The sequence below is a fragment of the Terrapene carolina genome, unplaced genomic scaffold (assembly GCF_002925995.2).
Source record: "Terrapene carolina triunguis isolate 2854851 unplaced genomic scaffold, T_m_triunguis-2.0 Scaffold42, whole genome shotgun sequence".
NCBI classification, from domain to species: Eukaryota; Metazoa; Chordata; order Testudines; family Emydidae; genus Terrapene; species Terrapene triunguis.
The window spans coordinates 48,333,556-48,405,644 of NW_020664393.1; the positions used below are offsets into that span (position 1 = coordinate 48,333,556).

Sequence of the window (72,089 nt, forward strand, 5' to 3'; positions counted from 1 at the left end):
ACAAACTACACCTTCTCCCCCAGCACCACTCCTACCCCATGCCCTCTACGAACTCCAGCAGGAGAAAATGACAGTCATTCTCATTCTGGTTCTCCCAAATTTGGTTCCCTCTTCTTCTTCACATGTTGAAACAACCTCCGCTCCTGCTGTAGCTATTTCCAGAGTTGCTGACACAACACAACGGCAGACTGTCATCCAGATCCATGGATGCTACACCGGACAGCATGGTTTTTGAATGGACACGAGAATGCTCATTGGTGGTGCAAGACATCCTCTCCAGTAGCTGAAAGGACTCCACGAGGTGATCGTATCAGGCCAAATGAACATGGTTCACCTCCTGGGCATCCCCATGCTCTTAGCCTATTTCCTCCATCTGAAAACTCTGGGACTTGTTCTCAGCTCTATCAGCACTTTCCATCCGCCAGTGGAAGGGCATTCAATTTTTACCCACCCCTTGACCACTTGGTTCTGGAAGGGCCTTTTACATAAATATCCACCCATTCAGCCAAATGGGATCTCAACCTAGTCCTTACCTGTTTAATGAACTCTCCCTTTGAACCCTGGCCTCCTGCCCTCTCTCTCATCTCCATGAAGGTCCCTTTCTTATTGCCATTACCTCAGTGAGGAAGATTGGTGAGCTGGGAGCCATGGTGACAACCCTCCCCCCCCCATCCTTTCACCGTGTTCCATATGGACAAGGTCTTTATGACTGAATCCCAAGTTTCTGGTAAAGATGGTTTCCCAATTCCATCTGAACCAACCCATACATCTGCCAACCTTCTTTCCAAAACCACATGTCTTGAATGAGGAATGGTGGCTTCATTCCCTCGATGTGCGTAGGGCCCTGGCCTTTTACCTACAAAGTACAAAGCCATTCTAGAAGTTTCCCAGGCTATTTATCACCATAGCGGAGAGAATTAAAGGACACGCCCTTTGCACCCAGAGAATCTCTAAGTGGGTCTTAGGGTGCATTACACGCTGCTATCAATTGTCAGGGCATTCCCCACCAGATGGGATATGAGCCCATTCCACAAGAGCACAAGCATCAACCATAGCCGTGCTCCACAACATGTCAGTTGCGGACATACGCAAGGTGGCCACATGGAGTTTGGCAAAGACCTTTCCCTCTCACTATGCTCTAGTATGTGATTCCCCGACAGATGCCTCGTTCAGCATAATGGTCCTCTGTTCTAAGGTTCCATCATTTTCCTCGCATCCTTCTTGTATCTAGGTACTGCTTGTCAATCACCCTGAGTGGAATTGCAATAAGGACCATCACTTGAAGAAGAAGAAGAAGAAGAAGGAGAAGTTACTTACCTGTAACTGAAGATTCTTCGAGATGTGTGGTCCCTATGTGTATTCTGATCCCATTTTCCTTCCCCTCTGCTGCGGATCTGATAGGTCTGTGATGGAGAAGGAACTGGAGATGCTGGTGGTTTGCCCTACCCTTTATCGCCTCGAGAAACCATGAAGAAATATAAAAGGCGCATGCATGGACCACCGAATGATACTACTTTCAAAAGCTCTGGCTCTGGGCGCATGGCACATGCGCATAACTCTCAGTGGAATACAGAGAAAGATCACACATCTAGAAGAACCTTTAGTTACAGATAAGTAACCTCCCCTTTCTGCAGATGGGCTTACATTCGGGTTGACTCCTGTAAACTGTTTACCTTTTAAACATTCAGACAATAACTTGCATTCCAGCATATGAGAGAGGCAAACAAAGGGAAACAAATCAAGTATCACTTCCCATTAGGAAGTAAACTGTTGTTTCATAGGATGAGGACCTTCATTTCCCTAAATTCTTAAAAGGATTATAAAATTCATACTACAGATCTAGTAAAACTTTACTGCAAAATAAATAGGATTTTTATATAAAACTGCAACATGTATCAAAATAGATGTAATTTGCTTGAAATTTAAGTATAAATTCCTGACTGAGGAGATATGAGCCATTAGCAATTATCTTTGAAATGTCATAGAAGACAGGAGAGGTTATAGAGGACTGGAAAAGGGCAAATATAGTGCTAATCTATAAAAAGGGAAATAAGACAATCTTGAGAATTACAGACCAGTCAGTTTCAATTCAGTACCTGGAAAGATAATGGAGCAAATAATTAAGCAATCAGTTTGCAAACACCTAAATATAATAAGGTGATAAGTAACAGTAAACATGGATTTGTCAAGAACAAATCCAAAAAATTGGATTTGTCAAGAACAAATCATGTCAAATCAGCCTAATAGGTTTGTTTGACAGAGTAACAAACCTTGTGGATACAGGGGCAGTGATAGATGTGGTATATCTTTTGACTTTTGATACTGTCTCGCATGACTTTCTCATACACAAACTAGGGAAATACAGTCTGGATTGAGCTACTCTAAGGTGGGTGCATAACTGGTTAGAAAACCATTTCCAGAGAGTAGTTATTAGTGATTCACAGTCAAGCTGGAAGGGCATATCTAGTGGGTTCCTACAGGGATCAGTTCTGGTTCTGGTTCTGTTCAATATCTTCATTAGTGATTTAGATAGTGGCATAAAGAGTACACTTATAAAGTTTGTGGACAATACCAAGAGAGAGGGGTTGCAAGTGCTTTGGAAGATGGGATTAAAATTCAAAATGATCTGGACAAACTGGAGAAATGATATGAAGAAAATAGGATGAAATTCAATAAGGAAAAATGCAAAGTTCTCCACTTAGGAAGAAACAATCAGTTGCACACATACAAAATGAGAAATAACTGCCTAGGATGGAGTACTGTGGAAAGGGATCTGGGAATCACAGTGGATCACAAGCTAAATATGAGTCAACAGTGTAACACTGTTACAAAAAAAGCAAACATAATTCTGGGATGTATTAGCAGGAGTGTTGTAAGCAATACACGAGAAGTAATTCTTCCACTCTACTCTGTGCTGATTAGGCCTCAGCTGGAGTAGCATGTACAGTTCTGGGCGCCACATTTCAGGAAAGATGTGGACAAATTGGAGGGAGTCCAGAGCAGAGCAACAAAAATGATTAAAGGTCTAGAAAACATGACCTATGAAGGAAGATTTAGAAAGTTGGATTTGTTTAGTCTGGAGAAGAGAAGATTGAGGGGGGACATAACAGTTTTGAATATGTAAAAGGTTGTTACAGGGAGGAGAGAGGTAAATTGTTCTTGTTCATCTCTGAGGATAGGACAAGAAGCAATGGGTTTAAATTGAAAAGGGCAGTTTAGGTGGGATATTAGGAAAAGCTTCCAATCTGTCAAGGTAATCAAGCACTGGAATAAATTGCCCAGGGAGGTTGTGGAATCTCTGTCATTGGAGATTGTTAAGAACATGTTAGACAAATACCTGTCATGCACAGGCACTGGCTTCTAATTTTCCCTGGGGTGCTCAACCCCTGCTCAGCCCCAGGCTCCACCGCCACCCCTTCCCCCAAGGCCCCGCCCCACCCCCACCCGCCTCTTCCCTGCCTCTTTTCCCCCCCACCCCCAAGCGTGCCTCATCCCTGCTCCTCCCCTTCCCCCCAAGCGCCTCCTGCATTCTGTGGAACAGCTGTTCCATGGCGTGCAGGAGGCACTGGGAGGGAGGGGGAGGAGTTGATCGGCAGGGGCCACGGGTGGGAGTGGGGGGAGAAAGGGGAGTGCTTGGCTGCTGGTGGGCACCTGTGATGTCAGGGATGGTCTAGATTAGGGGTTCTTAAACTGGGGGGTCGCAACCCCTCAGGGGGTCATGAGATTATTGCATGGGGGTTGCGAGTACATGCACGAAACAGAGCAACTGCTAGCAAGTCTGCTGCGAAGTCTGCACTAGTAAATCTGTTGTGAAAAGTGATATTGACAACGTGTTTGTGGCCCTTGTAGTATTAAACACTAAGTAGTTAAAACTTTTCTGCTTATAACAATAATTGGATAGCAGTGTGTTTTAGTCTTAATTTAATAGCGGTGAGAGAAGGTAAACTCATTTTAAACTATAGGGTTATAAATTTAGCATTTATAATAGCAATAAAAATGTTTTTAATTTATAAGGGGGGTTGCACTCTGCGGCTTGCCATGTGAAAGGAGTCACCAATACAAAAAGTTTGAGAACCACTGGTCTAGATAATACGTAGTCCTGCCTTGAGTGCAGGGGACTGGACTAGAAGACCTTTCAAGGTCCCTTCCAGTCCTACGATTCTATGAAATTGTTAAATCTAACTTACTAGAAGTGCTAACTGAAATGTGCATCTGCAGGATGTAAAAATATTGTTGCTATAACCTGAGAATCTTCCCTCCAATGTTGCACTGTGGGGATGGAGAAGGGAAGAGAGGGGAATGTTGGCGGAGGGAGAGGGATCAGTTCTTTGCTTTAAAACAAACTAAAAACAAAAAAGCAAACCCCACCATTCCTACTGAGCCATCGTTCTTTGCTCGTCTCCTCAGCTCTGATAGTGTTCTCATGTAGGATGTGTTGCCATACTGCACCCAGCACGAATGGAACATTACATAGATTGTGGTGAATAAGGCCCATAGAAAGTGGGTGGCCTGATTTGACAGCTGATTTCAAATATTTGAGACTGAGGTGGAGGCCCTGAACTCATCACCCGTGTAGTACTGTGGGAGCTAGGTGTGGAGGAAAAAAGGAATGTTAAGGACAAGTGATGGAGCAGATGTGCTGGCATAAGGAACGAATGAAGATATGGTGAGGAGTAAGGAAATGGGAGCAAGAGAGAATGTAAAATTGGAGATTGCTCTTTTTATGTTCTATTGATACAATGTCATCTTATATTAAGTGTACTCCATTTCTCCATATTTCAGAAAGAGCTGTAATACAGGCTGAAACGCATATCCAAACAGGCTCTCTTACATGTCAAGTGAAATCATTTAACAGGGTAGTTTACCACCTTCTTCGAGTGTTTGCATGTCCATTCCACTGCAGGTGTGTGTGCACCTCATGCACAGTTGTAAGAGATTTTTCCTTCAGCAGTGTGAGTGCCTTCTGATTTCCTCACCCCACTGCACACAGGTATAAAGGGCCATGCTTCCCATGCCTCCCTCAGTTCTTTCCTACCACCAGTGATGTTTGTTGGACCCATGGTCTTTGCATTTGCAAGTTTTCCCTCCCTTCTTGTGTCTATATAGTACCTGTCATGTTAGTTTAGCCTAGAGTAGTGTTTTTTGTACATGTTTAGTGACTAGAGTAAGTTTAGTTCATTTCTTAACTAAGCTCGGTCTCCAGTGCCTGTTTGGGTACTGGGTCTGGTTCCAGACTAATGCTGCTTTCTCCTGGCTTCCAGGCCTGTCACTCCTGTGGCAAACCTATGCCAGTGAGTGACCCTTACCCCAGCTGCCTTTAATGTCTGGGGGAGGCACATATAGGTGACAAATGTCACAGTGGTAGAGGGTTGAAACCTTGTTCCAAAAAGGCTAAGGCTGCTAGGCTCAACTACTTCCTGCTGGAGCCTGTGCTCTGCCCTCCATCAGAACATTCCTGCTCAGAACATCCGACTCTGTCAGGCTAGTCTAGCTGAGTCTATAAGCAGGTCACCTGTACTGGTACTGAAGAAAATATTTGGTAAGTCTTTGAAGGACTCCAGGCTGGGGCCTTTGAAATCTTCAGGCAAGGCACCGAGTTGCGGCAAGGATGCTGAAGGGCACTCGAAGAAGAGGCACCCCTAGGTACAGCCTGTTGACTCTGGAGCCCAGGAAGGGTCTGTTGAGTCTGATCCCAGGACTGGCACAGCCCTGGTTACACCAGTCAGTATTGGTAGCTGCTACTGTTAGTGTCTCGGTGGCTTCCATCAAGGCGATGGTCTCCCTGGCAGGGAGAGAAGATCAGTCCTAATACCATACATTTAATATAAGAAAAACAGCCAAGGTACAAAATGAGAGATATACCTAAACAGCAGCAAGCATCGTATTAAAACAAATTTGTTTTTCTTCTCTTTCCATGCTACGGCCACGATATTACTTTTTCATCTAGCCCACAACGTATTATATTGTTGCAGGGCAGATGTGTAATCCACTTTAGGAAGGGGAGTGTATACAAAAGAGTCTGTGGTGTTAGTGGATCCCAGGAGGAAAAAGTCTGAGAATCACAGCCACTGCCCCATGCTTGTCAGGATAAAGGGTATTAAAGCAAAGTAGAAAAAATGCTTTGTGAATGAGGAATTTTGATCCACAATCTGATCACTGTATGGGAACAGAGAAGTATGACTTTGGCAAATTAATTACATTTCCTCCATTATTACTTAGTTTTAAATAATATAGAAAAAGTGACCATTCAAGTGGAAAGAGACTATATAAAGATTAAATACGTCCAACTTTAAGTAAGCTCAGAATTAAGCAGTAACAGTTTGTGCATGCCTCAGGGATTTTTACACAGCTTTAGAGCTGAAAGTTAAAATTACCAATAAAGTGCAATAATCCCTTAGAAATGGATGCCTGAGCAAGTTTTAATCATATTTTAAACAGAACTTATACAGAAACAAAATTGGGGAAAACATTCAAAGCCATTTGTTAGCCAAGTGTTATTAGCAGAATGACTGAAAGACAATTAGACAAGTATATGTGCTTCACAAGAGAAAGGACATGTATAGCCTGTGTAGGAGATACAGCATGGCCCAAGAGTTGGACTGCGAGCTGGGAGTTCTAGTTTACTGCCCCACCTCAACTACTAACTGGCTCAGTTTACCCATCTTTAAAATAGGTATCATACCTCACCCTATGGCTACGCCTACACTGGCACGCATGCTTGGATACTTGATCGTATGCATGCTCACACATGTTCCCTTCCTCCTGCAGTTTGTCCACATACGTTGTGCTAGAAATGGGTATAACACTACATATATATGTATACCTGCGTCCACACTGTCACTATTATTATGTGACATCAGCACTATCATTTCAGGGATGGTATCCCAGGGTTTAGTGCATCACAGGGAGACACTCTAGGAACTTCTTTGCTTTGTGGTGTTGATACTGTCTCCCCCTTCCTTCCTCGACCTTCGCACACTTGCTTATGAGAGTTCCTGCTCATATGTCCCTCCTGCCAAACTGGGTGGAAGACATAGCAATTGGATAATGATCTGGTTTTGCTCCTGCTTCCTGTTGCGAGACAAATGTTTATGCAGCGGAGTAGGTGATCGGCAACATGCTGGCTGGAATTTCTGACACATCCAAGGAGGCTGACTTTGAGGGTGAATGACAATTCATCTGGTTCCCAAGGTAGATATGGTGAATGCTGGTATTGCCCAGGGTGGACCGTTGCTTCTGGTGCAGGAGAACCAGCACGGTGTAGTGGGATCACATCATTTTGGAACCCTGCTGTTACAGAGTGGGAATTTTTTTGTAAATATTTTGTATGAATATTGTGTACCTCAGTTTCCCCTATAATCCTACATTTTCCACCTGAAGGGGTGGGAAAAGGCTGTTTACTCTCAGGCAGGCATAACTGATATCTGGCTGTCTTGAGTTTGAGGCCCATGTCATTGGAGAGTCCATGACGACAGTGGCAAAGCCAACCTCCAGGACATTTGCTACCTAGCAACTAAAGACCATGGATGGTCCACCCCTCTGCAGGAAGCCTGCTGTGTTTGACCAGCTGGGAACAAAGGACTGAGGCGGGGACTGGCCTGGGAATTTGAATAAAGAGGACAGAGGGGGAGCCAAGGATGGACACCGCTTGGCTGAGACCCTCGGTAACCAGAATGGACCATGCTGTAACTTTTTTCTCTATGCTAACCGAGGACTTTCTAGGCTGTGTTCCAGACATCTAATAAACCCTACTGCTTTTACAACACTGGCTGAGAGTCACTGCAGATGCTGAAGGCGTGGGGCATTGCTGCCTTTGAGTGTAGAAGTATGTCTCAGGTGCCCATCTGAGGTGGACTCACTGACAGGAGCTCACTGTGTGAAGCAGGGGTGATGAAGGTGTGGAGGTTCAGTCCAAGGAGGCGATGAAGCCAAGTGGCTTACCCTAGTGAAAGAGTGAGATCCTAAGAGGGTCTGTCACACTGAAGGAATCCTCCCAGGTACTGTTCCAGAGCTGTTCCAGAGCACCGTCCCTGACCCCTGGAATGACCAGCAGTGGCATCAGAACTTCTGAATGAGGAACCAGACCTTCATGGAGCTGTGTGAAGGGCTTGCACCACGACTCTAGTGCAAGCCACTTCAGGGTTGGAAATTTTGTTATCAGGGTCAGGATTGTGCAGGTTTGCAAGACAATTAACACTGATCTACCCATGGGTGGTTGCCATAAGCAGAGTTCCAGAACTAATAGCTCAATTACAGAGGATCAGGTTTCCAAACTCTGCCATCGATAGTGCCCACATCCCAATACTGTGCCCGCCAAAAGGGGCGAGTATGTGAACCTAAATGGTTACCATTCACTCGCTCTGCAAGGGTTAGTGGACCACAGAGGCAGATTCATCAGTTCCATCGTGGGAAACACTGGAAAGTTTCATGATGCCAGGGTGCTGAGGAGATCGGGATTGTACTTGAAGAAGGAACTTAACGTCTCACAAATGATATTGTTCTCTACGGCATGTCTGTGCCAACTGTTATTTTGGGGGAATCCTGCATACCTGCTCCTAACTTGGCTTGTGAAACCCCAACGTAACTGAATCTGGAAAAAGGGAATGTAGTTACAAACTCAATAGCTGCAGAATGATTGTGGAATATGAGTTTTGTAGGCTGAAATCTCAGTAGTGCTGTCCACACACGTCTGGATGCCAGCGTGGCCAATGACATTCATATAACTGTTGCCCCCTGCACTCTCCATAATGGTTGCTCAGGGGTGGACTGGGAGGAGGTGGTGGTGGTGATTCATGGAGAGACGCAGTGGCCGTGGCAGCAAGTGGACCTCAAACACATTAGGTCCCCAGGTCTATCAGTCTCTCCATTATGGCATGCTCCTGTTTCCTATGGTGTGCAACCTGATCTACGAACTGATGCATCAGTATGTCTTCCTGCTGAAAAGCCTGAGCCTGGTTTCTCCTGTCCATGCCAATGAACAGGTCCTCCAAGCTTCTCCTCCCTCTGCGGTGCTGCTCCTGCCCACCTGGTGGAATGGTTTCCCTCTTGGGAGCCAGACATCCTGCCAGTCCAAAGACAAGGGTAGTATTATTTTTTGTCCTTTGGTAGAAGCCAAGAAATTCCCCCACGTAAGTTTGCTGTGGAAGGCCACAATCTTGATACTTTTCAGCATTCCAGAGCTGCGGATTTTCAGACTTTTGCAGTCCATGAGGAAGGAGCAGTGGCTATGAAGGATAAGATACATGTACTAATGTTTTATGAAATTTCCATAGTGTCTCAAGGGGTGGGGTGGGGGTGACAGTTCCCTCCAAGTTACCAGTTTGCGATTTCTTTTTTTAAAGACTGGGCAACCTTTGGAGAACGTAGCATGTTTTCAAGGTACCCAGGCTGAAAAGAGATGTGGCTTTTCACTTCTGTGGAGGAAACCTATGCCAGAGAGATGTTTCTGCTAAGGGGCAATGTTAGAGGGCTTTCCCTTCACACTCTCCCCTGGTTCTTGTCACGCGGACAGAAAGCAGAAGGCCGAAGTGTAGACAATGCAGTGTTTATTGGGGTTAGTTTCCAGCAAACGTGTTCCATAACTCTGACACTGCAGAGACTTGTTTCCCAGTGACTCATCCCCCCTCCTCAGGAGGCATAATTATACCGGAAATGCACGCCTACAGTCCCAGCCCTTACAACTTAGGGTCATGTTCCATTTTGGGTCTGGGGTCTTCATCCCACCTCTTTTGTACCCCATGGCAGGGGTAAGGAGTGAGGTTGTGCTCAGGGACAGGCATTTCTTTGGTCTTTTAGTGTTTTATACCTCCCCCCCCAAGTCCTTTTGCCCCTCCCGCCTGGTTTCTTGATTTTGCTTTGAGATAGGGGTTGAGGCAATCTTAAAGCGTGCTCTGAGTAACACTTTAACTGCTCTTATCTATTCCCATTGTACTAACAAATCCATCTAACTAGGCATAAGCAACATTGCTGTGTCTTTGTCCTTTGTTTACACATATTAGTATCGGAGTATCAAAATTCTATTCCAGGCTATATACTAACAGGCAACCCTCTACATATTGCTGAATGGAGGGGTTTGGTCACCTACAACAATGGACCAAAACGATTTGCACTTCCATTGAAGCTCAAGATGCAGCTGGAGTTTCTGCTACACCAAAAGTTTGCTGGAATATGCTTCTAGAACTTGGAGGCAAGTCAATTGGAAATAGACTATATTCTCAGCTAGCATACGGAGCTTTGATGGAAAGGGTAATATGAACCATGAACAATGCCCACCCCCTCTCATCCACCCTGGCATCACCACAAAATCTTGCCCCTGTGCCTGCCTACCAACGCTGAATTAAACAGAAAAAGAAAAAGACACAGTACAACTTTATTTTTGTTCCCTGACCTTTCAGGTCAGCACAAGGTCACTCTTGCCTCTCCACTGCAAAGGGACACCCTCTTGTGTTTATGCAACTGCCAGTTAGGATCCTGCTCTCAGCCCCATTTCGTGCAGCATGTCTCAGTGTGGGGTAATGACAGAAGACAACAGAATTTTTACCATTCCTGACTCTAAGTGAGAAAGGACTGTTATGACTAACTTTTCCTCAGACAACCGAAAAGTGTTCCCTTCTCCTTCCTGGGCCTACCCACCATCCATCACCTCAACCCCTGCCTCCATTCTTGTGTGGTTTCTGTTTGTAAGGGGACAGCATGATCGGGCGTGGTTGGGAGAAGAAATGAAACTGTATAATCTTCCAAGGGAAAAAAGACAGCTGTTGCTAACTTTAGACAAACCACTATAAGTTTTCTATAATGACCCATCCCCAACTGGGATTCTTCTAAACCCACTCCCTCTTCCTCTGAATCACACAGAACCAGGACCATCACTGCCTGCATGTTGGCTGAAAAATGAACAGAGATTGTTTGTTGATCTGCTTTATTGCTTTTGCAAAATGCATAATAAGGGCTAACTGGGAATCAGTAAAATCATTAATTTATTGCTGGGTTTTGCTCAGGGACCCTGTAAAGATGGAAGTGGAGTGGGGAGTTGGACTGAAAATCAGGACTATAGCACCAGAGCAAGAGGGGATATTGGCAGGGAGGGTGAGGGAATCTATTCTAACTCACCAGCCTTAGCTGTGGTTCAGGTTTGTCGGGGGCGGGATGTGTGTGGATTTCGTCAACCAGCTTCTCTGGGTAGAGGGGGCAGAATCACATGCTCAATGTCCTGCAAGTCTTCAAGGACATCCTCCACGGTCCCTGTTGCCACCTCATCCTGGTCTCCATTGGCATCCCAGCAATGAGGCTGGCAGGGTTAGGCAGCGGCGGGGGTGGAGGGTTGTGAGCAAGTTCAGGCTCTGCACTGGCAGCCCTGGACGGCACCTGGTCCAGCTCATCATAGAAGAGGTATGAACGAGGAGCCTTCCCAGCGTGACTGTTGGAGTCTTTACTCTCCTGTACAAGAGCCTCACATGCTTGATGTGTTCCCAGCACTGGGCCAGAGTCCGCTGTTTGCCCACATCCACCAGCCTTGCTCCGGGAGAAGTTGTGGAGGATGCTGTACCCCAACCACACTGATTGGGGGCCAGCTGGCTGCTCTCAGAACAGGCTCCATGTTCATGTGTACTGGTAAAAAGAGTGCAGTGGAGAACTGTTCTAGTGGGGTCAGCACAGCTTGCTCCTACTGGTGAAAATGGGGCAAGAGGGATCTTTATGGATGGGGTAAGGGACAGACAGAAAAGAGTTCAGTGCATTGTGGGTATTGGAGGACTACTGAAATGCAGAACCAGGTCCATGCCCATTGCCTCTATCCACCCAGCCCACCGGCAGATGTACAGGGCCATGCCACAGCCCACGATGGGTCCTTACATACACCCCTCAGGCATGGTAACTTACTCATGCGTACTTACGTTCAGCTATGTGTTTCCAGGATTTAGCGGTGGAAAGTAGTGGGCTTCTGGCACAACCACATGCATGAACATGTGTACAGTCACTAGTGATGATGTAACCTATGAGTGTGAGATTTATTCAACGTTTGTAACGCATGGGGCACCTCAGCTGACAGCACTAGACAAAGTAACCACCTAGCACGAGCTCAGACAATCTGTGCAGTACTGTAGTAGGTCAAGTACAGTGAAGCATTTAATAAATATTTACTGTGCAATGCTCCAGAGGCCAGAGCATACATTTGTTATAATTTATGCTAATGTGCAAATCCAGGGGTTCCCAAACTTGGTTCGCAGCTTGATCAGGGTAAGCCCCTGGCGGGCCCCGAGACACTTTGTTTACCTGAGCGTCCGCAGGTACGGCCACTCACAGCTCCCAGTGGCCGCAGCCAATGGGAGCTGCGGGAAGTGGCACGGGTGCAGTGGAGTAATCGGAGCCCAAAGGTTATGTATGTATGGTGGTCTGTCCTGTAGAGGAGGTGGCAGCTGCATTCTGCACCAACTGGAGTCTCCGCCCAGTGTCACATTCAGCCCCGCGTACAGCAAGTTACAACAATCCATTCTGGAAGCGTTGAATGGATTGAGAATTTTAGGCAGATTCTGTCCTAGAGGGTGGAAGAAAGCATTTATCACCATGCTCCTTGATCCTTAAGCTTTAACAATGAGTCAAGCAGGACAGAGTTTGCAGCACTCTGGCAAATCGGAGCAGATGTCTTTGATGGAAGGAGAGAGAAGTGAACCTGAGTTTGATGTGTTTCCCTCTGCCAACCAGCATCACTTCAAGGTTGGCAGATGGAGTCTGAGCCAGTTACTGATCTCCTGTAGGTATTGAGGCATTTGTTGAAGAGCACTGCTTATACCACTACAAAATTAAATATGAAAAAGGGTCTGATCGGCAGCAGAGGCAGCCATGCCATCATCTGTCCAAGGGGGGACTGTAGATGTTGAAGTGAAGGTAGCCAGACCAACCCCTGATGAAAGAATCATTGGTTAATGGGTATAGCTGGGAGCAAGAGCTAATGCTTTATTACGGACATGTTGTATGTCCTTGGACAAGTCACTTAACCTCTCTCTGCCTACAGTTGACCCAAATGTAAAATGTGGGATAAGCTAACAACTACATCCCCAGGACTGTGAAGCTTCAATAATGTGTGTAAAGAGCTTTGAGAGCCACTAACTACACTGACAACCCCACGTACTCACAAATCATGAGTGAGCCCCTGCCCCCCCCCACTCATGAGACTGGCTTACAAATCATGAGATTTCTTTTTAAAATCTATTTGAGGACTCTTATTTGACCTCTGATGTTGGAACCTTTTTGGTCTCATTTTCAAGCTTTTCTCCACAACTCTAAGGATAGAAACATAATTTTAATGAAAGCTGAGGTTCTAACACAAGTCACCTGACTCCAGAAGCTGGGGCTTAGGAAAACATCACATGTCACAAGACTTGCAATAAAATCAGTTAGCAATCCAGTAAATGCAAAAATAGTAAACCTTGCTTCTTTACCATCAGATTCAGTTTCTTTAATGTTTTATTTGGGATGCTTGGAACGTAGACTCAAAACAAACACCAACACAACCCCAAAACCAACTGCATCAAGGAGGGAGTCTTATGAGCTCAGCATCTGATTTTTATTTATATAAGCTTTAGGGCAAAAAGGTTTGTGACCTTTCACATCTGCATTGATAAGGACATGTCATCGGTATTAAATCCAGGGAAGAATAGTTCACTTACTGTGAAGAGCTAACTTTTCTTTTCAAGCACTTAAATATTCTCTCTTTCCTGCACAATCCACTAGTGCTAAAGTTCTGGCTCTGTTAAAATAAATTAAAAATGATATGGGAACAGTAGATATATACATTTTTCTTGTTCAGTTAGCAAATGCTAACCTGTATTGGTGATGGACACAGAAGCCAGCGCTATAAATTCAGACGGACTCATTTCTAAATGCAAAAGAAATTGCTAAAGAATAATAGGTAAAACATGATTTATTACATTGTGTACAAAACTAGATTGAAAACAAGCAGTGTGATATATAATATGTTTTGTATTTTGTCTTTACATTACACAGTTGGTAAATGATCTCTCCAAAAAACTTTGTGAACAACTTAATTATTTTTTCTTAACTCTGGACAGCGCCCCCTCCCCTCCTCTGTAATTTACAAGATATAAGAAGGTAGCTTCTTGCAGAATTCATGTCACTATGGGGTTAGTCAGCAGAAGGTGCTCCAGATCAACAAGCTGCCTTTTAGTGCAAAGAATTTCCAACTCAGAGCCTCCGTTACTAGAACAATGTAATACCACCACTGTACTAGAGGCCTAGCAACACACTGTATTCATTTTCTGCATTAAAGCTCAGTAATGTGTCCTTTCTCGAGGATGTCTAAAAGTCCTTCTGCAATAGTTTAACACCTAACTTAAAATAAAAATTAAATAAAAATAAAAGACTGTGGCTACCATTGGAAAAACCCATCATTCTTCAGCAACCACTGAACAGCCTCCCATACTATTTAGGATGTCTTTAAAAACAGGTTTGATGTGGTTAATAAAATACCTTTTAAGAAAAATAAATATTCTGCATAATGTATGTACAGAGGTTGGTTTCCTTCATAACAGGTTCAACAACAGATAATCACAACTCTATATTTTATTCACACACAAACTCACAATGATTAACGCCACCTTGGTAATTGACTTGATATTTATGAAGGAGTCCAAAAAGGAATCAGATGAATATTTATAAATGTGCAAACTGTATGTAAGTACTTGGAAAATGGTGGCATAAAAAGAGTGAAGGATTAAGACAAATTGCTTTTGGTCACTCCAAGAATAGCCCTTCCAACAACTCTCTCCCCCCAAGTCTCAATAGCCTTAATGAAATGTTAAATGAGTACAAAATGGACTTAAAGGCAGGACTAAAAATGTACTCTTTCTTGGATTCAAAAGAGCCTTTCGTAGACATCTCTACAGAATGTGTCTTCTTTGGAGATATTTATCCCTCTTCAGTTCATTTCTGCACACAAATAGCATTTGTAATACACCTCTCCAATTGCCCCCCTCTCTCCTAGACATCCCTTTTTACTATGAAGTACATTTAAAAAGATATTGCACACAAAGCATAATACATACTGCATGATTCTTCACAAAGATGACCAAAAACAAAAACAAGGCTATTGCACCTCTTAAAATTTGAAGAGATCAATGAAGTGCTGCGGAGAAACTGGCATGAAACAGGTGTCTGGATCATTGGCTGTGCAGGGATGCCCTGTATCCTAGTGAAATTAAGAGGAGGGGAAAAGGTTATTTTCTCCTTTAAAAAAAATACCCACAAAAACAAAAAGCTGCTGAGCATTGATTTTAAAAGAAAAGAACTGCAAGAATTCACACCTCAATTTTACATTTTAAAAAGACAAATTAAGTAGCTGGGCAACTGACTACACCAGTTTTTAAGTCACTGGCCTTTTGGGACTCTGGTTCAAAGCCTACAAGGCCCTTACAGAGAAAAAATTGCCAAGAACATACAGTTACTTAGATTGTAAGCTCTTTGGGACAATGACCGTCTCTTGTTATGTGTACACAGTGCCTATATAGCAACACAATGGGGCTCCAAGCCCTGATTGGGGTTCCTAGGCACTACTACGATACAAACAAGAAATCATAGCAGAACAAGCTTTTCCACATTCCCTCTCCCTTTGTCCCAAGGGCTTTTGGCCCTGTATAAAACAGACAGAGACAGCCTGTACTCCAGCAAGCTTACAACCTAGAAAGCAGAGAAGATGCACTGGGTGGTGCAGAGGAAATAGTTACCTTAGATCTTTACTCTAATCTAATTTTGCCTGGCTTTAGGCCTTAAGGAAAATGTGGGCCTTTATGATGGATATGAATGGGGAAGAGGTGTGCGCGTGTGTGTGCGCGCGTGTGTGTGTGCGTGAGTGATTGCACACTGGAATAGGGATGACCCACCATGAACAGGTGCAGCATGGAAAGTAGGGGTTTGCAAGGCTGGTGGCACTGGAAGAGAGAATGGGGAATACAGTAAGTGATTAGATCTCTAGGCAGACAGTTGTGCGGGACTCTGAAGGCAAGGTTGAGAGGTTTAATCTTGATATGGGGGCCAAGGCAAAGCCAGTGGTGTGATTCAAAAAGGGAAATGATATGGTCTGATTAACCACCAAGGAACATAATTTTAGCAATGACACACTGAATGGCTTAGAAGGGAAAGAGAGAAGTGCTAAGGCAGTGGTGGTGATGGTGGGAGTCGCATTAAAGGTCAGAGATGGCATGGGTATGAATTAGTATTTTAGTGATATGCCTTAACTCACTTTTGGGCAGATCATTTATAGAGAGGAGAGAGTACACAAGTAAACGGGAGAAGAATTGTAATTAGAGCTTCAGTATTGGATACCATACATTACAATATTGGCTTTACACACACACACACACACACACACACACACACACACACACACACACACAAGCATAAACCCACATGCGGTACGGTTAACACTCTTAAGACAAAGTGACTGGGGAAAGGAAATGGAGAGAAAACTGTAGAGACAGCTAAATAAAAGTAGCAGCATTTACATTTTATCAATCCGAATGACCAATTGTTTATCAAACACGGCTGGTGGATCAATACATTTTGGAGCAATATCATTCTTGGAGAATTGTACAGTAGCACAACTTGTGTTTCTTTTTTCTTCTTCCTCCCTATATAATTATTTTTCCTGTCTTCTCTCACTTTAGTGCTAGCTATGTGCTCAGCAAGACAATCCCTACAACAAACGTGGTTACACGTGAAGAAACAGAAATATTGGAGACCTCTGTTTCTTGTTTTCCCTTTTTTCCAAGCTGTTCCCCTCCTCCTCCACTTTCCCCTTCTAGTATTAACTATTGGGGGGGGGGGCAGGGTGTAACATTTTTTTTTAAAGGAGTAAGCGCAGGAGCAATGTGGAACTTTACAAGTGGAAAATGCTGCAGAATCAGATTCTCCTTCTGCAGTGGGCTCAAGTTCTAAAGAGCTTCAGTGCTACTTCCTTTCCTCTTCTGCAAGGGAGGAAGTGGTCAAGTCATTGAAAGCTACTTCAAATTGTTCCTCAGATCTGTTGGGAATCTATGGCAGGAAACTCAGGGCTCTTCCCCTCTACAAATACCATGGACTGGAAGGAACCAGTAACAACATAGTTCTTGTGTTGGAGCTAGCTGTATTTGTAGTGGGGGAAAGGTCCTTTCTTGTGCATGCCAAGAGGCTTAAAAGGCAGTGGGGATTGCCACATACATCCATTTGGGAGAAACTCTCAAGGAGTACGTATTGTTTGTCATTTATAATTTCAATAGCATTACTTTTTAGTTTTAAAGATTTAACACTCTTAATGCTTAAGTGGTAAACTGTGGACAAAGAGCCTTGTGTGACAGCATAAATTGTAACAGGAGACAGAGGTGAAAGCAGCTACTTTTATTGCTGATCCCCATGCTGCTTCTAAATCATAGCCAACAAGCTATGCTCTGTTAGTTTTTCCATTTCAACATTTCCTTTATCTTCTGAAAAATTACTTTCAGGAGAAGGATGACAGAAAACTGAAAACAAAAATTGTCAAGATGTATTAGTTATATAAACTGGGCCACATCCTAATTTCCATGCTTTGAGCTGTAAGGAGACCAACATGCACACTTCTATGTAGTTTTTAAGAACTCCTTCCCTGCTATGGTTATTTTACTATTTTCTTATATTTCACTGTACCAACATAAAATGCAACAGCAGGGATCGGCAACCTTTGGCACACGGCCCTGGTGGGCCGGGCTGGTTTGTTTGCCTGCTGCGTCCACAGGTTCTGCCGATTGCGGCTCCCACTGGCGGCGGTTCACTGCTCCAGGCCAATGGGGGCGGCGGGAAGTAGCGGCCAGCACATCCCTCGGCCCACGCTGCTTCCCGCAGTCCCCATTGGCCTGGAGCAGCAAACCGCAGCCAGTGGGAGCCGCGATCGGCCGAACCAGTGGACGCGACAGGTAAACAAACTGGCTCGGCCTGCCAGGGTGCTTACCCTGGCGGGCCGCATGCCAAAGGTTGCCGATCCCTGTGCAACAGCATTCAGAAGGAACGTGAGACAGGGTGTGTTTTAAAATTATGTGCATTTTGGTTAATATATCTTGCAAATACTCAACCATATACTAAGCATGCCTAAAATGCCAGTCATACCTTCAGTATTTTACCATGCATAATTCTTTTCAGTGATTAAATTCAACAAGTCTAAAATATCCTATCAAAGGCTTGCCTAAATTTGGCACTTTAAAATGCAAGCTTTCATAACAGTGGAAAAATCATAGAAATTGGATCACTCCTCCTCACCCCCGCCACACACACATTTACTGTACTGTATTTAGTTATTGGGGAAGATACAAGGTTGATGTCTCATTTCCCCCCATGCCCCCCCCCCCAAACAAAAAAAAAAACAAACCCCCCCCCCCCCCCACACACACACATATACACAAAAGAAGGACAGCAGCAGAGCAAGCTTCCTTGTTCTAGGCAGAATATTTGTAGTAGGGGTGAGGAGAGCGTAATTCACACCCAATTCTCAGCAGATACAGTCAATTGTGACACTGGAGGAATGGCTGACAGAGCACCAGTTTGTTTTGCATATGGCATTTTCAGTCACTGACTTTTGATCAATACTGGATTGGTCAGGGTTTAAATTGGTGACTTCGAGTTGAAAGGCTCCGTCAATGCTATCCCACTGAGCCATCTGGTCCTGCTTTAAAACTGTTATTGAGAGCCTAGCCTCAGCATGAGGCTCTTGTATTGCTGAAAACTCAGGATTTGAGTTAATTTTATCATTAAATGCTAACATCTCTTTTGTAACCTATAATAACAATTACCAGAAGGAAATGCTATAGCTGCAGTAAGCACAAAGTCCTGAACAAGTCTGGATAGTGAGGTTAGTAAATATCTTAAAAGACAACGTTCATAAAGCTCATAAACACCTGCTTTTTAGTGTACTTGCTATGTATAACCATAAATCCAGTGTGTTCAGCAGGAAAGCTCAAAGAAGGTAAAAACACGTTAAAGAAATCATACAGCCTCTACCATTAATGTTACGCACTACTGCTGTCGATGGAAGTATTCCACTGACATGTCAATGAGGCAAAAAAGGAACTGTATTTCATAGAAAGCAAGAACTTAAAATGGGAGCTCTGAATTCAATTCCTTAAAACCTAGGTATGGAAGCACACGTATGTAGGCACAATAGTACAAGCTAAGGATGAAGCATCCATTTTAAATGGGGGTCTAGATGCCATGGAACTTTTGAAAGTTATAAAAAATACCCTAGTCTGGGTTTAAAGAAAAAAAGTGTTAAATGAGATTTTAAAATTAAGATCTATTTATGTTCCTTCTTTTGCTTACTGCATAAGGACAGAGTCTGAGAGCAGGGTGCTCTTTTAATGACATGGGAAGCAGGGAGAAAGGCCGTTAAAAAAGCAAACATCTAACAATAAGGTCCCTAACTGAACTGCCTTCAGAGACAGGGAGAAGAGGAGATGCTGCAGTCAGCAGAGAAAGATGCCAAGGGCTTGGATCAGATGAAAACTGAACCTCACTTATTCTCTTGAGAAGGGCTCTTCTACAAACTGCAATGGCAGAGGAGTCTTTCTCCCTGAAAATCAGATACTGTAACTAGCCAACTAGCACCCGCCTTCTCCCCATTGCCACCAGAACTCATTTCCCACCTTCTCCCCATTGCCACCAGAATTAGATTATTGGAGAAGAGTTAGTTTTGTTTCCCTCGACAGTCTTTCTAAATGTAATTTTAAGGCATAGCCTGTCAGGTGTTGTCTGTTTTGCTCTTCACAACAGCATGAAAAACACCCTCCCAAGTTCCTCCTTTCATTCAGGAAGAGGGGCTGAAGAACAATCTCAACTAAAATCCATTTTTGTTTTTTAAACCCAGATAGCAATTTTACTATGGAAGAGCCTATGGATTTGAAGAGCTATGTGCATGTTTTTTATCAGAGGTAAGGCATTGCATATCCACTGGTGATTCTGAATGCTTTTGCTTCTGAGAGTTATTTTAATTTAAAAATCTTGCTCATGCATAATGATTCACTTCCAATCAAATTTCAATAAATCTATTTAACTAGATCAAAATAAATGTAAGTTGTATGAAAATGTGCACCGTCTACAAGGAGCACCAAATGACAAATATAATTGTTTTCTTCCCCAAATTTCAGCTTAATTGCAAATTATGAAGTTCCCATGACAACGATAGGCCTACAGTGCTTTGTGTAATTCTTTTCTGTAAATTTCTCATTCAGAAAGCAATGTCATAATTTCCTTTTCCTTCAATCACAAGAGGTCTTCTTTAAAAAACTACTATTTGTAGAAGGCCTTCGAGTAAAACAGGTTAAAGTGTAATTAAATTATTCAGTGGGGTAAAAGCAATTTCAGTACCTTTGTTTCATACTGCAGAGACAGAATTCTGTGACGTTGCCTTTACTGTTCTTAGATTTCAGTGCGGAACTAAATCCATTAGAATGTGGAAACAGCCATTAATGCCTACTTTGTGAGAAATTCATCCTTAGTGTAAAAGGGCATAACTGTCTGAATTCAGTGACAGCTGCACCTGCTTACATCAGAGGCTGAATTTAGTCCCTTGAGTTGAAACAGTACAGTGAGGAACACTGCAATAAAAATAGCAACAACAACAAAAAGTGCAAAACTGAGGTTGGAAGATGACAGTATCTAACATAGTGTCAACAGCTGCAGGAATAGCTTGTTCTTAGCCAGTCATGACAAACCGAAACATAAATTACAACTGAACATCTTGTTCACTTCAACATTACAGAACCAACACAGATAAAAGCAGGGATGAAACACACATGAAATACCTTGAGTAACAAAGCAAGGTGGTAGTCCTTGGGGATCATGAAGGAAGAAGCAGGAAGGAGCGCAATAAAGTAAAAGAGAGGAAACATTAAGATTTATTGGACTGGCTGTCATTTAGAATAAGAAGCTTAGTACATGATTTTGATTATTATTCACCACAGGAATATTCTGCACTAGATTATTTTAATCTGTTGGAAAACAAAGCCCACATACAAACTACCGCTAAAACTCTGAGAGGAGTAAGAACAGGTGTTAGATTGCATCATCTGCTTGAAATAGCTTTTAGTCACTGCGTAGTGCTTCAATGATCTGCCTACCGTTGAAAAAATTACCATTAAAGAAGGACAAATACTCCATCATTCTTGTCCATCTCTAGACCTGCTGAAATGTATCATCCAGTTAGCAATGGAAGAAATTTACTCACATTGGTGACACCACATAATAATGTGGAAGAGTTATGACATAAACAAAAAGCGCTCACAAAAATGCATCACTTAATAGTACTAGATGCCATCATTTTTACTCCACTGAGTAATTACATATTTAGTCTATATTAAAAATGAACATCAGTCTTTTTTTGAAAAAATCACTTTTCCAAGTGTCATTTGAGGTGATGAGTGTGTGCTATATTCATTTTCCCTTTTAATATTAAAGAGTACAAGATATTCTTTTATCTATTACCACACCTCCTATGAAGTAGGTAGTAATGGTTTCACTGCTGTATTTAAAGTTTCCTATGATCATTTGTTTTAAAGGAATGCCATCAATAAAAAAAAACCCTATACATTGCTGTCTGAAGGTTTTTTAAAACAATTATTGTTACAAATAACAGCTAAGATTACTAGAACTGAATGACTGAAAAACTGAAAAGTGAGAGGTCATTGCTTCCATGTATAGTCAGACAGACATTCTCCTTTTTGTGTGAGTTTTTCACGTAACAGGAGATAAAATAACTTTTTTTTTTTTTTTTTTTAAGATAGGAAAGCAACTGTAAAACAAAAACAAAAAAAGAGCAAAGTCTCCAAAATTACTTTGAACTTTTTAAAAATTGACCAGCTTTTGAATTATAGGCATTCAATTAAGAAAATATCTTCCTTTATTTTCTTCATAGTATGTACTGATAATATATAATTTAACAAAGTGTAAATGTCTTATCAGTTCCTCCCCACACACACAAAATGTAAAGTAACTAGCTTGCGTTTTTCCTTTAAAAAAAAAAAAAAATGGAAATTTTAAAGTTACAGAATAAATCAAACATTTAGAAAGTGTCCAAAGTATTGTAAAGGATCAAGTTTCAGTTTGGAAAAAATAGGTGTTAATTACAGATACTATAATGATATTAGTCAACCACTGTACTGTGTGCATTTTATTGACACGAAGTTAAAACCATGTACCACACTAAACCCTAACAGAGGGTTTGTCACAACTAGGTTTACTACCATTAATATATTTAAACTGGTATACCTCTTTTTCCAGTTAAGATAGCTGTTTCCAAAGAGCACAAAGGCTCATCAGAGATGACAGGAGCAGAAGTTTCATTTCCCTTGGTTGATTTCTCTTTTTTTGGTTAAACAGCTTGTGAAAGGGTCAGAGCAAGGAGGCAATTCAGGCTCTATGCTGATCAAGCCTTTGGGATCTCTGCCAACAAGGGTGCCAGTTATAGTGTAGAAATCATCCATTTAGAAATGAAGTAACACCACTAATTATTTCAGCAGTGTCAAACATTTGTTAGATGGTATTGATGTGGTTCACATTCCAATGCTGTAGAGGAGATAAACCTCCATATCTCATCACTAATTCCAAAACACATCCATGCTTATTCTACACCAGAAGTCATAATCCTATCTGATATCACAATCAGTTGCTATGGCGGTGATTATGGTGTCACAAAGATTACTAAATTTGCATTTGGAGTAATGCGTTTATTAACTCTGCAGGCATACCACTTCCACTAGATCCCTCAAGTCAGCAGGATCAGGCATGGTCACAGTACTGGAATGGTAATTCAGTCTTCTCAGCGTATGCGCAACATGCCTCAGGTGACACGTGACTAGGATTTACCACCGAATTTGGTCCTCTGGTTGGATCATTAGCTTCTCCGGCTTGGGCTGGGTACTGACTGGGAGTGTGACATGAATACTGATCCATGCTCCCCGGTAATTCAGTAAGTGGCCCTCTTCTCCCAGGTTTAGTGCTGAACCAATAACCCACAACAAAGTTTTGTATGTGTTTGGGTTCGTTCTGCTCCAGCTACCATCTTTTGGATGATGTACACCAGAGATTCTGAGTCACTAGCAATCCTATTATCCTTCCTACAAGAAAAAGGTATTAGCCTGGGTACACTGGCCATACCCCTGGTTGGAGGAGTAATTAAAAAGGTACACAATACACAGAAGACACTCAATTTTACAGCACCTTCACATCAGACACAAACAGCACATTCTTCCAGCTACCCAACAGCTCGGCTGACATCAGCAACTGGAGGAAATGCAGCTGGCTGAAGCAGAATCCTGGAAAGACTGAAATGATGCTGGTGGATTGACAGAAACTCTCCAAAGAACTCACCATTTTTACATCACCATCTTCCTTTGAGGGCATCTGCTTTCAGATAGTTCTAGTTCATAGCCTCAGTGACCATTTGGCCTGTGGAGGCCAAAACTGCCACTGCTGCAAAAACCTCCTTCTTCATTCACAGCTGGTGGGAAACCTATTCAGATTTAGCCACGGTATCCAATGATTGGCATGTTCATCACCTCTAAGCTTGACTATTGTAATTCTCTGCACCCAAGTACAAAACTATCAAAATAATAATAATAATAATAAAAAAATAAAGCTACTACTAGTTCAGAACACAGTAGCTTCTCTGCTCAGCCACAATGGTGGCCCGGTGCTCTGCCTCCTGCTCTTGCTCCCCTTGGATTCAAGGTTTTCATCCTCCTCTTCAAATGTCTTGATGTGACTGTCACAAGTTACCAACAGGACCTCTCCATCCTGCATGATCATGACCTCCCATGAAACTGGAAACATCAAAGTGAAACATGCAGAAGATGCAGGTTTTTTGCCCATAGGCCCATGAATTTTGAACCTGTTCCCTCATGAGATCAGGGTGCCAATGAACTTCGGTACCTTCAGAACCAAATGCACCCCTTCTTTGACCTAGCCACCTTAAGCTAACACAACAATAAAAAGTCCCACCAAAACAGAATTAGTAGCACTAAGCTGAGCTGTTAGACCACTTTGCATAGCGAAAGAATGAAGTTCCCCACTAGTGGCAAACTTTAACAATTATTTTAAAAGCTGAAGTTTTTTGTCACATTCCCATATCCGCTTTTTCTCAGAGACTGAAAACTAAAGCCACTCCTTAATTTGAGAACAGTTTAAAAACTGTCTGAAAGAAGTTATGAAAATCCACAGTCAGCCCAATCAAACAACTCACTTCTGTATATGAAGTCTTGCAACAGCAATCACTAGTGCTAGTGCCACCAAGAAATTATTGTTACTCCTGCCTGGGAATTGATCTGTAGAGCAGCGCTCATAAGTCCTATCATAGGAAGAAGGAATCAATAAGTACACTTGCATGGAATACTCCACAATTCCTAGTACACCTCTACCCCGATATAATGCTGTCCTCGGGAGCCAAAAAATCTTACCGCATTATAGGTGAAACTGCGTTATATTGAACTTGCTTTGATCCGCCCGAGCGCACAGCCCCGCCCCCTCGGAGCACTGCTTTACCACGTTATATCCGAATTCGTGTTATATCGGATCGTGTTATATCGGGGTAGAGGTGTATCTAGCCATTCTATCCATGTACGTGGCATTTCTGCTTCCTCCTTTAGAAATTAGAAGGGGAACTAGTATACACAAGAACTAAAAAAATCCAACTCTCTCATAACTGCATCGTTATGTCACCAGCGACATTTTATCAAGGGAAAACTGTCTTCTACTGACTAGACAGCAAGTTACAGGACAGAGTCTACTGCAAAGGAAAGCTTTTATTCCCTAGCAAACCTTTATCAGAAGTGCAAGAACTATACATCAATAGGTTGTCTAGACGTTTTTTTAAAGCAGAAGCCTATACTGACTGTATGTTTTTGTACTGCTGATTTAATTATTAGTGTCTGCAGGTACAGACAAGATAACAAGGATATTCAAATTCAGAATGACATGATTCATACATTGCTATTGGCATACATGCTGTTACTCCTCATTGGACAAATTATAAAGTCACACAGGACCCATAGTCACACAAGAAGAATTATCTTCTTTGGGAGGAGAGGGAGGAAAGAGCAGAAAAGGAATCTTACACAGTCTTGCTTCCATGTAAATGTCTTTAGAATTTCAGAATAATGGAAAAAGAACAAAATATAATGTATAAAAGCAAAATGATTTCTCAGGAGAAGATTTTTCAAGGTTTCCAAGCAACTCTTGCTTCTTATTTTCCATTTGAAATCATAATCTACTGTAGTCTTTGGGTTGCAAATTGAAGTCAGTCAGAAAGAGGTATCTAATCCACTTTTCCAGCCATCAAATGTTAAACCAAAATAGGATTATTATGACTTCAGGTGAGAGTTAAGAAGCAGATTACCCTCGAGAAACAAAATCCTCCTTCAAGGCCAAATATACTTACTACCAAAGAGCAAGATAAGGGAAACACAAAATGCATGTTTAGAAAGATCATTTCTAACATGTTCTTCAGTGCTTTTCACAAGACACAGCTGGTTACTAAATCATGTAAAATATTACATCACTGCTATGGAAATACTGTGGTAAAATGTTTTTACTATTGATCCTTTTTATTGGCTGCCATAATGTTGAAGTTAGTCCTCTGCCTGCTTCCTCCTCATCCCTGAGCATTTGTGCATTACATCTGTCTAACGAAAAGGCTGCTGGAAGGTAGGGAGTAACACTCTTCCCTTCTTTCTTTATAAAAGCACAGAATATCAATTTCTGGTACAGATTTTAAAACTAAATATAGCACAGAACTGAACTTTTGATTTTTCATTTTGTCTGGAATCCTCTTTTGGAACAACACACCAAGCTCTGTAGGTGTGACCACTTTACTTAGTTTGATTTAAAGCCCAATTACTTTCCACCTGAGATGGCACACAATTATGCGACACTATCATTTTCCCTGTCAACTATATTTTTTTCAGTAGCTAACTCTCAAAGTATTTTCTAATGTTAATTTATACATTGCCAGTTCTTACCTTCCAAAACAGAATACTACAATGTCGACAAAAATGTAATGTGTCCCCATATTGTTCCTTTATTGGATAACACTTCTGAAGTGCAAAATACATCAGCTTCCAGTCAATGTGACCTTTTTCCGACAGGATCAAATGCCTACAGAACTGGACATAAAATTAATATTTTTCTTTGAATTGTTAGCAGAAAGTAATCAAGTCAATCAAAGGCTGAAGTATAACAGAATAGTTCAACATAAATTATTTTATAATGGGGGCTCTCTCAGGCTAATATTCTGACTCATATACACAACTTCATGGAGTGTCAACTTGAAACTCTGAAGCACAGTTTTAGAGACCCATCCATATAAAGGTGATTTATGCCATATTCTAGTCCATACCCCTCTAAATATTTGAGATCTTCCCAATGAAACTAAATTAGGTAGAACAATACAAAACAGAAAATACAGATTTGTTAAACTATATTGGGCCATACTCCTAATTGGGGCAACTCCACTGACTTGAAAGGGCCAAGTTAATAATTCTCTTGTTGCATACGAATACGATTTTAAGAGTTATATAGAAAAAATATTGCACTGAATATTTTTTTCACTTCTAAACTGATGAAAGATGATCACGTATTACAACTGGTGGCTTATTGTGAGGACCGTAGCTGTAAAATACTCCCCTGTAAAGTACAGACAAAGCAACCAAGGCTTTAGACTTTATAAATGTAGCCTTAGGCTACATATTTTTCACAATTAAGGTATTTTACACAACTATTATTAGAAACTTAAATAATGTTTTTCTTTTAATTTTAAATAAATGCATGCTAGTCTTACTTGCACATGCTTTGTATATCCTTTTTGGAAGCATGGGACATTGAAGCACATGGACAGATGTACTGCCTAATTTTTCCAAGCAACAGTGCAAGAATCCTTCAAATCAATGTGGTTTCTACTAGCGTATTGAGAAGACAGCAGAAAACATTGGAACATGGTGAAGGTTACGGTCATATTGCTGCTTGTAAAGTGACACATTTTTAACCTGAGGCAAATTACAGTTTAATAGCCCCCCCAAAACCCTATAGATTCAGTTATGTTATTAGTCCACTTACAAGCTGCTTGGAAACTCCATGTTAGAGTTCAGAAAGACTTTTTTTTTTTTTTTTTTTTTAAAGTATTTTTACACTAGTATGTAGAGATCCTGTATCTGACATGTTACACTGATGTGCTGGAGTGATTTTTATTTCTTATATTATCTTAAGAAAACAGCTTCCTCTCTAGCCATTGTGATCTTTGTTCAGAATCCTTCTCCTCTTCCCCTCTTCAAAATTCCCTGACTTTGTACATCAAATTCAAAATGCTCAACCCCACCCTGCCTACTTCTTAGCTATTGTTCTTCCTACGCCTGCTCCCATAGCCTACATTTACCACAAATCACCCTCCTAAGCTCTCCTTTGGCATACTACTTCTATTCCCCTGCCTTTGCATCTTTTGCCAAGATGCCATGTCAGTTTGGGACTCCTTCCATCCCTCTCCTTGTGAAACAATCACCATTTATTTATTAGTTAAGATCCATTTTGAGCTCAGTGCTATATAGTCAATAAAATAAAACCATTTTGCCCCAAAGAGTTTACAGTCTTAAAGACAGAGGAGACAGGATGGGATACGCTGGGCAACTCAGACGATGAAGTGACATTTAAAATCAACGTTTCATGTGAGCATGTGGAATTAGCAAGTCTTTAGAACCACTGTCTCTATTCAAGCCCCAACTTAGAATGCTTCTATGAAGATATTCACATTAATATCACCTTGCTGGATTACAAACAATCTCAAAACAGTACAGATTTTTTTATCATCAGAGATAATTTGTTGTGGCCAGTTTGTATAATTCACTGAATTTAGTATTTTTTGAGGTGGCATTGATGCCTTCTTTGATGCTTTAAATGGCAGAGAGCACACTGATGGCATTCAAGGAATACAGTAATAATAATGTGGGACTTTATCCTGAAAGAATAAAACATTGGTACAATTGGATTAGCTCAGCCCAATGATTAGAGAACAATGTCTGGTTAGCTCTTCTCCATGATATTTGCAAGAGTGACACCTGGAAAACACCCCTCTCAAATCTTCACAAAACAGTGGCCATGCCTACCTCACGCTTGCAACTTCTTGAGAATCCCAGAATTTCCTGTAGTGGAATATTTACTATTCATCTGATGAGGCCTTCGTTCTTGCCCTCTGTATCTCTTTATATCTATTTTCAAACAGTGTGCACTGTATTTTGTACATATATTCAACATTAAGTAGTAATTTAGCTCAGTGTTTGTATAAAGCCATGAATGGTCAGACATGAAGTTCTACACTATTCTCCTCTTTGACTATTAGGAGTGGAAGAAGGGTTAATTTTTCTAAGTTTGGTCTAAGGCCTTAGAGTTCACCCAATGTAGCAGGAAGAGGCTATTCTGACTCACTTCCAGCCAGTACTGGAATTTCTTTGACAGTTGTTTGGAAAGCAGTTCTTAAACTCTTAGCCTTGTGTGTTAAAGGGCAAGGGTGTGTGTGTAGACACACAAACACACACTACTAGTGGGGGTTTAAAGAATGGGTAGGTTAACATAACAACGGCCATACTGCGTTAGACCAAAGGTCCATCCAGCCCAGTATCCTGTCTGCCGACAGTAGCCAATGCCAGGTGCCCCAGAGGGAGTGAACCTAACAGGCAATGATCAAGTGATCTCTCTCCTGCCATCCATCTCCTCCCTCTGACAAACACAGGCTAGGGACACCATTCCTTACCCATCCTGGCTAATAGCCATTAATAGACTTAACTTCCATGAATTTATCTAGTTCTCTTTTAAACCCTGTTATAGTCCTAGCCTTCACAAACTCCTCAGACAAGGAGTTCCACAGGTTGACTGTGTGCTGTGTGAAGAACTTGCTTTTATTTGTTTTAAACCTGCTGCCCATTAATTTCATTTGGTGGCCCCTAGTTCTTATGGGAACAAGTAAATAACTTTTCCTTATTCACTTTCTCCACACCACTCATGATTTTATATATCTCTATCATATGCCCCCATAGTCTCCTCTTTTCCAAGCTGAAAAGTTCTAGCCTCTTTAATCTCTCCTCATATGGGACCCGTTCCAAACCCCTAATCATTTTAGTTGCCCTTCTCTGAACCTTTTCTAATGCCAGTATATCTTTTTTGAGATGAGGAGACCACATCTGTACGCAGTATTCAAGATGTGGGCGTACCATCAATTTATATAAGGACAATAAGATATTCTCTGTCTTATTCTCTATCCCCTTTTTAATAATTCCTAACATCCTGTTTGCTTTTTTGACTGCCGCTGCACACTGCGGGGACGTCTTCAGAGAACTATTCACGATGACTCCAAGATCTCTTTCCTGATTAGTTGTAGCTAAATTAGCCCCCATCAAATTGTATGTATAGTTGGGTTTATTTTTTCCAATGTGCATTACTTTACATTTATCCACATTAAATTTCATTTGCCATTTTGTTGCCCAATCACTTAGTTTTGTGAGATCTTTTTGAAGTTCTTCACAGTCTGCTTTGGTCTTAACTATCTTGAGCAGTTTAGTATCATCTGCAAACTTTGCCACCTCACTGTTTACCCCTTTCGCCAGCTCATTTATGAATAAGTAGAATAGGATTGGTCCGAGGACTGACCCTTGGGGAACACCACTAGTTACCCCTCTCTATTCTGAAAATTTACCATTTATTCCTACTCTTTGTTCCCGGTCTTTTAACCAGTTCTCAATCCATGAAAGGATCTTCCCTCTTATCCTATGACAACTTAATTTACGTAAGAGCCTTTGGTGAGGGACCTTGTCAGAGGCTTTCTGGAAATCTAAGTACACTATATCCACTGGATCCTCCTCCAAATGTTTGCTAAGCCCTTCAAAGAACTCTAATAGATTAATAAGACATGATTTCTCTTTACAGAAACCATCTTGACTTTTGCCCAACAATTTATGTTCTTCTATGTGTCTGACAATTTTATTCTTTACTATTGTTTCAATTAATTTGCCTGGTACTGACGTTAGACTTACCGGTCTGTAATTGTTGGGATCACCTCTAGAGCCCTTTTTAAATATTGGCGTTATATTAGCTATCTTCCGGTCATTGAGTACAGAAGCGGATTTAAAGGACAGATTACAAACCATAGTTAATAGTTCCACAATTTCACATTTGATATCTTTCAGAACTCTTAACAGTAACAAGTCACTGGGACCTAAGTTTATCAATTAATTCCAAGACCTCCTCTAATAACACTTCAATCTGTGACATTTCCTCAGGACTTGTCACCTACAAAGGACGGCTCAGGTTTGGGAATCTTCCTAACATCCTCAGCCGTGAAGACTGAAGCAAAGTTTATTTAGTTTCTCTGCAATGACTTTATCGTCTTTAAGTGCTCCTTTTGTATCTCAATCGTCCAGGGGCCCCACTGATTGTTTAACAGGCTTCCTGCTTCTGATGTACTTAAAAAACATTTTGTTATTACCTTTTGAGTTTTTGGCTAGCTGTTCTTCAAATTCCTTTTTGGCTTTTCTTATTACATTTTTACATTTAATTTGGCAGTGTTTATGCTCCTTTCTATTTACCTCATTAGGATTTGACTTCCACTTTTTAAAAGATGCCTTTTTATCTCTCACTGCTTCTTTTACGTGGCTGTTAAGCCATGGTGGCTCTTTTTTAGTTCTTTTACTGTGTTTTTTAATTTGAGATATACATTTAAGTTGGGCCTCTATTATGGTGTCTTTGAAAAGTGTCCATTCAGCTTGCAGGGATTTCACTCTAGTCACTGGTTTCAGAGTAGCAGCCGTGTTAGTCTGTATCCGCAAAAAGAACAGGAGTACTTGTGGCACCTTAGAGACTCTATATGCATCTGAAGAAGTGGGTTGTAGCCCACGAAAGCTTATGCTCTAATAAATTTGTTAGTCTCTAAGGTGCCACAAGTACTCCTGTTCTTTTTACTCTAGTCACTGTAGCTTTTAATTTCTGTTTAAATAACCTCCTCATTTTTGCATGGTTTAACTTTCTGAAATTAAATGCCACGGTGTTGGGCTGCTGAGGTGTTCTTCCCACCACAGGAATGTTAAATGTTATTATATTATGGTCACTATTTCCAAGCGGTCCTGTTATAGTTACCTCTTGGACCAGATCCTGTGTTCCACTCAGGACTAAATCGAGAATTGTCTCTCCCCTTGTGAGTTCCTGTACCAGCTGCTCCAAGAAGCAGTCATTTAAAAGTATTGAGAAATTTTGTCTCTGCATTTCGTCCTGAGGTGACATGTACCCAGTCAATATGGGGATAATTGAAATCCCCCACTATTGTTGAGTTCTTTATTTTGATAGCCTCTCTAATCTCTGTTAACATTTCATAGTCACTATCACTGTCCTGGTCAGGTGGTTGATAATAGATCCCTACTGTTATATTCTTACTAAAGCATGGAATTACTATCCATAGAGATTCTATGGAACATGTGGATTCATTTAAGATTTTTACTTCATTTGATTCTACATTTTCTTTCACATATAGTGCCACCCCCCACCACACCCCGCATGACCTGTTCTGTCCTTCCGATATATTTTGTATCCTGGAATGATTGTGTCCCATTGATTGTCCTCACTCCACCAGGTTTCTGTGATGCCTATTATATCAATATCCTCCTTTAACACGAGGCACTCTAGTTTACCCATCTTATTATTTAGACTTCTAGCATTTGTGTACAAGCATTTTAAAAAAACTTGTCCCTGTTTATTTGTCTGCCCTTTTCTGATGTGTCAGATTCTTTTTTATGTGAATGTTTCTCATCTGATCTGGCCCATACTTTATCCTCTTCCATCCTCTCCTCCTGACTAAAACCTAGAGAATCTCTATCAATAGACTCTCCTCTAAGAGAAGTCTCTGTCCGATCCACGTGCTCCTCTGCAGCAATTGGCTTTCCTCCATCTCTTAGTTTAAAAACTGCTCTGCAACCTTTTTAATGTTAAGATCCAGCAGTCTGGTTCCACTTTGGTTAGATGGAGCCCATCCTTCCTGGATAGGCTCCCCCTATCCACAAAGTTTCCTCAGTTCCTACTAAATCTAAACCCCTCCTCCCTACACCATCGTCTCATCCACGCATTGAGACTCTGAAGCTCTGCCTGCCTACCTGGCGTGGAACTGGAAGCATTTCTGAGAATGCCACCATAGAGGTCCTGGATGTCACTCTCTTTCCTAGCAGCCTAAATTTGGCCTCCAGGACATCTCTCCTACCCTTCTCTATGTCATTAGTACCTACATGTAGCACTGGCTCCTCCCCAGTACTACACATAAGTCTATCTAGATGCCTCGAGGTTAAAGTCCAGATGGTCATGAATATCAATGTTATTAGGTGAACTCAGACTAATGCATGCATGGTAAAAGTTACTTGTATACAAGAAAATCTACTCATAATAGTCTAGGTTGAGAAATATAATCTAGAAGCTCATGGCTGACTGTTCAGATTTGTATAATTTATGAAAAATCTTAGCTTGAAGCACCTATTACCTTGTCATCTAAAATGCATATACTAAAGCTTTAAGAGTCCAATCTACCACAGTTGGCAAGAATGGTGGGAAAAATGGAGGAAAAAAAGCGTAGTGTAGTCACTGCCTCCACTGTCCTCCCCACCACTGCATGGGGAACATCCGGATAAAGTCTCTTGGGTTGATGTAGAGAGCACATTTCTCACAGAAATAAATGGGAACTGAGGTTAGACACCACCTCTGAAAAAAACAGATCACTTTCCTGTTACCCACACTGCCATAGTTCAACGTGAAAGCAAGGGCAAATTCACTGAGGAATTCATACAGTATCAGATTTAACACACACACACATAACTCTCTCTCTTGTTACCTGTTTTTCTGCAAAATGATACTGGCAAAGTTTTTTCCACAACTGCCTGTCTTCGCTGAGCATGTACAGTGTTGGGGTCACTTGACCTAGCGTAATAATGTCCCAGCCATCTGAGAACCTGTATAAAATGTTATTCAGCATATGCAGAGGGAGATCGCTGAGCGTGAGACCATTGTTGACTTGCTGAAAAAAAAAAAAAAAAAAGAGTTAAAAGTTAACTGCATGGAGTTGTTAGTATAACATAAGTAGGGTTTTCAATTTTAGGTTTAAACCAATAAAGCTACCTCCGTTTTTTTTATTTCACCTTTTAAAATTTAATATTTTTTATAATTATATATATATGTATGTGTGTTTCCCTGAAAAAATATGGACCAGGGTTTTTTTTTTTTTTTATATGGACCAGGTTTTTTTTTTTTTGATATTTTGATCATTTGGTTTTCAACATTTGTTAGATTATTCTGCAAGTTTGTTATTGAAAATTAAATACCTCAAGGAATAGAAGTTGAAAATGTGGTTTTGCAGTTCTTAGTTTTTCTGGTTTTAAGTGAATGAGAATTCTTAGAACCTAAAGTTTTGCTTTGGATGAAAAAGCTTTTGGAAAGCAGTCTGAAAATTAGTTAAAAGTTGCATACAACACCAACTTTCAGAAAAATGCACACGTTAAAAACGTACCCATAGTTTCCCTGCACTATAGTCAATCCTGAACCTTATTATAGTTAATTGGACAATCAGAAATAAGAGAAACCATTATTAAAAAGCACTGACGTTTATGTTAATTACTCAACAGGATATGCAATAGATATGGAATGTAGGAGTCGGAGGGAAGAGGGTAGGACAAATCCCACCTCTGCAGAGAGCCCCCAACAGATGAAATAGTGATTCTGCCACACTTATAGGAGAGCGAATATAGAGTGGGCGACCCAAAGGAATATGTATCACTGACCAGAGTCCTCTTCTATGGGGTCTCTGTGTAGCAGCACCTAGGGTGGGTACTAGAGAGGTTCTCTTCCTTGCAGCAGGGGCATGGGAGATGTAAAAAGTGCCTTGTCCTTTTCTCTATTTGAACCTACTGGAAGGGGCTGGGCACAATAAGAGACATTGTTAGGGACTATATAGAGCTAGCACTGCTGTCACTGTTTTGTGCAAGGGATGACAGTGGCCCCACCTAGTGGAATTGACCAGATGCAAAGGGAAGCATATGCATCATTCTCTTCAATCGTATTACAGCAGTTGCACTCCCTAGAGTGGCTGGGTCCAATAGACAGCTCTAGCTTAATGTCACAATTTAGCTCTTTACACTTATTAGTCTTGCTTATAGAATATGCTTTCTGTAGTGACATCTTGTGTATAGTTTTTCAGAGATCATCATGCTCAGGCATCTGTGAACATAATGACTCCAATCTTGCATTTGTAATACATAACTAAAGCAAAAGCACTCAGTGGAAGTTACTGATATAAAATAAAGGAAATAACAAGTCAATCAACTATCTGCCAAGCAAGGATGGTGTTTTGGTTTGTTGGCCACATGACAAATATCTTCAAGACTGAATTTCCCAGTTTTTTTAGTGTGATCTATCTTCTATTTAAAAATTTGTTGTGATTTATTCAGGGCAGAATGATAAAGTAACCAGGCAGAGTAAATTCCTAATTCCATCCCCGCTACCCACCAAATAAGCAAAGCTGCATATTAGATAAGCAGTTATATTACTTTATTGCTGCCAAGATCTTGTAACTTTGCTTCAGGGTGGGTTGATTTAAGTAATCTATTTTAATCATGTTTTGCACTGATACCTCTTTCTTTAGGAAAATAACTAAAGTCTATTCTCATTGGTTGGTAGCTGCAAATCCATTAACACATGTGGATTTGCAGCTAAATATAGCTTTTCCACTAAATTTGCTACTTCTTTTTGCTAACCAGGAGACACAATGTATCTATCCTCATTTATTTAAGCAATTAGATAGCTTAACATACATTTATTCATTCTTAATTTTTATATTTTTTATTATGTTAGAAAATGGTGAATGATACACTTCTCATTTACTAGATGACTGTTTACTCATGATTTGTGTCAAGCTCTATTTGGAAATTGGAATTGAATTAAAAATACACAAAAACAGAATTTTAAAAGTGTTTTTGTTCATTAAATTAAACTACGTTAATTGTACTGAATACATATAAAAAAGTTATCAAAACATGCTTTGCATTTAAAACTGACTGATTAAACAAAAGAAATATTATCTGTAGTTAGTGAATTGAACTCCTTGTTTCTAGTCACTATGTCCTTCAAGACTTTAGAACCAGTAGGTCTCATCCTCTCACACCTAGTTTCTCTTCCTAGACTGGAAGAGGAAAACAAGTTTTCCTGTTTTTTCAACTCCCAATTGGTTTCTTAACTTTGAATGAACTAGTCATTGAACTGAAACTCAAATAAACTGAAATGAAGAAAATATTCCCTTTCCACCTCCAGAAGAGGCTAGTGCTGTCAAAAGCATCAACACAGTCTGGTTCTAGGTGCTTCACCAGTGACTTCTACCAGTTTGGTGGTTTCACTTTCTTTAAAACTTCACTAGCAAATGTGTGCTGTTCAATATGATTTTAAGAGATTATAATAAATGTAGGCCTTAACATATGTAGTCCGTTTCAAATTTAGTTCTAAACGGGTTTATTTTTAAAAAGAAAAATGCATTTAATTTAAATCCGATTTAAACCAAAACAATGTGATTTAAATTGAAAATATTTTTTTGAAATAAATTTGTATCCCCCATGATTATCACACAGACCCTTAGAATTGCCACTGTAAATGCTTAAAGTGATAGACACAGCATTGGGGTGGGTAGTGGAACTGGGTGAGATGGGGGGCTAGTATTCCACCCCTAGGTAAACTTGTGCAAACCTCAGGGAGGAGGGGGCTGGAGGAGGCAAGAGCCCAGAAGCAGAGAGAAATACCTGGGACTCTCCTTCCCAGCCTGCAGCTGACTGCCCTTCCTCCTACTCCCCACACCGAGTCTCAGTACCTCCCTTTGCTGCCTCTCCTAACCCTCTGTCGCCCCCTACAGTATGCTTAAAAAGAAAAAAAAAAAAGCTGTGACCCAGATCCAAACTTTGCTTCCAGAAGTGTTACCTAGTTTCATAGAACCCCCCTCCCCCCGTTGGCTTGCATAGCTTTGGAATCGCTACTTCAATGCTTTATTCATGTTTTCTTGGTCCTTCTCTAATCTTGGATTTCAGGTCTGTGTCTCCTTAGTAAGGTAGAGTTATTGTATCTGTCTGACCAGTGAATAATTATCTCTAAATAGTCAGATTAAGGTCGACAGAGAGCTATCAGTTTTGAAACTTATGGTTGGGCTATCAGAAAATTAAGTCTGTGAACATCTGCCAGGAGTCATTTAATGCATGTTGCTAAAGTTTAAAGTTACTGTTTTCCTTTTCACAAAAAAAAGGATATTAAAATACTTAGTGAGTGTAAAATAATTGAACTTTAATTTTATATCTTTATATCATCATTTGTGCAGAATAACTAATAAGTCAAGTAAAAATGGCTTTAGACATATTTAAAACTTTGCTTGTACACAGATCAATAGCCAGTATTCAAAAGCACTTTCTCCCTTTTTACCTCATATTTCTGATTTAACAAATTCAATATACCTTGTTCATCTGAAGATTTTTTAGCTGTTGTTGCCATGTAAGGATAGTTTCTAATCGGCAAATCCAAATATTGATGTTCCCCACCAACACAGATTTCCCTACTCCCCTAATTAGTATACAGAGAGTAGAACTCAGATCCTGAAGAAGATCTTTGATTAAGCGTGGATTGTGCTGGTCTTCCAAAACTGAAAAAGAAGAATAAGAGTTACTCTTTTGATTTGTTACATTTAACCCAAGTTATTGACATTTCCCTATCTAAAGTAACTCAAACTGCAGTTGAGCAGTGGTTTCACTTCCAAACTAAATGCCCTGATCCCACAATGGAATTTGCTCTGGCAGATCCCACAGGTGCAGGATTGATGCTTAGGACAATACTGCTATCAAGGCATCAGTGCAACATTTCATGCCATGTGTTAATAAAATTAATGCTGTATCTTAGTTATTCAAGTGGATTTCCTATTTTCAATAGATAGTATTAAATGTCTTCCAAATACAGTGGTCACCTTTAAAAAAACCCAACATTTTCCAACATTAATACGCAAGAGCACAGTTTTCTTATTATACACACCGGGAATAATTGCAGTTTCTTGCATACCTCTGTTGGGTAACTTGGCAAATTTGGACTAAAATGTTTTAGTTCATCATGCAAAGGAATTTTTTAAAAAAAGACATACACGTGTATTCACGTTAATAAAAACAGGAATAGTTTTGTTCAAAACTAAGAAATTTTAGATTTGATAAAGAGTACAGAATAGTAAAAGAGAAACCATGAACTTCTGACCGTGAAGGATAATCTCTGATTTCACTTTATACATTTGTTTTGAATGATATTCTTCAATGTAAAGAAACTGGTTAAAAAGTATATTAGATTTCCACTAATTAAATATGCCATTACCTTTGTTTTGTGACATAAGCAGTACATATAAAAATAATGAAACTAATTGAAAGGTCAGAAAAGCAACTCAGTCAATGCTAATGAACCCTGAACATACCCTTTCGTACAATTTTGTCCAAAATATTAAAGTAGTTCTTCTGTGCTGCACCACTCAGTGAGGTTAGCTGAGATTTTGCAATTAACTGCAACAACTAAAACAGAAAAAAATTAACATTAGAATGAAGGACTACAAAAATCAAGCATGCTTTAAATAGATATTCTTCTATGAAAGACTGTAGCATCACAGTTATGGCTTATGAAAAAACTTTAGTAGCTACAGTGCTAGGGAGAGAAAAAAATAGGATATAAATTAAAGAAAACTGAAAGTATACAGAAGGTTCCACTAACTATTTAAATAACCTCTCATTAGTAACTCATATTGCGACATACATTTTCACTGTACTGTACAAATATTAATTATATTTCTGAGGTTCCTACCAAATAGACTTCAGAAAAAAATCCACATAGTCCAAGATTAGTAAAATATAGTTACATTTCTTGCAGCTCATGGGGTAATTCCTCTCTTCACCTTAGTTCTTAGAAAAGCTACCATGTACAAGAAAAGCTACTATGTACAACTGCAAAGGGCACATAATTCAAAACTTGCTTTAAGTGTTATGTTTTCTGACAGAGCATGTACACTGATGGTCATAATTTTTTCCTTTTTAAATCTTAACATTCTGATTTTATTTTAAATTGCTATGCCATATTCAAAATTCCACAGCAATCAAATTGAAGGACTGACTCTAAACAATGTTAACAGAAGCCATATAGCTGTCTGAAAGGCGCTAATGCTGAGAATTCTCAGAAAGGGTAGCTGTGCATCTAAGGGCTTTCTGCAACTCCATCATCGCAGTATTCAGTTGCTCATGAGATAAATTTAATTTGCCTACTGAGGTCCACTGAACCTCATGGAGTTGCATTACTTTAGATAGAATACACAGGCCAAAGGCATTAGCATAACTCAGTCACTATCCAACATTCAAATTGTGTACCAAACCCTGAACCTTGTTTAAAACTGAGACCTCAGCCTGCATAGTACCATAGTAAAAAAAAATTAAATATACTTTAAACTTTTTACTGAAGTTATAGAAAAGAAGGAAAAACAGTTAAAGCATTTGAAATGTAGAGTATTACATAAGGCTTTAATTTTAACAACTTCCCTTTCTCTTTAGCTACAGAAAGTTTTCAGAAGAAAAATGTACCCTGTGTTCGACTCTTTTAGATGGTATCAAAGATGGCAATAACAATCCTTTCTGGTAGAGCCCTGCGCGGATATGAAATTTATATCCGCATCCGATCCATGGATATCCACATCCCCGGATGTGGAGATCTGTGAATATAAGTGGATATCCGCAGATTTGCAAAGCTGTACTTTTTGGGAAAAGAAGTTAGTTGAGATGGGCTGAAGCTGTCATTGTTGCTCTTGTTGAAGTCTAGAGAAAGGACCACCAAGGAAAGAAAATGCAGCTTCTGTCTCTGAGATGACTCTCATTTGCAACCTCACTGCTGGAGAAACACATGGAGATCTCACAGTCTCATCACCATTCCGAGACATGCAAAACATATACCAGCATTAGACTCTTCAGGGCATTGCTCTTAGCTGCTCATTCCTGGTCACAGGCTTACAGCAATATTGCACAACAGAATCATGGAATCACAGAATATCAGGGTTGGGAGGGACCTCAGGAGGTCATCTAGTCCAACCCCTGCTCAAAGCAGGACCAATTCCCAACTAAATCATCCCAGCCAGGGCTTCGTCAAGCCTGACCTTAAAAACCTCTAAGGATGGAGATTCCACCACCTCCCTAGGTAACCCATTCCAGTGCTTCACCACCCGCCTAGTGAAAATGTTTTTCTTAATATCCAACCTAAACCTCCCGCACTGCAACTTGAGACCATTACTCCTTGTTCTGTCATCTGGTAACACTGAGAACAGTCTATATCCATACTCTTTGGAACCCCCTTTCAGGTACAGGGAAACCCCGCTATAAAGCGCCCCGCGATAATGCGAATTTGGATATAGCGCGATCATAAGGTGGCTCCCGCCGCCCCAAGAGCGCAAAAAAAAGCAACGTGCCTTCCCCACTGCCTCTTCCCCCTTGCCCCTGCTTCTCCTTTTGGCAGGAAGAGCCATTCTCCTCCCCAGCTGGTCCTCACTCTTCCTCTGCCCCTTGCACATCTCCCCTGCTCTCTGCCCAAGAGAAATTGACCGGCTTGAAACTGACCAGCTTTAAATGGTAAACTTTTCGTAACCCAGCTATACCGCGACCCCGCATTTATCGCGATTGAATTTTTTGGACCCTAATCATCGTGTTATAGCGGGGTTTCACTGTAGTTTAAAGCAGCTATCAAATCCCCCCTCATTCTTCTCTTCTGAAGACTAAACAATCCCAGTTCCCTCAGCCTCTCCTCATAAGTCATGTGCTCCAGCCCCTCTCAATGATAGGTGGGTGGTGAGAAGAAGGTAGGGTGACCAGATGTCCCGATTTTATAGGGAAAGTCCCGATATTTGGGGCTTTTTCTTATATAGGCTCCTATTACCCCCCACCCTCTGTCCCGATTTTTCACACTTGCCATCTGGTCAGCCTAGAAGAAGGGTTGGGACTGGCCTGAAAGGGGAAGCAGCCAGAGACGATCAAAGTCCTTCTGCACATGAATGTCCAGCTTTTAAAAAGTCAGGAGTGATTTTTCCCCTCTGTGTTTTTTTCCCCCCTCTCTCTTTCTTTCTTTCAAGTTGTACTTGTAGGCTTCCCTTGTTTTGAAGCTGAAGAGGGGGCTCTCTCCTGGACAAATAGGCTGCTCTGAGCCCTTAAGTGGTGTAAAGGAGCTTCAATTTAAATGCATGCAAGGGAAATCCTGGTGCAAGAGACACCACTAAAACCCATTTCCACTGAGCTCTTTAGACAGTTCTGTTACAAAGAACAGAAGCCATGTCTAAGGGGAAAAAATTGCTTTTTGTCACAATTAACATAAAATCACATTAAACATAAGGTAGAAAATAAGAGAAGTTACATGTTGGGGCCTACATTAATGATAAATCAGAAGTTGGAGATGGAAATGAGACTATAGAATTTTGATATTGGCACAAATAATTTGTTTGCATAGTGAGACATCAGAACAAAAACCTTATTCACAGCTGCAATCACTATATTAAAATGCTTTTACATATCAGCTTTCTAGATGTGTTGATTGAATTCACACTCATCTCCTACCATACCACAATGGGAAAACTGGATAGTTTGCTACTCACACTACTGATTCTCTTAATTTCTCATAAATTTTCTGTATTCATAATAAAAGAGTTATATGCATATAAAGAGCTTGTTTAGATAGACTTTTTCCTAAAGGAAAAAGGAAAAAGTTACAATTTCCAGCATTCACAAACTGACGTTTAACTAATGTGCACTAAGTGTGCTCAGCCTTTTTAATTTCATTACTTTAAAAAGGAGATCCAAGGTCAATTCTTTTTGACTACACTGTAGTTAAGTCACATTATGAGAGAGAACTTTTTGAACTTGGGACTGGACAATTTCAGCAAAGCTCAATTAATCATTTTACAGGATCTAACACTTCAAAGGTGGTATTCCCGATCCCTTGAAAAGCCGTACGGACAGTTTTATTCTATACTATAGAACCTTTCTAATTGGTGCTAATAAGTGGGAAGCCCATTGCCATTTTGAAGGTGAACAAATAAATGCATTAAAGCTTTTAAAGTACAATTAAAAATACATTTTATTGTTCTGGTCTATGGTGGTTGTTTTCTTACTGTATAATGTATTAAAGCATATTTTACAAATATAAGTGATGTCATAAGACTTTATTATAAACCCTCACTACAAAACTCTACTAAATACTTGCTTGAGAAGTAGGGGGAACAGACTGCTAGGTTTGCTGGGGATTTTTAGTACAGATTAGGACTGTAGTTTTTGTATGGGGCTTTCATTTATGTTCCTGAAATATTAATTTCTAGCTTCCTCTCAGAGAAGATAAATTCCTACCAAAGGGGAGATGCATTAGGTCATTAAGTAGGAATAAAAAAATAACAGATAGAGAATACCCTTCTGGCACCTAAGGGGAAGAAAAAGGAGGTCTAATGCCACTTCATGAAACACTAACTCAATTTAGATAAAATTGGAACTGTGAGCAACTGATAATTGGGAACTATTTTATTTCAAGCAAATCCACATGAAGCATTTGGACCTTGATGCAGCACAGGAATCGGCAACCTTTGGCACATGGCTCACCAGGCTAAGCCCCCTGGCGGGCTGGGCCAGTTTGTTTACCTGCCGCCTCCGCAGGTTCGGCCGATCGTGGATCCCATTGGCCGCGGTTTGCCGCTCCAGGCCAATGGGGGCTGCGGGAAGTGGTGGTCAGCACATCCCTCGGCCCGCGCTGCTTCCCGCAGCCCCCATTGGCCTGGAGCGGTGAACCGTGGCCAGCGGGAGCCGCGTTCGGCTGAACCTGCGGAGGCGGCAGGTAAACAAACCGGCTCGGCCTGCCAGGGTGCTTACCCTGGCGGGCCGCATGCCAAAGGTTGCCGATCCCTGCTGCAGCAAATGCGCAGGCAATTTGTAGTGACCAGCTATGGAGATAAGAGAGTCAGCAAATTCTAGACCAAAACAACCACTATCTGCTGAGCTAACGGCTGACTGCTTCTCCCCTCTCTTCGACACCACTGAATGCAAATGCACAAGATGTGGCAGTTTTTTAGGAATCCAAAAGCACAGAGCACAAGAGCTTAAAAGATGTATTTAGGATGAGATTTTAAAACATTTTCTAGACACTCCTATAAACTCCACTGCAGAATGATGCAGATAAGTGGAGGAAAATGAAACTCTAAGCTTTCCTACACAGCATGAGCTTCGTAATTGGTTGACCCTTTTCCAAATATTGCAGAGATTTGCCGACATCACTGACTGTTGGGGAATTCCAATATTGTTACAATAGACCTAAGAAAGGAATGAAGTAGAAACTTGAAGTGTGATTGTGTTTTTATTGAGAGCCCTGAGACATCCAGAAAGGGGCTTTTACAGTTTTTCAACAAAACAAGTGTCATTCCCCACACCATAAACAGGTTTGCCAACTGTCTAATCACAACAACCCAAACACTCTTGCCTGCCCCACCCCTTCCTTGAGGCCCCACTCCTCCCCTGCCCCTTCTCCGAGGCCCCGCTCTGCTCATTCCATCCCCCTTCCCTCTGTTGCTTGCTTTCCCACACCCTCACTCACTTTCAATGGGCTGAGGCAGGCGATTGGGGTACGGGCTCTGGGCTGGGGCCAAGGGGTTCCGAGTATGGAAGGGGGCTTGGGGCTGAGCCTGAGGCAGGGGGTGCGGGATGCAAGGAGGGGGTGCAAGCTCTGAGAGTGAGTTTGGGTGCAGGAGGGGGCTCAGGGCTGGGGCAGGAGGTTGGGGTTGAGGAGGTGAGGGGTGCGGGCTCTGGGAGGGAGATTGCGTTCAGGAGGGGACTCCGGGCTGGGCAAGGGTTGGGGTGTACGAGGGGGTGCGGGCTCTGGGAGGGAGTTTGGGCACACAAAGAGGCTCCAGAATGGGGTAGGAGTGCAGGAGGGGATGTGGGGTGTGGGCTCTGGGAGGGAGTTTGGGTGCAGGAGGGGGCTCCAGGCTGGGGCAGGGGGTTGGAGTGTGGAAGGGGATGAGGGGTGCAGGCTCCAGCCACGTGGCCCTTACTTTATGCTGCTCCCGGTTGGTGGTACAGCCTGTCCTGGCTCCATACCGCTCCTGGAAGCGGCCGGCATATCCGGCAGCGGCTCCTAGGGGGAGGTGCGGCCAGGGGGGGTCTCTGTGTACTGCCCCTGCCCTGAGCACTGACTCCGCAGCTCCCCTTGGCTGGGAACAGTGGCCAATGGGAGCAGTGGCGGCGGCACTTGCGGGCACGCGCAGTGTGTGGAGCTCCCTGCCACCACCCCAAGGGCCGCAGGGATGTGCCAGCTGCTTCCGGGAGCGTCGTGGAGCCAGGGGGCCTGCCTTAGCCCCGCTGCACTGCCAGACTTTTGGCGGCCTAAAATCTCCCGGTTTGGTTTCAGTAGCCTCCGGGAGATAGAGCCCGATTCCGGGAGACTCCTGGTGAAACCGGGAAGGTTGGTAACCCTAACCATAAAGAATGGTGTCTTCCCCTTCCGGCCAAACATTTTCATTGTACTGCACATTCTGCTCACCATCCCCATGTCAGGACAAGAACTTTCCCCATATTAATTATTTTGGAAATAAAGTCTTAATTGAGAGAGCGGCAGCTCTGGTTGGAAAATGCTGTTTCTCACAAAGTCAGCTTTTCTGATTTTCTTACTGATTTGACAACAAAAAAGCCAGATGACTGTTCTGTGTTTGTTTACACTTTGCCATAATACAGGCACCTACATAGAGCTGGACTGGGGCCTCAGAAGAGTTACTTCGTTCCACATGACAATGGAAGAAATTCTTTAATTACATCATACCGCTTTAACTTGACACAGCAAACAGAAGTATGTTACAAACACACTGTATAAACATAGTCAGCATTAGGTCCATTGACAACTAAAGGTTACTCTTGGACACCAGAAGAAGACTGCAACATAGGAACTGTCATACTGAATCAGAACTGAGGATCATCTAGTCCACTATTCTATCTCCAAGAGAGGCCAACACCAGAAGCTTCAGTAGAAGATGCAAGAACTCTGCAATAGGAAGATGTGGGGTAATCTCCCCCCCTGCATTAGGTCTTTTTCTGATTTCCAATAGTTAAAAAAAGATAGGCTTAAACACTGAAGCATGAGGTATAATACCACTTCCAAAATTTATCATAAAATATCACTACTTTGGATATTCTTGATATCCATATAAATATCCAATCCCATTTGAACCTTGATAAGTTCTTGGCCTCAACAACTTCCTGTGGCTAAGAGTTCCACAGCTTAATTACAGGTTATGTGAAAAAAGTATTTCTTTTTATTGGTTTTTTACTTCCCCAACTCTTACCTTAATTCAATGTTCCTTTGTTCTTATGTTATGAGACAGCAAAAGCCTAGGTTCCTAATTACTTTCTCTCTATTATTTATTTTATATACTTTTACCCTGGGTCACAAAAGGACAGGATATCTCTGTGTTCACCTGCTACACACTACTGCAATGATATTTGTACAAAATATGCATTGTGAGGTATCATTTGAAAAATAATATCACAGTGGTCAATATCATCATATGTAAAGTTATAAATTCTCTCTGTGTGATGTTACTAGAACGTGTTTAAAACCAGGCGGTTTAGCCTGGGCAGAGGTAATAAACAGGTTTGTCCTAGACAAAGAAATGTGGGTTTACCTCAATTTACATATTAGCAGTAAACAAAGCCATCAAGCTAAACCAGCAGGGAATACTTGGAGACTGAACTCGAGAGATGGAGAATTAGCATGGCTCCTGCACCACAGAGAGACATAGGAGACTGAATCTCTAGGAGACCTTCCTGACTTTCAAAACAAAAAACAATACCTTTGGGAATGTAAGGGACAGATAGAGACTCCATCTTTATCTAACCTCGCAGGGAAAAAGAAACCAAGCAGTTGTGTTCCATGTGTTGGGTCCTGGCCAAAGAATGACTGGTGAGAAAACTACCTTGAGCAAAGTCTGTAGCTTTTTAAGGTAGGTCTTAGCCATTAGAAAGCGTATTTTAACTTTGGTTTGTTTGTAACCTGTCCTACCTCCAATATCTTCTACTTTGTATCACTTAACCCATGTCCTTTTGTTAATGAACTTGTTTTACTTTTAATCTAAACCAACCTAGTGCTGTATTTGAATTTAAGTGATTCTTAACTCCAGTTAAAGTGATAAGCTGTACTTTGGTCTCTTTAAAAGAGCATCGAACCTTATTATTTCTCTGCGTGTGCCAGAAGAGGGCTGGACACTTCAGGGCAGATGGTTGTGGGGAAATTTGGGACTGGGGGTGCACTGGAATCACCCTGCAAGTAGTAATGAAGACTGGTGAAGACCATGGGCTGCTGGGGTTGGACCAGGGCTGTACAGCATACAGACTCAGGGAACTATCTACATGCTTCTCTGCTGGCTATTGGTATCCAGGCTGTGAGCCATAGCAGAAGACCATGGCAAGCAGTGACATAACCTCTCAATGGTCTGGGCTGAACCCCCAGATGTTACACCCCTCTTACTCATCTCCTTTCTAGAGTAAACAAACACAATCTTTTCACTCACTCTTGCTATGAAAGTTTTTCCATGCCTTTGATTGTTCTTAGCATCTTTCTGTGAACTCTCTCTAGTTGTGCAATATCCTTTCTGAGATGGGGTGACTAGTACTGCACACAGTGTTTCAGAGGAAGCCACACCTGTTCTATATAGAGACATTTTAATATTTTTCATATTATTCACCACTGCAATCCTTATAAATCCAAGCTTTGAGATCTCTACAATGACACCCATGTCCCTTTCTTGATTTGATACTGCTAATTTAGAACCTTTTAAAGTGTACACATTTAAATTTTTCCCTCCAATGTGCATTAATCAACATTTAATTGTATATGCCATCATATTGCTATTCCTGCCTAATCTAAGTAACTTAGTAACTAGGGCTGTTGATTAATTGCAGTTAACTCATGCGATTAAGTTTTTAATCACGATTAATCACAGTTTTGATCACATTGTTAAACAATAGAATACCAATTGAAATTTATTAAATATTTTTGGATGTTTTTCTACATTTTCAAATATATTGATTTCAGTTACAACACAGAATACAAAGTGTACAGTGCTCACTTTATATTATTATTTTTGATTACAAATATTTACACTGTGAAAATGATAAACAAAATAAATAGTATTTTTCAATTCACCTCATACAAGTACTGTAGTGCAACCTCTTTATCGTGAAAGTGCAACTTACAAATGTAGATTTTTTTGGTTATATAACTGCTCTCAAAAGCAAAAAACTTTAGAGCCTACAAGTCCATTCAGTCCTACTTCTCATTCAGCCAATCACTAAGACAAACAAGTTTGTTTACATTTACAGGAGATAATGCTACCCACTTCTTATTTACAGTGTCACCAGAAAGTGAGAACAGGTGTTCGCATGGCACTTTTGTAGCTGGCATTGCATAGTATTTATGTGTCAGATATGCTAAACATTCGTATGCCCCTTCATCCTTCGGCCACCATTCCAGAGGACATGCTTCCATGCTGATGACGCTTGTTAAAATAATGTGTTAATTAGATTTGTGACTGAACTCCTTGGAGGAGAATTATATGTCTCTGGCTCTATTTTACCTGCATTCTACCATAGATTTCATATTATAGTAGTGTCGGATGATGAATCAGCACATGTTGTTCATTTTAAGAACACTTTTGCTGCAGATTTGACAAAATGCAAAGAAGGTACCGATGTGAGATTTCTAAAGATAGTTACAGCACTCGACCCAGTGTTTAAGAATCTGAAGTGCCTTCCAAAATCTGAGAGGGATGAGGTGTGGAGAATGCTTTCAGAAGTCTTAAAAGAGCAACACTCCGATGCAGAAACTGAACCACCAAAAGAGAAAATCAACCTTCTGCTGGTGGCATCTGACTCAGATGATGAAAATGAACATGCGTCAGTCCGCACTGTTTTGGATTGTTATCAAGCAGAACTCATCATCAGCATGCATGACTGTCCTCTGGAATGGTGGTCGAAGCATGAAGGGTCATATGACTCTTTAGTGCATCTGGCATGTAAATATCTTGCGACGCCGGCTACAACAGTGCCATGCGAACACCTATTCTCACTTTCAGGTGACATTGTGAACAAGAAGCGGGGAGCATTATCTCCTCCAAATGTAAACAAACGTGTTTGAGTGATTGGCTGAACAAGAAATAGGACTGAGTGGATTTGTAGGCTCTAAAGTTTTACATTCTTTTATTTTTTGAATGCAGTTTTTTTGTACATAAGTCTACATTTGTAAGTTCAACTTTCATGATAAAGAGATTGCACTACAGTACTTGTATGAGGTGAATTGAAAAATACTCTCTCTTGTTTTTTACAGTGCAAATATTTGTAATCAAAAACAAATATAAAGTGAGCACTGTACACTTTGTATTATGTGTTATAATTGAAATGAATATACTCGAAAATGTAGAAAACATCCATAAATATTAAATAAATGGTATTCTATTACTGTTTAACAATGCAATTAATCGTGCAATTACTTTTTTTCATTGCGCGATTAATCGCTTGACAGCCCTATTAGTAACATTTGCAAATGTTACTATCTCATTACTTGCTGCCATTTCCAGATAATTAATAAATGCATTAATCACAGAACCTAGAATGGAACCTTGAGATACCCTGCTGGGAACCTTTTGCCATGATGAAAATTAACCATTTAATTTTACTCTTTTAGCTTTCTGTCTCCCAGCTAGTTTTCAATCCATGGCAATATGTTGCCTGTCACCCTGCGACTACTTCACTTCTTTAGTAGCCTCTTGTTTGGGACCTTGTCAACTGCTTTTTGGAAATCTGAAGAAATGGTTATATACAAAAACTACATCAGAAATATTAAGGTTACAATCCAAGCATTCAGATTAAGAAACGCTGCAATTAAGGTTGACTATGCCAACTTTTAATGTAATATTTTTGTATATAGTTTCCTAGATTTTTAACAAAGAAAACTGAAAAACAAATTATATCACATTGCATCATACTGATTCCAGCATGGGTCAGTAGCAGGGTTGGAACCTTCAGATTCACAGCACAGACCTCTAACACTTGAGCTAATGGAGTAAATCGATATTAGTAGGATGTCCTCCTGTGTAGTTGTGGCAGGGTGGACTAGGTCCAGAGACCCCCTGCTGGAGGACTCACGGCCCTGCATCACCCTGTCCCAGAATAGAGCAGCAAGAAGTCCTCCAGGCAGCCTAGAATTGTGTTTGTAGGAACCATCGGGAAAAAAAAAAAAAAAAAAAAAAAAAGGGGGGGGGGCCCCCCACACACAAGAGGCAGGTGCTGACTCCATTACATTATGGTACCAGAAGTGGGATCTTCAGACCGACCTTGTCTAAAGAGGGTCAGATCAGAATTAACTGTTTTACTGGGGCAAGCTTTTAACTGTTTTACTGCAAGTTTTTAACTGTTTTATTGTGTGAGGCCAGAGGCAGAGGTCAAAGGAGGACCAGAGGCAGCCATGGAAAACAGGCAAGATTTTAATTATTTATGGGGTAGAGCCAGAAGCAGAGGCCGAAGGGAGGCAGAGGTAGCCCAAGCCGAGTACAACCTGACTAACGGGGCATGAGAAAAGACTGAGTGGAAGAACCACTACCCCAAGTCTGCCTCGTGGCCTGCATCACCCTGCCCCAGAATAGACCAGTGAGAAGTCCTCCAGGCAGTCTAGAGTGGCTGCAGAAGAGCGGCCAATCACAGGGGCTGCTGGAGCGACCAATAAAGGGCCAGAAGAGACAGATAAAAGGCAAGCAGCAGAGCAAAGCCTTCAGTTGCTGTGTGGAGCTTGATGAGGGAGGACTGGGTGCCTGGCTGGTTAGACAAGGGCAGCTCACTGCAGAGAGCTCACCAGGCAGAACTGAGTCCAGGATTGGCTGCCAAAGACCAGGTGCCTTGCTGGATGGATAGAGTAGCAGCAGGATCATGAAAAGGTCAGTGTGGGCAGGCTGAGCCCAGGACCTAGCCAGATCAAGCAAGGGTACTGAGATGGGCCCTGCTGGTCTGGTTGCAGACTGAGCCCAGAGAAGACTGCTGAAAAGGACACCAGCTGAGGATACCGACATGGGCCCCAGCTGGGTGGTTGAAGGAGGCAGTGCCTCTGAGAAGAAGCCTTAGAGCTATGATCCTATACCATGGCCGAGAAAGAACTTGGATTGTATACACCGGAAGGGGGGACAGTGTGTGTGGCTCAGCCGGAGAGCTGAGCTGCCGAAGACCAGCCGAGAGAACTAGCAGCTGGGGTCGGTGCTCGTGAGAGGCAGGTGCCAGCTCATACCTAACCGAGAGAAAGGGCCATCCACAAGAGGTGGGTCCCCCCACCCCATGAAAAGAACGGTGTTTACAGATACTATCAGCCAGACAAAAAGGGGCCATGCACGAGAGGCGAGTGCTGACCCCGCTACAGTAGTCCAGTACTGGAGGAAAAACTGGGACACACACTTTGCCAGGGGCTTTCACAGATTTGTTGACAGAGGAATGGTAATGCTAAGGAATCTTGGGTTCCATTCCAGGTTCTGGAGGGGAATGGGGGTAGATGACACTGTTCCACCCACCAAACCTGAACCCTCCTGAATCAGTCCCAGTCTTGTCTCTCTCCTTCAGCATACAGTTAAATTTTGGAAAAGCTATAAGCCACTGAAAACAGGTTCTATAAATGGGAAGAATTATGTAACCTTAAGTAAGGCAGATCTGGTTGCACTGCTTATAATGCCAACTAGTTCTCCTTAGTTACTACTTCTGACATGTTCTTTGATTAGTTGTTTGCAGAGACCCAGCTGCCTAGACTATTATATCATGATCAGCCATGTGCTTTGTTAATCTTTTGCTAAATTATTGTTTCAACCAATCTGAGAGGTACATATGTAAGGCTTACTGGACTGTAAATTCACTGGATCAACCTCTAGAGGTTTTTTTTTTTTTAAAAAAAAAAAGCTTGTTACCCTCCAATCCTCTGAACAGTGGCTGTTTTTAATTATTGCATGTTTTTGTTAACAGCTCAGCTACTTCTGCTTAGACTTCTTCAGAACTCTTGATTTACCATTTGGGTCTGGTAACTTACTGCTTTTTAAATTAACAATTTGCTTCAGCACCTATTCTGACACCTCTGAATATATCACCTTTATTACAAGAAAAGAGCAGGTCCTGGCTAAGAAGCTCTTCAGCATTCTTGGTGGTGAAGATTGATGTAAAGAAATGTCCTTATCATCCTTAATTGCCCCCTTCAACTATTGATGATTTAGTGGACACATTGATTCTTCTGCAGGCTTCCTGCTTTTGATACACTTAAAAAAACAAAAACCAAAACCCTCTTTTACCTTTAGCTGTTTGCTCTTTTAAATCTATTTTGGTCCTTCTAGTTCCATCTCTTATTGGCTGCTGTAATTTATGCACCTGTTTATTGGTTTTACTATGGTCAGATTTCCAAGTTTTGAAGTATTTCTGTTTGCTCAAGTAGCCTCTTGAGCACTGTCATTTAGCCATATTTGTTTAAACACTCTTCACTTTCTCGCAGTAAACATTTTCTGAGACTGTTACTGTTTTTAAGTACCATCCCTGCATTCACCAAGGATTTAAATTCCTTTATTTTTAACTTCAGGGCCTTTTTGACTAACCTTCTCATTTGACTAAAACCTCATTTTCTCAAGTTTAATGTCACGGTCACTTTATAGCACACTACCTGCCCCTTGGCTTTTGAATCTAGATACAGTGTGTTGCTTAAAACTAAGTTAAGGCTAGCCTCTCTTGTTGGATGCTCTAGGACAAATTGTTCCAAGAAGCAATCACTAAAGGTGTTGAGAAATTGTTTCTCTTAAAAACTTTGCCTTGTTGTGTCATTTGTGAAATAGATGAAGACAAACATGGCAAGAACAGCTTCTCATTAAAGTCATTTTTGGATGATGGACAGGCTAGAAGATTTTTTAAAATCTGGGTGCTGTTCCCAAAGTTTTAGAGGAAATAATAATAGTAGAAAGGGAATACCAGTTATCTCACTAAGTACCTGCCACTTATAAAGCATGTGGAGCAGCAAAGATTGACAGAGTGGTGTAATGACACCCATAGCTAGGGTTGCCAACTTTCTAAGTACAGAAAACTAAACACCCTTGCCCCACCCCATCCTGCTTCTTCTCCTGAGGCCCTGCTCACTCCTCATCCTCCTCCCTCAGTCGCTCGCTCTCCACCCCCCCCCACTTTGCTCACTCCCCCCTCTCACGGGACTCACCTGCTGCCTGCAGAGTCAGGCTGGGAAGAGCTGACATGGAACCTGCCCACCTGCAAAATCAGGGCACAGCAGAGGTCGATCCCCGGAGCAAGAAACCGGGGCGGGGTCAGTCCCCATAGCGAGGGGTTAGGGTTGGGGCAATCAGGGAATGTTGGGGCAGAAAGGGGGATGGACAGGATCCCTCCCTCCCCCCGGGTGGCGGGACCTACCTCTTGGAACCTGGTCCGGAAACAAGCCAACACTCTGTCAGGCATCAGCAGCTCAGCAGAGAGCAAGCTCCTCTATATAGGGTGATCAGATAGGGACAGTCCTGATATTTGGGGCTTTTTCTTCTATAGGCGCCTATTACCCCCCACCCCCTGTCCCGATTCTTCACACTTGCTGTCTGGTCACCCTAAGCTCCAGCCACAGCAGCTCCTCTTCCTCCCTCCCCCCCCTAGTGGCAGAGACCAGTTACTACGGTCAAGTGGACTTTTAGCGTCCGGTCAGCACTGGACATTCTTGTCAAAAACCAGACACCTGGCAACCCTACTCATAGCACTAACACTTCATTGTTTTCAGAAAAAAATGCGCTACAGAAAATGTACTAATTCATAATGCATTATCAAAAATTATTAAAATTGCAATTGTGAAAATAAGTTAAACAAACATGATGTATTATAGTTTATTTTGCAGAATATTAATAGTGGGATCTTAATTTGCTGTTTTATGAAAAAAATTTATAATGCAAAAAAGTAACTACTGAAGTTACCACCAATGTTTCTCTGAAAAGTCATCAGAAAAGAGTTATTGGCCTATTTTCTTCCTTCTGCAGTCTGAGGAGTTTCACAGTATAATAAATCAGTTTTCAACACACACAAAATCAAAGTTTACTCCAGAACTTGGATTTTTATATATATATATTTTTAAATGCATATTTTTATGCAAACAGCTTATTTATGTAGTTGCAAATTACCAGTGTATAATTATACCAGACAAACCAGCAAAACATTTATGAAATATATAATATAAACAGCTTACTTTGACCACATAATTGAACCTTCTGATGTCCTGAATTGCACTTGAAAAATCTAAGCGATTAAAAGCTTCTCCCAACGTGCAATAGCCATGTCTCTTGAAAAAGAGGAAAACATACTTTTAGAGCAAACAAATTAAAAACTGGTTCAGTTAATCATCACTAATGTTCTGATTCAAGAACGCACTTAAGCATGTACTTAAAGGTAAACATAAACCTAAGCACTCTTATGGAACAGGGATACTTTCCTGAATCTAGGCCAAGCATTCATTTGATTTCTTAGAGAGATGAGGAAACTACAACTGCTCCATTTTGAACTAAAAGGTATCTAAGTGATGCCACACATTAGTAAGGCCTTATCTTCGTTACAGGTGAATACTCCTGGGACAATTCTGCACCAAAAATAAAAAATTCTGTGCACAATATTTTAAAATTCTGCAAAATTCTGCATATTTTATTTGTCAAAATAACAATTTAATCACACCAGTTTCAAATTATTTTGGTAATTTATTTCAAAAGACCTGTTAGCAAGTATGGCTAACAACAGAGACGACAAAAAAGATTCAGGAAATGTTTTTTGACAAATGGATTCCTTACTAGGCATATTATTACAGAACTTTATGTATCTTTGTTGGCTGTTATCTATTTCAGTGAAATTAAATATTTCATTTAAACAAAGTCATTATACAAACGTACTGTAACGACCTGGCGTAAGGGGGTGCTAGCATCCTTAAGGACTGTTTTGTGTCTGTCTGTCATGTCCTGTCCAAGTTCGAACTTCTGTGTGTAGTGTAAGGTTTTACGGTTTACCCCCACTGTAGCAGAAGGGGGGTTGGTGAGTTAGTGGTAGTTTAGTTGTAGGATAATGGTGGTTAGCATGGGGAAATGGAGAACCCGGGTAGAGTGTATGTTGGGGTGAGTGCGCACGTGTGTGTGTTTGTGTGGGCTGGGTCATGTACATGGTTCACCAGCCAACACCCTTTCGTCTCTGAAGGTGGTATGCGTGCCCTGTGCCAGGCGTGGGCAGGACTGCTGGAGAGGTACAGTGATAAGTGGGAGTGGAGGCGGCAGGTTCAGGCTCATGTGCGTGCAAAGACGTTACGTTTATACATAACTAGTACAACTGAAACACGCAAAACTGGAAAATGGAAACAATTTGGTGGAAATCACAAATTCTGCATGAAAAATAAAATTCCACAAGGAACATTAATTCTGCGCAAATTCTGCATTTGCAGTGGCGCACAATTTCATCAGGAACCATGGGGTAAGTAAACATGTGCTTGTAAGTGCCTGGTAGCCTACCCCGCTACTACACAATTGTTGTAGATATCAGTACACTGCTGTCATATCCTATGTCTGTACTGGCATTGTATGTGGCAGTGACAAGCAATAGTTATCTTGACTTGTATCTTAAGATTAATTGGGTCACTCTGTGCTTACATTTGCAGGGTGCTGTAGGACAACTTGTCTGTTCGCTCTTGGGATTGTGGAAGGAAATAGTCTAGGCCCACAAAATTCACTTACTGGCAGTAACCAAGCTGATGTAGTAGTGTGCCGTTTGGCTCCCTAATCACCAGGGCCAAGAACTACTCCTTTTTATTGATGTGATGTTTTGTTTTTGTGTCTCTGCACTAGCTGTTAGGAGATGTGGGCAGGGACTTCAGAGGCTGTTTTGGGGCTATAGGAGATTGAGGTAGCAGCTTGCAGCCAGAAGTAGCATCAAAGCAATTGAACTGGGCTAAGTGGACATGGACGCATGGACTGAGACTATGCTGTTTTTAAATGGCAGATAACCCCTACTTCCGGGTAGGAGCACAGGCACATGCTGGTGGGAACACATGATGATGGAAACCTGGGATGACTAGTCATGAGTAAGCTGTGAGGCTGTCACGGAGGTCATGGATTCCATGACTTTCTGTAACTTCTGCAGCAGCCAGCAGCAGCAGTTTGGGTGTGTGGGAGGGGGTTCAGGGTTAGGGGCAGAGGGTGGGGGTGGGTTCGGGGCTCCCCAGCTCCCACTGGCATGGCCCTGCAGCTCCTAGGCGGAGAGATCAGGGGGCTCCGCGTGCTGCCCGCACCCACAGGACCTGACCCCGCAGCTCCCATTGGCTGCGAGCTGCACAGCCAGTGCTTGTGGTGGGAGCAGTGCGCTGATCCCCGTGTCCCCTCCACTGCCTAGGAGCTGCACGGACACGTGGAGCCGGGTAGGGAGCCTGCCAGCCCCACTAACCTTCCCCTCCCAGCATCGCATGGCCTGGCCCCCTCCCTCCCAGCATCGCATGGCCTGGCCCCCTCCCTCCCAACACCATGACTTCTCTAGTGCTGGACTACTGTAACAGGGTCAGCACCGTCCATGACTTACTAAAAATACCCATGACGAAAATGTAGCCTTAGCCATGAGGCCAGAACTTTCACAGACCACTGCTTCTGGGTAGGAATACAAGCACATTATGACGGAAACATGGGATGACTAGCCATGACCCCAGAACTTTCACATGAAGAAACACATGTTCATGGAACTGAGTAAGGTGCTTCCCTGGCGCTTAAGAGACAGAGCACCCAGATGTGAGAACGAATAATGGTTTAGAAGTGCGTTTCTATTGCCCCGTGTAAACTGCCAACTTCAGACTGCTGCAGATCTGTTGGCAATCAGATAAGATGCCGACTTCTCCCCTACTTCTTCAGTGTGGATACCCTCTAACACACTGTGCTCTTCCTGGGATGTTTAAGGGAACAGCTCTTGTGAATCGGAGACAAACTTGTGGACCAGGCTAGAGCCATCCTCCTCTGCCTCTCCCTCTCCTTGCTGGCTGGGCTAGGTCACATCTCCATGGACATCCAAATTCTGAACCCACATGCCTCCTAGCTCCACAAATGAGTCCAGGCTGAAATGGGTCTACGTGCTCCTCACAGGGCTGCTCAGAACTCAGTCCATTTCATTGTAAAATGAACATGTTGCTGGGGCACTACAACACTTCTTATTCTTTTTCCTGGTCTTCCAATAGCTCACCTCGAGCCCCTTTATTCTCTCTCTGCACTGCTGTTTGGTCTGCTCAATCCTGTGATCAGCCTGCAGCTCCTCAGATACACTTTTTGTACAGTTTGACATTCCTCTTTGTACAGTTAAAGATGTGGGTTTACTTCAGTCCAAAGGTGCACCAAGATTCTGGTGCGTTTGTAAGGCCAGGAGCCTGCATACCAATACACATGCTTCTTAGGGGCCACTGTTCTGCTGTTTCAAACACTGGGGATAGGATAGCTGGGGAAACTGCAAGCAGGGTGGGACTATGCACTTTCTTGAGTAGAGGGAAGTGAAGGTAGACCATTTCTGGTCAGGGCTCAGGGAGATGGCAAGATAGAACACATGAATATGTACCCAATGAGCTTATGGGAATTAATTGAAGGACCATGGTATCTCAATTGTTGAGCAGCTACAGATACCCTTGTTTTAACTATGTTTACCTTGTGGTAGCAACGTGTTAAAAGCCATCTTGTGGTCTGCCCTATTGTTCAGAGTGTGATGGCTGCCCCACTGTAAGACTGTCTGAATGAATACGGTGTTGGGAGGGCCAGGGGGGGACGATGGCCCAGGGTTGATCATGAGGTTAACATGCAGTGAAGATAAGGCATAAGATGTGTACTTAAACACCACATGTAATCAGGCAGTAAATAAGGACTGCAAGACAGCTAGGGCACTTACTTCTCTGGTGCTTTCTTTGTGAACATAGATCCATTTTTCACGATAAAAACCTAAAAACAAATAAATTAATGTAACAATTTTAACTTTCAGCACATTAGGTAATATTTATTACATAAGTTACACAAATGTATCATTCTTGATAAAACTCTGCAAATGAGAGGTTTTTTTAAGATATTAAGATGAAGGCTACTTACAAAAGTTTGAAACAGCTGATGGATAAACAGTTCCAAAAGTACTTAAGTGACTTAGGCACTTACAAAAAGTTTATACCATGTAGTAAATTACACATACAAAAAAACTAAACAAAAAGAAAATTATTTAGGTTGCAAAGCCAAGCATTCAAAAGTAAGGAAACTCCAGATTTTAGGCTGCACCAGCAACCTATATTCTGCCCTCTTGTGAGTATATATTAGGATACAGTTTTAATTACATGATCTCATATTTTACATAGGGCCCCACCCTCATTCTGTGCACATACTCTGCTGTCTCCCCAGGAATAGTCTTTGCCCCAGGGTTCCCCGGTGTTGTCCCCTCAACCCCAAACAATTTGTGCCCCCTCTCCAGTGTTCTGTATGCCCCTTTCTGTCCCTCCATGCTGTGTCTTCAAGGATTGTGGATCACTGTATCCCCCAGTTTTTTTTTAAATCATTAAGTACCCTAGATGCTGTGATTAAAAGTAAAGGGGGGAAAAAAATCAATAAAAATTCATTTTTCCAAGAGCTGTTTCACTACTGACAAGTTGAATTAAAATTACATATAAGATTAGCACATGCTTATAAAGGCAGTAACTAAAAAGTAAGCTTACATATTCAGAAGAACCTCAGTTTAAAGTAAAATTCCCCCAGAAAAAGAAAATAAAAGCAGCATCAGTTGACTGATTATTAAAGTGATTTCACAATTCACAAATATAATTTCATAGGATCATCAAGATCTTATGCTCACTGATTAATGATAGAGTAGTTTAGAAAAGCTGTATCATTTATGTATGCATTATTAATACTGAATTTTTGTAAAAGCAGTACTAATAAGGATTAGTGAATTATGCCCTTATGAGTAAGCTTAAGAGAAATATTTAAATACTTCAAAGTTATGAAACATCGTCCAAACTAGAACTAAAAGCAATCTAGTCTTACATTGTGATTTTGTGTTATTCCGAAAATGGTCTTTTTTCCTTTTCTTGGCTGCAAATTCACAATCTTCAGTTCTGTATATTTCTTCATCATCATCAGTTAAGATGCTGAAATAAACACACATTTAACTAAAGAACCGTCTAATGATAAATATTTAACTATAGGGGGCTTGCACCTCACTCTGCCAATTGGAAATTCACAATTTAAAGAGAATATTATGTCAGGGACCTTAGCAGAGAAATTGTCATGTTCAGCACCTCCTCTCTCATTTTCATAATTGTGTAGTGTCCTTGTTTCAAATATATATTAGCTTCCATAGGAAATTCATATTACGGACATATTTAAAACCTTAAAAAGTGTAATTTAGGAGGAGGAACTAATGAGGAGCCAGCACTATATGATCAAACACCTTTCTTCAAACTGCTATTGTGTGTGTATAGATCACCACTGGCTGATGGACTACAGTCTGGAAACCACTGCAGTATATCAAGGTTCTCAGATTCCAAGGCCAGAAAGGACCACTGTGATCATCTAGTTTGCTCTCCTGTGTAACACAGCCCATAGAAATTCCCAAAGTAATTCATAGAGCATCCAATCTTGATTTCAAAATTGTTTGTGATGGAGAACACCTCATGACTCTTGGGAAATTGCTTCAATGATTACTCACTCTCACTGTTAAAAATGTATAGCTTATATCCAGTCTGAATTTGTCTAGTTTCAACTTCCGGCCATTAGAATGAGGTCATACCTTTCTCTGTTAGACTGAAGAGCCCATTATTAAATATTTGTTCCCCAGGTAGGTACTTATAAACTGTAATCAAGTCACCCCTTCTCGTTCTCTTTGTTAAGCTACATAGATTGAGCTTCTTCGGTCTATTGCTATAAAGTATGTTTTCTAATCCTTTAATCTTTCTTGTGGCTTTTCTTTGAAATCTCTCCAATTTATCAACATCTTTCTTGAATTGTGGATACCGGAACTGGAAACAGTATTCCAGCAGTGGTTGTACCAATGCTAAATAGAGAGGTAAAATAACTTCTCTACTCCTATTTGAGATACCCATTTATGGATCCAATGATTGCACTAGCCATAGCATTGCACTGGGAGTTCATGTTCAGCCGATTATCCACCATTACCTCCAAATCTTTTTCAGAGTCGCTCCCTTCCCAGGATAGAGTCACCTGTCCTGAATGCATGGCCTACATTCTTTGTTCCTAGATGTAGGCATTTACTTATAGCCATATTAAAACACATTGTTTTATTGCACCCAGCTTACCAAGTGATCCAGATTGCTCTGTGTAGGGTACCTGTCATCTTCATTATTTGCCACTCCCACAATTTGAGTCATCTGCAAACTTTATCAATGATGATTTAATGTTTTCTTCCAGGTCATTAATAAAAATGTTAAGCAGCATATAGTAAAGAACCAATCTCAACACCCTTAACACCACACCATTTAAAGATGATTCTCCATTTAAAACTACATTGTGACATCTATGAGTTAGTCAGTCTTTAATCCATTTAATGTGTGCCAAGTTAATTTTATATCGTTCTAGCTTTTTTAATCACAATATCATGCGGTACCAAATCAAATGACTTACAGAACTTGAAGTATATTACAATTAACACACTATTTCCTTTATCAACCAAGCTTGTAAGATCATCAAAAAAAAAAGGTAACAAGTTAGTTTGACAGAATCTGTTTTTTCATAAATCCATGCTGATTGGCATGAATTATATTATTCTCCTTTATTTCTTAACTGAGTCTTATATCAGCCACCTCATTATCTTGACTGGGATCAATGTCATACTGACAGGCTTATAATTACCTGGGTCATCCTATTTACCCTTTTTAAACATTAGCACAACATTAGCTTCCTTCCTGTCTTCTGGAACTTCCCTGGTGTTCCAAGACTTAGTGAAAGCAACTTTAAGGTCCAGTAAGCTCCTCAGCCCGCTCTTTTAAAACTCTTGGGACACAAATTACCAGACTTGCTGATTTAAAAATGTCTAACTTTGGTAGCTGCTGTTTAACATCCTGCTGAGATACTAGTGGAATGGAAAGAGAGTGATATCATATATGATTACATAATCTGTTTCCCCCCCCCCAATACAGAAGAGATATTTATTGACTCTTTCAGCCTTTTCTGCATTATTATTGATAATTCTATGATTTCCATATAGTAATAGACCAAGATAGAAAGCTGGCTAGATTGTCGCACTCAATGGGTAGTGATCAACGGCTCAGTGTCTAGTTGGCAGCCGGTATCAAGCGGAGTGTCCCAGGGGTCGGGCTTGGGGCCGGTTTTGTTAAACATCTTTATTAATGATCTGGATGATGGGATGAATTGCACCCTCAGCAAGTTCGCAGGTGACACTAAACTGGGGGTAGGGGAGGGGAGGATAGGGATAGGCTCCAGAGTGACCTAGACAAATTGGAGGATTAGGCCAAAAAAAAATCTGATGAGGTTCAACAAGGACAAGTGCAGAGTCCTGCACTTAAGAAGGGAGAATCCCATGCACCGCTACAGGCTGGGGACCGACTGGCTAAGCAGCAGTTCTGCATAAAAGGACCTGGGGATTACAGTGGATGAGAAGCTGGATATGAGACAGCAGTGTGCTCTTGTTGCCAGGAAGGCCAACAGCATATTGGGCTGCATTAGTAGCAGCATTGCCAGCAGATCGAGGAAAGTGATTATTCCCCTCTATTCGGCACTGGTGAGGCCACACCTGGAGTATTGCGTCCAGTTTTGGGCCCCCCACTACAGAAGGGATGTGGACAAACTGGAGAGAGTCCAGCAGAAGGCAACAAAAATGATTAGGGGGCTGAGGCACATGATTTATGAGGAAAGGCTGAGGGAACTGGGCTTGTTTACTCTGCAGAAGAGAAGAGTGAAGGGAGATTTGATAGCAGCCTTCAATTACCTGAAGGGGGATTCCAAAAAGAGGATGGAGGTAGGCTGTTCTCAGTGGTGGCAGATGACTGAACAAGGAGCAATGGTCTCAAGTTGCTGTGGGGGAGGTCTAGGTTGGATATTAGGAAACACTATTTCACTAGGAGGGTGATGAAGCACTGGAATGGGTTACCTAGGGAGGTGGTGGAATCTCCATCCTTAGGGGTTTTTAAAGGCCTGGCTTGACAAAGCCCTGGCTGGGATGATTTAGTTGGTGTTGGTCCTGCTTTGAGCAGGGGAGTGGGCTAGATGACCTCCTGAGGTCTCTTCCAACCGTAATATTCTATGAATACCATTGTTAAGATTCTTTTTATTTCTAATATACTTAAACTCCTTCTTATTGTTTTTAACTCTACCGGCCACAGATATCGCTGTGTCCATTTGCTTCCTTTATCAATTTTTTACAATTCCTAGTTTCTCATTACTATCAACTTCCCTTTTCTTCCATTCATATATATTATTTTGAGGAAGGCCAGTAACAAGCTTTTGCACTCTAAGGGAACATGATCTCTTGCAGCAAAAACCGATGAGAATATGTTTTTTCCATTTACTAAGTGCCACAGAAATACAGTATACGACTGAAACACCATTGCTACAGTTAAGCAAAGCTTTCAATGAGGTGTTCATTGTAGCAGAGATTATCTGAGTAGGATCACAACATTAGTTGTTTTAGGCTATCACTACAATATTGAGGAAAGTGCTATTGTACTGGAGATTTTCAGGGGTGGGGTTGGATGGGGTTGGAGCAATCTAATTGCAAAGTGTCATCATTATCCTCAACAATGTATGTCTGCATGATATGCCCCTATGAAGTAAACAAAAAAGGAGAATCATTTTTTCTAAACACCATGCTTGTGTTGAGGTGGGAAATTAATTTTAGTGAAGTATTTTGACTTTCACATAGTAACTTTGTGTGTGTGTGTGTGTGTGTGTGTGTGTGTGTATACATATATTATATATAAATAAACAAACAGTAATATGGAAACACATACCATAATGGACCTTAAAGTCTATTCTTGAATAGTAATTCACTACACAGTTAAGCTTCCCTGTCAAAAAAATTGCTGAAGTGTTTAGTAACAACTAAAGCAAGTTTTATATCCCCCAAAATCCTGGATTACTTTTATCTTCTCTACAATTAATGAAAGAACTGTCAATAGGGTGGTTGGGAGAAAAAACACTGTAGACTCTAGAGCTGAATTTTTCCAAATTTTGATTTTTCAATTAAATTTTTACAAAAAAAAGTTGTACTGTACATTACTCTTAGGTCTGGGCACTTCTAAGCTCCTGATCAGTAGGTGCAAATAACCTCATCCAAAGCCAACTGATGCTCAAGATACTCTAACACTTAAACACAGTAGACCAGCGATAGTCAATAGGCGGACCGCAGGCCAAATCTGGACCACCAGATGCTTTTGAATGGACCTCAAAATGTGTGTTTTTTTTTATTTACTTATTATCATCATTATTGTTGTCAATTTTTTTTATTATTTTCTCTGGAGTTTGGCCCTTGACTATACCTTGACCAAGAAATTTGGACCTTGACAAAAAAAAATTGACTACCCCTGCACAGGAGAGCCTTACACAGAATGATCACACTAGTAGATACTTCTGCATATTATGCTATGGTGACATAAGACAGACTTTCACCAAATACAATATCGGAGACCATAAACTAGGAGTGGAAAGTGGAAGATACAAGGCATAACTCAAGACAATAATGACTGCAAACAAAGTGAGATAAGAAAAATTGAGGCACACACACACATCTGCTACTCTAATACCCAGTGCAAGAAAGATGTTTCAAACTGTCAGGAAATTTAAAAGGCTCTTAAATTAAAAGCAATGAGGAATAAGTGAAGAAACAGAGAGAGACAGCATTACACTATGTAGCAAACTGAATCAGGTATTGGCAATAATGACACAAAGTCACACGGAAATCCAAATACACTGAAGCCTCATCTTGGCAGATGCTTGAGATACTGTATCTACCTCTAACAGAGCTCTCAGAGGGTTGGCTCTTACATATTTGTCACATTCATCATAGGTATCATGACAAAAAGTATTATTGAATTGGAATTTACTGAAGGAGTTAAGCTAGAGGTTGCAGCCTCTCCTGGACAAAGCTACCTCCTGACTGTGCAGAAGGGGAGCACAAAGAAAGGGAATTAGGAGGGCAGATTCTCCTAGTCCAGGCCCTACCCTAAAAGAGAAAAGTTAAATAGGGATAGGAAGATTAGGCCAAGAGAACCTCCCCCATCCCACTCTGAATAATAGATTGGGGAGGGAAGGCCTGTTTAGAGCAGACTCTGGCTTCCCACTGCTGAAGGAAACAGAACTTCTCTTGAGGCAAGTCCATGAATATCAGACCAAACTCAGCACAAGTGCCAGGAAAACATCCTCTGTCTGTCTCATGTGTGAAAGAAGAAAGGATAAAAAACAAAGCATGAATGTGGCTTAATGTAGGTTGGATGGATTCCTTTATTTATGTTGATGGAAGAACATCAGTACAGGAAGGGCTGCCCAGTCATAACAATAACTCTGTCTTGGCTCAGCTCTGCAACAGCAAACCTGTGGCATTTGAGCTTCCACTTTCCTTACTCCAAATTGTGACATCCTAATGCAGTGCAATCTGGGACACCATACAACAGAGCTGGAATCCCTTGTGTGATGGCTGCCCCACTGCCTTGATGCTCCTGATGCAGGCTAGCTCTTCTAATCCTCAAGACATCATGCAACAAGTCACTAGCCAGAAGCTTTATCCCATTCAATACCAGTGCATGCAGGGTTTTGGAGTGAAGCTCCTGCCCTCCTGAGGCTAAGTTCCAATGTAGAGATGTTGGAGAAACATCTATGGAACCATATTTTGTCAGAATGCGCAGTTCCTTGATTCTAAATGCTTTGTCCAATTTACCCAATTTCACCTGAATTTGTTTTTGGACGGAACCTGAGTTCCAACAATGTCAGAGTGTCCCGTTTTGACATTTTCTGAATGAAACATTTTGATATTTTTTGTTTTGAAACAACTTTTTGATTTTGAATTTTTTTACTTTATATCTTATAATACAACAAAGCATTTTAAAAGTCAAAATCAAAACTTTTCAATCTTGTCCAGACAAAACATTTTGATCAACCCAAAATGATTTCTTTCTGAGTTTTCCTTCAGGGAGAATTTCTAAGTTTTGGGTTTTCATTCTGATTGAGAATAAAGCCATATTTCAAAATCTTGAAATCCTCCATGAAACAGAATTTCTGTCCTCCATACAGCTGTACTCCTATGGTATTTACAAACATTGTTCTGCCATAGTGCTCAAGTGGAGGCAAGTGGATTTCTTCAGGGTTGGCTTCTTTTAAAAAGGATTTGCAGTCAATATTGTCAGCTGCCATCACTGGGGACTAATAACCACCAGCACTAGGAACAAGTTGTTGATAGTTTATTGTCTATAGCTGGTTTATGACCTACAGCTGATTTTAATGATATTGTGTTATCTGTATTGTATAAACATTAAACATCATAAACCCTCCAACGTGGACTTGGCTATATGTTAGTTTAATTCCCTTCCAACATTGAACAAGCAGCTCAAAGTTCACCTGACGTATAAGGAAGTAATGGCCTATCTTTCAGGGAGCACATTCCTGAGAAAAGGAGTCAAGCAGCAGAATCAGAGGGCAAGATTTCTTGGGCTTGAATTTGCCCTGTGGAACATGCTCTTAGAGGTTAATAGTGCTCTACCTGAGAGTCCAACTTCTCTCTGGAATCCAGCCCTGTCACTCACAAGCACAGCAGAGTACTTGGCATTGGTTCTTTGGCTCCATTATATCCTCATTGACAAACACTCCTCAAGAGAGAAGAAAATCCACCTTAATTGTATGACTCTGACACAGCTCAATTCCTACCACGTATGTTTGTCTTTTTTTACTCTAGATTTAGCTTTCTCTTCAGATGATTGGGCCGAAGTTTGATTCTCATGTAAGGGTAGGGTCACCAGACAGCAAGTGTGAAAAATCGGGACAGGGATGAGGGGGTAATAGGAGCCTATATAAGAAAAAGACCCAAAAATTGGGACTGTCCCTATAAAAATCGGGACATCTGGTCACCCTATGTAAGAGCAGGACAAACAATGCTCCCTAAAGCCAGGCAAAAATGGTGCAGACCTTTCTACAACACAGCTCTGTCAAAGCACCTTATTCCTGACCTGCAGCTCCACCTGCTGCCCCAGTCCTCAGCCCCACACAACTTTGCCAGTGCACCTCAAACGGCTGGTCTGCAGTTCCTATAATGATGATACAACATAACAGTGTCTTCGATACAAAAGTACACCTCTACCCCGATATAACACGAATTCGGATATAACGCGGTAAAGCAGTGCTCTGGGGGGGCGGGGCTGCGCACTCTGGCGGATCAAAGCAAGTTCGATATAACGCGGTTTCACCTATAACGCGGTAAGATTTTTTGGCTCCCGAGGACAGCGTTATATCAGGGTAGAGGTGTATTTCAAAATGCTTTACCAAAGTTAAATAACAGCCAAGGGAGAGAAAAATGCAGGGGCAAAGGTAAGGGAGAAAACAATGGTTTGTAGATGAGATTGAAATTCAGATTATTCTGTTATTTTTAAAGTGACTAAACTCTGAACAGAGACAAAAAGGACAAGGAAACCTGCCCCACCACATTTACAGTCTGCATTTAGCAGTGATGCAATGGGTAATAAACTGCAAGGAGGGTTTGGAGTGAGGTGGAGTATGGCAAGGATAATAGATCACCTTGTGATTACATTACTATCTACTCTATTGCAGTTCTATTCAAATTCTTCTAACATGTCACCAAAATAGTAATTAAAGGGAGAACAAGTCAATATAGGTTATCTGGACTTTCAAAAAGCCATTGGCAAAGTCCCCCACATGACTATTAAGGAAACTAAGTTGTGGAGTGGAAGGTAAAGCACTGTGATGGATTAAAGATGAGTTAAGAGAGAGAAGACAAAGAATAGAAATAAATGGCCAATTTGTAGCATGGCAAAAGATAAACAGTGAGGCAACATAAGATTTTATTATTAATGATCCTGAAGAGGAGATGTGCATTCAAGTAGCAAAATTTGCAAATGACAAATCCTGAGGAGGGATAGCTCAGTGGTTTGAGCATTGGCCTGCTAAACCCAGGATTGTAAATTCAATCCTTGCGGAGGCCATTTGGGGATTGGTCCTGCTTTGAGCAGGGAGTTGGACTAGATGAGGTCCCTTCCAACCCTGATATTCTATGATTATTTATGGGGGAAGGATAGCTCAGTGGTTTGAGCATTGGCCTGCTAAACCCAGGGTTGTGAGTTCAATCCTTGAGGGGGCCACTTAGGGAATCTGGGGCAAAATCAGTACTTGGTCCTGCTAGTGAAGGCAGGGGGCTGGACTCAATGACCTTTCAAGGTCCCTTCCAGTTCTAGGAGATAGGATATCTCCATTAATTTATAATTTAATTTATAAAGTTATTTAGGTTAATCAAGGCCAGAAAAGACATGAGCAACATCAGAGGGACCTCAGAAAGCTAGAAAAATGGGCCACATGATGGCAGATAAAATTCAGTCATATAATCACAGCAATGTAGGGATGGGAGGAAACTCAAGAGGTCATCTAGTCCACGCCCCTGCACTGAGGCAGGACCAAGTATACATAGACCATTCCTGGCAGATGCTTGTCTAATCTCTTCTTTAAAACGTCTAATGATGGGGATTCCACAACCTCCCTAAGTAGCCTGTTCCAGTGCTTACGCTTAACTATCCTTATACTTAGAACGTTTTTCCTAATATACAGCCTAAATCCTAATATACAGCTTAAGTCTCCCTTGCTGCAAACAAAGCCAATTCTTGTCCTATCATTGGTGGACATGGAGAACAATTGATCACTGTCCTCTTTACAACAACCTTTTACATATGTGAAGACTTATCTCACCCCTCAGCCTTCTTTCCTTTAGACTAAACATGCCCAGTTCTTTCAATCTTTCCTCATAAGTCATGTTTTCCAACCTCCTACTTTTGTTGCTCTATTCTGGACTCTCTCGAATTTGTCCACATCTTTCTTAAAGTGTGGTGCCCAGAATTGGACATAATACTCCATGAGGCCTTACCAGTGCACAGTAGAGTGGGACAATTACCTCCCATGTTTTACATATGACTGTCCTGATAATACATCCCCAGAATTACATTTCCCTTTTTCACAACAGCATTGCATTGTTGACTCATATTCAATTTGTGATTCACTATAATCCCCAGACCCTTTTCTGCAGTGCTGCTGCCCAGCCAGTTATTCCCAATCTGGTTTTGTGCATTTGATTTTCCTAAGTGTAGTATTTTGCACTTGCCTTTACTGAATTTTATCCTACTGATTTTAGACCAATTCTCCAGTTTATCAAGGTAATTTTGACTTCTAATTCTGTCCTCCAAAGTGCTTGGAACCCCTCCCAGAGTGGTGTGATCCACAAATTTTATAAGTGTACTTCCACTCCATCACCCAGGACAGACCTCTGCAGGATCTGACTTGATGTGTCTTCCCAGTTTGACAGCAAACCATTGATAACTACTCTTTGAGTATTGTTTTACAATCAGTTGTACACCCACTTTGTAGTAATTTCATCTGGACCATATTTCCTTAGTTTGGTTATGAGAATGTCATGTGAGACTATGTCAAAAGCCTTACTAAAGTCAAGATATACCATGTCTACTGCTTCTCTCCCCCGTCCCTCCCCCCCATCTTCTAGTCTTGTTACCTTTTCAAAGAAGAAATTAGTTTGGTTTGGCATGATTTGTTCTTGACAAATCCATATTGGCTATTACTTATCATCTTGTTATCCTCTAGGTGCTCACAAACTGATTGTTTAATAATTTGTTCCAGTATCTTTCCAGGTATCAAAATTAGGCTGACAGGTCTATCCTCTTTGTTCCCCTTTTTAAAGATAGGTACTATGTTTGCCCTTCTCCAGTTCTCTGAACCTAACCCATCCTCCGTGAATTCTCAAAGATAATTGCTGATGGTTCAGAGATTACTTTGGATTTTTTTTAAGTACTGTAGGGAAAATTTTATCAGGCCTTTTCAACTGGGTACATCTAAATATTATTTAACTTGTACCGTCCCGATTCTGCCCTCTGTTCTTTCCCCCTTGTTAATATTAATTGTGTGAAGCATCTGGCCACAATTAACCTTTTTAGCGATGAATGAAGCAAAAGTGGCATTAAATACTTTACTTATTTTGCCAGTGTTCACAAATACAAGGTACTGTACAATAAGAAATAATTTGATGTATTCATAGACATTGAGTTCTAAATTAACTGTAACAACTAAAAAAAAAAAGACCAGGGCATCATTGTGACCAGCTCAAATAAGTTCTGGCTTAAAAGCATTAACAAGAATCCTAAACCCAGAGTTTTCAAAACGGAAAGTCTACTGTTAAGCTTCTAAAGAAAGCTGACCTAAATTTTGTATTTAGGTACCTAAATATCAATTTAAGAGCCTAACTTTAGGCACCCTTGATTGAAGGTTTTAGCCCAGTGCATTCCATGGACAAAGAAACATCTAATTAACCCATAAACTACAACAGCTACAGGATGATGGAGTTGTCTACAGTGTTGAAGGCTGCACTGAAGACAAGGAGCCATCAACAGTAGAAAGGAGGAAGTCAATGACTACATGAATCAGAGCTGCTCCCATGCTCTGGCTAGAGCAAAATCCAGATGGAAAACATTCAAGGATATTGCTGGTTGAGCTGTGACTGGAGAGATGAGGCAAGAGTATCTCAAGCACTTTGGCAAGAGTCAACTAGAAGGCTAAGCATGGGGGATGGGCAGAAGGGAAGCATGTCAGGGAAGGGATAGACGGTGGCAGATTTGAGAGAGTTATACAAGTTACTAGAGGCAAAGACGCATGCCCACCTCATGCAGTAGGTGGTGAGAACAGGGAGCAAAGGGCAGGGAAAATAGGGTCAAGCCATAGGAAAGGAAGTCAAGAGAAGAAGTTGTTTTCTTAAGGGGTGGATGTCAGAAATGCCCAGGGGTGACAAGAGAATTAGAATTAAATGGAGAGGGAGGCATCTGGCTCTGAGACAAGTGTGAGCAGAGTAGGTAGAAATGAGAGTGGAAGTTTCCAGCATCTTTGGAAATGTGGGGGGAGTAGAAAGTACACTTTGGAAAGCAGGGCTTTGGAGCTGTGCTCCGGCTCCGCTCTAGCTCCAGGCAAAAACCTGCAGCTCCACTGCTCCGGAGCTGCTCCGTGCTCCAGCTCCATGCTCCGCTCCAAAGCCCTGTTGGAAAGAACCCTCTGTTGTTACAGTCGGGTCATACACTGCTCTGTCAGTGCCCTTCAGTCCTCCCCTGAAACACTCCCTTCTATTCCAGTCCTGGGCAGGGGCCACTCTATAGGCAAACAAAGCAGCTGCCTAGGCTGTAAGGATAAGGCCTTTGTCTGCAGCCATATTGTAAGGCCTAAAGCCGAAGGCCTTCATCTGCAGCCAGATTAAAAGAGCAGCCAAGCAGCAGCCATTAGCTAAGAAGCAGGAAGTCACATCCCATCTAAATTATATTAAAACAATGTAATATCAGGCTGTTTAGAAGGAGACCCTGTCCTAATGGTACCCACTATTGCCAGATAAAGAAACAGATCTTAAGATGGTTAAAGAAAACGTAGTTTGATAGCATTCTATCTTTCAAGAAATCACTTATCAATAGCTGTAGTTGTGAAATCCTCATTTCTTTATTGTTTTGTCATTATGGTACCCACTTTCCTATTTTTTATCTGTCTGGTTCTTTAATTGTTTCTCTCTGTTACATAATTAATTTTGCTAGGTGTAAATTAATTAAGGTGGTGGGATAGGATTGGTTAAAGAATTTTGTTACACTATGTTGGGATTGGTTAATAAAATTTTAGTATAATGATTGGTTAAAGTATAGCTAAAAAGGACTCAAATTTCACTATATAAACTGGGGTCCAAAAGGAAGTTCTTTGGAACCAACTCCAGGACCACAACCCCAAAGATCAGAGCTGCCAGACCTCAGCACTCTGCCAATGACGCTGTGCAGAAACTGGAGTCCCCCAGATGGACCTGATCCTGACTGGCCATCAAGAAAAGTTCATCTGTCTTATTGGGAGTGGTGAGCACTGTATGTATAGCATGTGCATTCTGTTTTTTGGTGATTGTTAATAGAGGTTAAGGATATTACTGTGTAAGGCTCTTTCACTGGTAAAAGGTCCTGCACACCTGCAGAAGCAGTATACAACCGGAGCCCTAGGTATTGGGAAAGGTTGTGAGTACTTAAATTGACCAGGTTAGGTACACCCTGAGCCCTACGAATTTGGTATGGGTGTCCCTGAGCCCTACGAATTGGGTAAGAGTAGATGCTTTTCGCCTGGAGCCCTACGAATTGGGAAAAGGTGGGGGTGCCTAAATTAACCGGGTTAGGCCTGAAGCCCTACGGTCTGGTGGGGTGCCCTAATGTGTGCAGGTAACAAAGCAGCAGATTCTGCCTAGGGCAGCAGGGCCAAACCTGAGTGGTCCTATGACCACATGCACCAGGTTGCAATGCCACCCATTCAAATTTCACCCAGCCGTCTTCCCATCGTGACGGGGTGGCCAGGCCAAACCTGAGTGAGTGGCACTGCGACCTGGTGCTTGGTTCCTCCACTTCTGCCATAACCATTGAACCATCAGAAGGCTCACCGCACCCCCATAGAAAGTCCATGTCCCCTTGACTGAGAACCTCTGTTCTAGGGTGTACGATGCAGGGTGGCACACTGAAGTTTTGCCTAGGGTGGTACATTGTCTTGAGTGGCCTCTGGTCCTGGGTCCTCAATCACTCTGCTAAAGCCCCTCTCTCCTACCCATAACCAACCAAGATCCAATAATCAAACCCGTGTATCTTCAGTTAATGAGCTCCTTGCTCACACTAATCTAATAAAGCACCCAGAGCACCAACCTCTCCATGGGAACACAAATGACAAGCACCCTCACAAAGTGACCCCCAAATCAAATACATGCCGATTAATATGCTTAAAATATTGCAAATATAGGTAGATATGAGTGGCCAATGGAAACCCAGTGACTTGTCAGTCAAAAGAACATTCAGGAGACGGGAAAAACAACTCTGGATCCACAAGGGCCAGTGAGAATGTTCTCAAAGTGGGCCTGATCTGATCGGAAATAAATGGAAAGATTTCCGTCCACTCTAACAGACACTGAAATGGTGCAGTGTTTTTCATGTGCACTGGCCCCTACTTTCTAGCATTTCCCTTCTCTAACCTTCCCAGTCTCCCATTAGATTTGTTTCAGGCTCTGTGTACAATGTGTGACATCCACTTTCATCATCTATCACTCTGAATCATTTCTAAAGATAAAACTCTGCCTTTTTCATTTCCTCCTTTTGGGTCAGGGCTGTCTCCATGCCTGTTGCCACAGCCTCCTCACACTAGCTGCTCTCATGGCCCTTCTTACTTCCTGCATCACCAGTGAGACTGTCCTTGAATTTCCCTGCAAGTCACAATCACAGCATCTCTAATCAGCCCAAGAATTTCTCTCAGGTTTAGTAACAAAACCACCATTGACTGATTACACAGCAGAGTTGTGCCGTTAATCCAGCATTAAAGCCAGCGGGAAATGGGGTTTTCTCTCTTATACGTAGCCTGACCCAGCTACTAAATGGCTACAAAATTCTGTAGGAAACAGTGCTGTCAAACGATATGGGTCATAAACCAGGGCCCTAGCTACTGAGACAGACATCTCAATAAAGGATCAACTAATCAGTCAGTCTCTTGAATTTCCCTAAAGGCCTCAAGAAATACCAGCTTCTGACCCTCCTGGGATATGCTCTAACCAGGGGGATGTCTCAGTCCAGACAGAGTAGTGATCATTAACTGCCGGTAATTAACAGTTCTTAAAACAAAGGCTGAAGAATATGCCTGCCTCCAAAACTGGCCCACAACCAAAGGGTCTGGGTGGGGATGGGAAGTGGGGGAAAACAACAACAAAAACCTGAAGAAAGAGTCAGCTAAATCCAAATCTCATCCACAGTCTTGATCCACGTCAAAATCTAGATCAGAGTCCTAGATTAATCCCAAACACCCTGATGTCTAAGTGTGCAAGTCTGTTGATTTTAAACATATAGTTTGCTTACACACAATTGCACTGGCAGGAACGTCAGCTGTGTGGACTAGGAATTGTTATCGGTCCCCCGTTTCTCTGGCAGATAATTGTTATTAAAATAACAAAGTTGAGAAGCTTAAAAAACCCAAAGTCAGTTAACACAGATTCTCACAGTCACCTTTAAACTGTGGTCAGAAAAGTGACTATGTAAAAACAGGCTCTTCTTACTCACCATCTCCACTCCCTATATGTCACTGAGTCATATTGGCTGACTACAATGACACAAACAAATTTTTACTCCTATCAGGCCTGAAGCTGTTAATAATAACAGAGTGCCAGAAACGTGCCCAACACTTTATTAAACAAATACTAAGACAATATCCCTCCCTGGAGAGCCTGAATTGAAGCACAAAAACAGTCGTGGATCAAAAGTTGGGCACAAGAGCATATGGAACCATCGTTATTGAGATGGGTGAAGGAAGAAAAGGGGTCTAAGCAGAGTGAGGAGGATTGGTGACTGGTGGTGGACAGAAGGTGCCTTAGATTTTGTCTCACACAGCATTGACAGAATCAACAGCTATATTCTTGTTTGAGAGGCAGTAAAAGCCCAGCTGGAGTCTCAGCTCTCAGATGGAGTTTGCAGAATCAGCAGAGAGAGAAACTGTCTTCTGACATATAACTTGAGTACACTGGATCCAGAAGGAATAAATATGCAACTGCTTTCCCCTCCCCAACCAACTCTCCTCACCCAAACCAAACCAAACCCCCTAACATTCACATATGCAAATCAAC

At 41.5% G+C, this 72,089-nt stretch overlaps 1 protein-coding gene across 1 annotated transcript; it reads right to left on the bottom strand.

The window, feature by feature from the left end:
• Positions 1 to 13,918: 13,918 nt before the first annotated feature.
• FBXO25 (F-box protein 25) lies at positions 13,919 to 57,322 on the bottom strand. The gene is made up of 7 exons (XM_026655111.1): positions 57,236 to 57,322; positions 52,408 to 52,500; positions 37,544 to 37,637; positions 36,552 to 36,736; positions 32,906 to 33,088; positions 26,022 to 26,165; positions 13,919 to 15,202 (listed from the first exon to the last, which is right to left on the bottom strand). Exons 1-7 carry the CDS (start codon positions 57,320 to 57,322, stop codon positions 15,113 to 15,115), a joined length of 876 nt encoding a protein of 291 aa, XP_026510896.1. The 3' UTR covers positions 13,919 to 15,112.
• Positions 57,323 to 72,089: the final 14,767 nt, after the last annotated feature.

Excerpts from the sequence above, each read along its gene's own strand:
- FBXO25 (XM_026655111.1), bottom strand. The coding sequence starts at position 57,322 with ATGAAGAAATATACAGAACTGAAGATTGTGAATTTGCAGCCAAGAAAA. Across the intron at positions 52,501-57,235 it reads GAATAACACAAAATCACAAT|AGACATGGCTATTGCACGTT; the intron begins GTAAGACTAGAT and ends CTCTTTTTCAAG. Across the intron at positions 15,203-26,021 it reads GTAGTATTCTGTTTTGGAAG|GATACAGGGCATCCCTGCAC; the intron begins GTAAGAACTGGC and ends TAATTTCACTAG.